A 70442-nucleotide genomic window follows, 5' to 3' on the forward strand; every position below is an offset into this window, starting at 1 on the left:
ATCCACAAGGCATAGATGGGATGTAGTAATTGCCGCTTATGGGGATCTTGCCCGCTGCATTGCCATAATAATTTGTTACGATAGAAACAGGAAAGAAAAAAAAAAAGGAAAGCTACCTTGATACTGAATTCATTCGTCTTTCGACCAGGCCCTTTTGTATTTTATGGTTTCATCTGATTAAATGTTACAAAAGAAAGAATGCATAGTCATTTACTGTTTTCATTCAGTATACAAGAGATGCAAGTAAATGAAGACAACATGGCACGCTGACACTCCTCCCCACCTGCTCCACATTACATTTTCTCTGTTGGGATGTCAGGGTTTCTTTCAGCTACCTATACACGGTATTCCCACCTGGAAAATATGTACAAGACCACCCGTCTCCATGTTTGTGGCTTTCTCCTTTTCTTTCTGTTGTATCTTCTCCTAATATCTGGTCTAGTGAGTTCTCTTTTATTTTTGTGAAAATCTAAATGTTGTCTTTTTGTGGACTTAAAACTGGGCATTCTTACTATATTGCGCAAAAAACATTTTGAGTTGCTGTTTCTTTTTCTTTTTGTATGCCTGTGTTTATTAACAATCTTGAGTATTATCTGAATTTTTGTGTGTTCTGGTTACTTTTTTCTTTTTTAACTTTTAACATTCTGGTAAAAAAAAAAGAAAAAAAAAAGGTTAACTCAGAGGCATGTCCTAGATTTATGTACAAGAATGTGACAACAATTGTGCCAAATTTTATTTTCCAGATTCCCCCCCCCCCCCCCCCAGGATCTATGGAATAACATCAACAGTGTTAATATATGACCTTGTGAAGTCTGCTTGGCTGCAAGCAACAATTACAATAATTATGACAACAATAATAATAAACCAGCTCCACTCATTCACTCTCCATGAAGATCAAAACCAATTCCAAACGCAAATTTCGAAGTTTATTCTGATGGTTCTATATACAGAAATATACAAAGTGCCAATGGCCAAGTGTCTGTACAGTATACATGTAATTACAAAAGTATGATGCAGATACAACAGTCCTTGTCCCCTGACATGCCTCTAACCACAAAGTTAAAAACAGGCAATTATTTTCAATGAGAGAGCTGCAATGCTATAACGTTATGCTACAAAAATCCATTACCATGATGTAAACAAAGCTGTCCCTTTCTATACATAGTAAGTGGTCATCGTAACAGCACATGTGCATGGAAAATGACAGCCCTACACACAAAGGCAGGCAGGTAATGAGAAAATTCCCTATAGTTAATTACAAGCATCTGTGTCATGAAGATAATGACACCAAAGTGCACCCAACCCAATGACATTGTAATATTGCACAGTTTCTGAACACAATGTGCTGGAAAGCCAAATTTGTATACTGTTGTCTTGTACTAAGTCTAGAATCCTTGCTGCTGTATGACAGGATTTGTTTTATTATTCAAATGAGTATCATGATTGCTGTGTCTAAAATTACGGTAACAGAAAATTAACAGGTAGATTAAACGTAATGCACAAGAATGTCACAAAAAAATTGTTTCAAGTAGTTAAAACACTCCGCACTGCTGATACTTTTGCTGATAAAAAAAACCCCTCATTGTATTTATTTGTTTTCCAGCACAAGACATCCAAGAATGGATATACAAAAACCACACAATGTCATGAATTTTTTGTCCTGTATCATGAACAAGTATCCTCACTGCTGGAATTTTTTCTTCACTGATGTAACTATTTGGCATTCCCCAAATATTTTTGCCACTGATAGAGAATAATCAAACTACACTCTAGACTTTTAAACACCAATTCTGAACAAAACTGAATATCTACAGCACCACCACAGATTCATCAGAAATAGAAAAGACTCTTGTGAGCTCAAGTGTCTTCTCTCCCGCCACCAACTTGAACATGAGGAACAAAATAATTATATAGGATGAAAACTTCGAACATTTCTATGACAAAAAAATGAATGCATTATACCTTTGAACACTTCCTGGGTGTTTGCACTGCGGTCATTTTACCTCCACTCAAGATGGAATGATGATGATAATTATAACCCCCTGCAACCTCTCACACACACACACACAAAAAAGGCAGCCCTGAAGTATGAAGTCTTTGTAATACACATCACCACCACCACCACTTTCTAATAGCACGTGAAAACTCCAAGTGGAGAAATAGACTCATTAAAAAAAAAAAAAAAAAAAAAAAAAATTGCCTGCTTGAAATTTCAGAACAAAAATTAGCTTGATCACCTGGTGTCAATATTTCAGAATTAAGTAAATCAGAAAAGCCTGGAGTCAAATGCACTGAGCATTACAACTTAAGTGATGAATGTGTGCAGCAGTACCAACATCGCACACACCTGAAAACATTAAAAATACTTCAGTTTCAGGCAGTTTTAAGCTAAAATACTTACCAACAACAAAGATAATACTTCAAAGATGTGACATCTGTAAAAATCTTGATTTTCATTATTTTGACCCTAATGATGTGTTTTTGTGCATAGCTATGAATACCTGGCTGCGACTCTAGCCCAGTTTTCGTGTGCTGCGTCACAGACTTTGCTGTAACACTCAAAACAAGTACCTTAGCTTTTAACACAAGCATGTGTGTGTGTGTGTGTGTATACGCGCGCGCGCGCATTCATGCATGCGTGCATGCACACATACGCAGATGTGCATTAATGTGAAATGTGTCTGAATGGGTGTACAACTTAAAATTTTCACAGAATGGTATTCAATTGGCGAGTGATGACATTACAAAGAATATTTTTAATAGTGAACAGAAAGAATCAGAGAATGCTGCCAATAAGCTTACCAGCTCATAAATTATTTCTAAAAAGAAAAGAAAAGAAAAAATAGAAAAAGGAAAATGAATATGCCATAGCCTCTTTGAAACATCCTAACAAAATTGTCTTTACATTTTTACCACTGTTACGGTTTTATTTCAGGACCTTTAGGCTCACTTGTCATACACACTCACTTGAGATCTAATACTATAAAACTGATTAGCATTTACATAAAACTGGTCTGCATTTACTTGTAAAGAGTGACACATGAACACAGTGTGATCTGAAAGGTGCAAAAATTAAACCATCTGACTAGATACATGTGCAAATATTTGTGGAGTGAATTCCATTTTGGTTATATAAAACTGATTCAAAAGAAATTACAGAGATGACCTAATATCCTAAATATGGAAGGCATTGACATAACTTTAAAAAGGGTAAAAAAAAACTATAAAAAAAGAAAGAAAGAAGGAAGACTGGTATGTTCAGACATAGGAACAACTACAGATCACACAACTTTCTGGTCCTTCCCAACATGCCCAACACCACATATGCAAATAATTCTCACACTCGGCCACAGAAGATCTGGGAATGGGATGTTTTCTTTACAACCAGGCACTATACAAAAACACTACGTTTTACCTACTGTCTGTACAATGCCTGCTTATACTGATTTTAATACACCATGGGCCATTATTCAGCTACACATACAGAATTCCCATAAGAATCAAAACAACATTCTTTCTTCAATAGGGTTGAACTTTCAACTCACCACCAAAAGCCGAACATACGTGTTTCAACAAAACTCGAGCACACTTGTTTCTTAACAACATACATGAAAAAGAACACGACCCAACTTTCTCCCGAACTTCACTCTTTGTGATGGCAATGCACAGGATCTTCAAGCAGTAAAAATCAGCTTTGGATAAACTTTACAAAACTGTGATGCACCATAAGGATAATGAATGGGGAGCAATGTGCAAAAGCAAGCAATAAATTGCACAATTTAACAACAAGAAAAAGAAATGACAACCTAACTTGAAAAACCCATTTATTACACTTTGTAGTAGACATGTATGTATGTACATAGCAATATATATCTGTGCAATTAAACATACTGAACACAAGATAAAATATATGAGCAAATGCAACTTTAACAGGAGGCTGTGGGGGTGGGAAAGTATTCACTTTTTAAAGCTGTTTAGAAAATGATCTCAAAGGTAACACCTGAAATGAAAAGAAACACCAATCTATAATTAAATGGAAGCCCATTTTCAATTAATATTTGGTTTACAGAAATATTCAAGCCTGGAGCACTTAGGAAGCATTCAAGGCTTTTTTCCCCTCATCCCAATACAGCATGACATGGAAGATACCCACCTTGTGTTTGCAATGCATGTGTAAATTGTGTAATCTTTTATCCAGTGAAAACATAGTGGGAGATCAGAGAGTGATTAACCGCCTGATTTGATGTTTCATTTGACAGGGAACACTGCCACTGATACGAGCACACAGCAGCTGCTGTTCAAGCTATCAGTCAGCTTTGTGAAATGCCTCTTCAATTTTGTACATTTTTAGGTCAGGGTTCCCACACATGTGAGCAAACAGAATTCCATACTTTTTTCAACTCTTTTCCTATTCCAACTCTTTTCCAGATCAGACTGAAAGTTTTCCATACCAAACACAAAGCATAATGACTAAAAAAATTGTCTGCTACACTGCTAACAAAAGTGATTTGCAGATACCTGGATTAATTTTCACCATTTTTTCCCCCTTTTTCTTCAGATGTATTAAACTCTGTTGAATGATACTGGTTAAAGGTTCTTTTTCAAAATTCAGACTTTTCCAGACCATGAAGGGCAAAACAGGATTTGCTATGGCTTCTCCAGTCCTGGATACAGTTTTCTCATTTTTCAAAGACTTTTCCAGACAGCCATGACACTGAATGAAATGCCTGGAAATGGAAGTATAGAAACACCTAGAATGACAAAAAGACATCTTTTTATAAAGATACAATGCGATTAATTCCTCTTTTTTGTCTCATGGACTACAACTCCCATGCTCACATGTATGCACAAGTTGGCTTTCATGTGCATGACCGTGTTTACCCATGCTACATAGGCAGTCATACTCCGATTTCAGGGGTGTGTGATTAATTAATCCCCTGCCTGCTGTAATGACAAGGAAGACATTTTTGTCATCATGCTTGCAGCTAATGAAAATGGATCAGAATGGCACAGAACACTGCATGAGAAAGCAGGCACTGGAAGTCATTTTGACACACACACACACACTCATGCATACACACACTCACACGTTTTGCATGCACATACTCAAATGACAATCTAAAAAAACTTACATACTGGCTGGTGGAAATCTACAACTATCAGACACAGTAAAAAAAAAAAAAAAAAAAAAAAAAAAAAAAAAAAAAAAAATCCCAGACCAATTTCAATTACAAAGTCACAACTAAATAACATGCTCTTGATGCAAACTTCAATGGCTTGTCATATCTGAATGGTTTATATTTTTTTTGTGCAGATACTGGGACTCAATTAATTTTCATTCTTTATAATCTCCATTAATAATAATCCCTCAATACTTTGGAATTTGTGGCTTTTATTTCTGTTTAGATTGTGTGCTATGCACACATGTAAATTACACAAGGAATGACAAAGTCAAAATAAAATGACTGTTCAGTTCTGACTTTTCATGTTGGAGCTGTCAATGGCAGCTTCTCAACAATATCAATTTCATCTGACTAAGTAGTAAATAATTCTTTTTTTAAACACACCTTTTCCTTTACCAATTCCTTCTATTGAAATTACCGACTATCTGGTTTCAGTTACCACACAGTTGATGATGTGTACAGATGGTTTTTATAGCATTCCTCCCAAATTCAAAGGTACACACCTATCTGTACAAATATCACAGTAATGTTATTCTCCGTTCCTTCTATAATCAACAGGAAACAGCACTCAAATCTCATTAATGTCAGTCTGTAACAATTAAAGATTATTCAGCCAACAAAACGAACAATTTCATGAATACTGATACACTGGTGCATACATTGTCAGTCCAGTTTGCAATGTAACACTACAATGAAAGTCTGGGATCATTCTTATCAGTGCATATCCCTTTAGAGAATCACATGACTGACAACTAACCAGTCACAAAATCCACGCACATGCACTTGGGAAATAAAAATACTGGAAAAGAAGTGTGTACAACACAAATTCCATGTCAACATTTCCACTTCCAAACCTCTCCCACTAACTGACAGGCTTGAAAGTATCTGGTATGTGGAAAAAACAGAGACACAATATGTTCAGCTGACCCAAAGTCTCAGCAGAACAAAACACATGTGGCTGCCCCCAGAAAAGGATTCCCCTGTCCATACACATCATTTACCATTTATACATCAGTTATATGGCAGCTGTCAAAAGGAGGTGTAAAAAAAAAAGAAGAAAAAAAAAGAAGAAAAAAAAAAGAGGACAATCAAGCTCCATCATAATGGTCATACTATGTCATTCTCCTGGTGAACTGCTGTAAAGCTATTCTAACAAATATGTACAGACATAGACAAACCAAACCATGCTAAAAACACACCCCAACAAAGACTAAACAGCGCTAGAAAAACACATGTTCTCTAGGTCAGAGCATTTAATAGGTTCTGTCAACACATTCCAGACAAACGCATGACGACACATCCTGGCATAGCATCACAGTGATTTGCTGGAATACTATAACAGCGTGTATGACAGCAAAAGAAAAGACACACAGTGTGGAGAATTCATGAGCATTTGTCTACTCTGTCCGTCTCACTTTCAAAGTGTATCACACAAGAAATGAGGCTGTCAGGTTTTCTCCTAATGTCTCTCAACTGACTCAACTAACATGCGACTCTTTGAGGACATAAATTATAGAAAGGGAAAAAAGACCACAATCAGTATGTATTTATTGACCATGGGTAAAAAATTTACTAAGTTAGTCACTGTCAGACATGTGATTATCTCAATCAACAAACAGAAACAAAGATATACAAAATTAGCAAAGTGCAATAAAGAGAAATATTCTACACCCTTGTGGCTTGGCTCTGTGAAGAGTCAATGTGACACCATTATGAAGAATTGTCAACTAAATTCCTCCAGCTCTGTTGGTTTCCCTGTTCATTCTGCAATGGTTTCAGTCCATCTTTTTTCTGAAGACAATTTAATGGGGAGGTGGTGAGGGATGGGGAGTCAGACGGACAGATTTGAGAAGTAAACAAATTATCAAACACCGCAAAAACACCAACATTTCCAAGTCAGAAATGAACACAGCCAAAGGTTCCTTGCAAAACTTTTTTTTCTTTCAAACTATTAAGGGAACAATTGCCAGTCACATATTTTATTTGATTTTTTTTTCCTCAAGGGTAATGATGCTGGTCAGGCATCTGCTTGGCAGATGTGGTGTAGCGTATATGGATTTGACCGAACGCAGTGACGCCTCCTTGAGCTACTGATACTGCATGAATAACTCAACTGATTTATTGTAATGTCTCTTTTGCTTTATTTATGCAGGGCTTAAAAGATTAGGTCAGTGAAACCCCAAATTGTACCCTGTGTGTAAGCTCTATGTGTCTATATGGATTTTTCTATACAACTTTGCAAGGGTCTACTTTTATTGCCGACAGTTCTTTTTTGGCCATCAAGTGCATGCCGCACATGGAACAGTTCACTGTCCTCACTAAAAGAACACCTGAACCATGACTCCAGGGTTTGTTTGAACAGAAAAAAAAAGAAAGAAATTTGTGACTAAAAATACATGCACAATAGACTAAATCAGCATAAAAACTGTTTAAGTTTTAACATATAAAAATGGATTTAATAAAAGTATTTCTCTGTTTGCATAAAAGCTACACATGCAGTTTTGCTGTATGATTTTCTCTACCAGTCACACAGTTTCTATTACTATAGGCAATTAAGATAAATTAACACAGAATGATTGATCTTCCTTAGCGTTTTAAGCTGCAGCTCACATGTTCAATTGTATACAAGGGAGCTTTTATGTGCACATGTATAAGTTTTTACTCTAAAAAAAAAGTGTCATGTAGGTAGCCATACTCTTGTTTTGGAGTGTGTGCATGTTGGGTATGTTCTGGTTTCCATTACCCACCAAATGCTGACACGGATTACAGGATCTTTAACGTGTGCATTTGATCTTCTGCATGCATATCACATGAAAGGCTTTCAGGCACTAGCAGGTCTACACATACATTGACCTGGGAGATAAGAAAAATCTTCCCCCTTAATCCACATATCTAAACTAGAAATCTAACTCAGCTAACTTGGGTGAGAATCCAGTGCTTTAACAATTCGGCCACAGCATCGGTCAAAAGGTGATCTAAAAATGATGTGCAACTGTATGTCTTGGTGATATGCACCCCTCCATCTACTTGTGTAAACTTTAACTCAACTCCGTTAACACTGCTACACCTTTCCCCCTTTCTTCATAGGAAGTTGGTGCTTTCATCCTGCTCAGTCTTATCCTGCTTATTTCACAGGAATATATCAATGCATTTATCTATCCTGCTTATTTCACAGGAATATATCAATGCATCTATCTCTCTGACAGTGATACATGAACTACTGGGCCTGCTCCTGAAGCCTTGTGCACTGTACAAGACAATTTTCGCAACTCAAAACCTTAAAAAACACAACCACCGTCAGCAGTTTGGGAGAAAAGAGATAAAGAGAGGAAGAAGGGGTCTGTGGACTTAACAGATTCCCGATAACCCTCACAGTCAAACTGAGTCTCAAAACTTTTGGCTTCCTAATTTGTCCTGTCATCCCCTATGCTCTTCTCTAACACTCTCCTCCATTTGTATTCACCTCTCCCAAACACAACTTATGGGCCGGGGAGGGGTTGAGGGGGGATGGGCATTTAATTGTGATTGATTGTGGCACAATTTCAATTTTCTTCTTTTTCTCATTTTTCACTCAAACCTCCCGAATGTCTGGAAGACTGTTGTACAGCTGGGATGAGGGAGATGGTCAGGCATATAGGAAAATGCCACTGACAAACAACACGATTAGGTTGCAAAATCCTCTGAGGCATGTAACACACATCATATGATCATAGAAATAATGCAGGATGCAATGCTGCCTCATGGTCACAATGTACACACGCCCAGCAACAAAATGTGCATATGCAGAGACACAAACATACCAACACCCTTCTCACTAAAATGAAAACAAAACACATAAGGTATTCAAATACTTGTGTAAAACTTCTCTCACCTTTAAGTAAGCAACAAACACACATACATGCTGAGGACTTGTTCGTTTCTGTTTAAGCATTTCAATCTTCTTGTTAAAAGCTTATTTGACAGCAAAGGCCATTTCACTCCTGTTATATACCAACCAGCATACAATTTTGAATGTTCTTGCGACACAATGATCCTTTCTACACAGTGAAACTGGACACACCTGTCTTTCAATCCACTGCTCCAATGATCAGAACAACAGAAAGAGATGGGTTAACATTTCGGAAACAAAATATTGAGGATTAGATAGAAGTGCATTCACTCTCAGACTTGGTCGCAACATCTAAACTGTTTTTCAAGAGTGGTTTCCCCCTTGTATGCTTGTCCCTGGACAGAGGGCAGTTGGAGCTTAGGGAATGCAAGCAATACTAATTCAGAGTGACATGAAGTCAGATTATTTCTGGTATGTACGTCTACCTATCTGTCATAGAAACAGAATATGTAAGGAACAATTTCATGCTAATAAGAGAGAGAAGCGAAATTACTGTTGTGTGATAACAGTGTCATTAAAAACAACAACAATTTTTTTGTGGGATGATATAGCAATACAAACACTGTCACTATACATCACTTGACTGCACACCAAACATGGTCCTTTCTTGGAAACGTTAATTTTCACCTATCTTTTGTTCACTCATCTTGATTCTTTTTTAATTCAGTTCAAAACTGAGGGCCTATACACCGAAGGATATTCTTGATCAAAATAAAGTAAAATTGTTCTACAAACTGCAGAGGGCAGGTCATTGACACTGTAACACCACACACAAAAAAAACCATGAGGATGTTTGTATCTCTCATACACACCAACTCCTTTATAAGTTTCACTTCAATGGGAGGGGTGAGGTGGGGGAGAAGGGTGTGTGTGGTGTGGGCAGAGAACAATGCATGCACACACACAAACATCAAACTTTCTCTAAATGTCTGTGATGGGTCCTCAACAGGAATATATACACATCTGACCGACCCATCACGTAAGTTTTCCATAGGGACCCCCTAACTCCACTCCTTTCTTCCACAGCATGAGATCAGAATGGTTCCAAGAACAAGGTAACAGAAAATCAGAATGCAAGTTTGCAATCCATGAAACCCACGTGTCCGACAAACATGCTGACAGCATGAAATCAATGGCACTCAGGACAGCAACTAGATTGTCATCCACACACTGCTCTCTACAGTGACAACAGAAAGTGTGATACAAAGAGATGAACAAAAACTTATGCATGTTTATCTCTGCAGCGCTAATGATTAATCCATGCCAAATTCCAAACCAATTCTAAAATCAAAGTCATACACACACACATCATGAACCAGTATCAAAATGTCAGCAATTACAAATAACAAGCGACCATGTCACTGTTTTTGTCAAATCCTAAAAAAAATAAAATAAAAAAGAAGACACCATTTTTGTGACAGTTTTGTGATTTATGTTGGAATATGCAAATGATGTGATTGAAACACACACAAACTGCTCTTTTTGGTCAATACCTTCAAGGATCTGGGTGAAAGGGTGTGTGGAAAGGGGAGTGGGGGACCTGTCAACATTTCTGAGGTACTTTTGCTTCAAACAACAAGGACAATTTGAACCGCTGTCTGTAAGTTTTACGCAAGCAAATGAACCGTATCTAGAAAATGTCATTTTGTGTGGTTGTCTCCATAATATGTTCTTTTGTGCAGCAACCCTAAATTTATGTAAAATTGGATATCATGTATCAGTACTACTTGATTCTTTCAATCATGTTAACAGTTACATAATTAGCACACAAAAAACCACCACTTCTGCCTCTTCAATGTTAAATGCACTGTTGTCGAAAAAAACATTTTTGTAAAGTAAAAAATAAAACAAAAACACGACACAAAAAAACAACTAGGCATTACAGAGTATGTTTTTATTTATTTTATTAGTTATCATTTTCATGTAAGCTAAACTAAGCTTAACAATAACATCTGATGAACACTTCAGAGGTACACAATGTATTTGATTTCGATAGAAGCACATGCCTTTCTGAACACTTTTTTCCACTCCCCCAAAAATAACACACACACAAACCAGCAGCAGTTTTAATGGTGCGATCTACATGACCTGGAAAACAAGTTCACATTTCTCTCTTTCGGCAGCATTTGCACGCAAACAATGACAAATACACATACATGAACAACTACAAACACACATTTCAAATACCAAACAGAAAGCCAGTTTTCCTTTCTTCACAGGGTTAAGCAGTAATCATTTATTATCCAATGTGTTGGTCCATGCAGTCACTCCAAATAATCAAAAACACATGATAAGACAATCAAGCAGTACAGAATAAAACAACAGAAATCACCCTTACTGAAGAATGATTGGAAAAAGAACATAGACCATAAATGTCTGATGGTTTTGAAAGAATTAAATCAACTTGTCTCCTCGTTCACCCCCCACCCCCACAACCCCCACTCAGTTTATTAAAAACAATGATTCACGAATAGGTGTTTTTTTTTCACCCCTCATTCCCCAAACGGGTAAACTATATCAATCGACTCAAATTATCAACTGCTCAGCACCATACCCATTTTTTGTTGTTGCTGAACCTTTGTGTGCAAGAATGCAAATGTTTCCGCTCAAGGTAGCTAACATCCATCAGCATGTTACTGATTTAACAAGATGACAAATTTTTATAGTTACAAATATTTTGAGAGGTGTGTGCCACTGATCACCGTTCTCCACCTGACAGGCGGACAAAGAAACCCATTTATTTAAACTAGTTTGTCAGCTAAGTATTATGCACAAAACTGCTATGTAAGGGAAGTAACTCCAACTTAACTTCCTTCCTCATTTACATGCAAAATTTCACTCCAAAAATCGAATGATTAGTGTGTGTGTGTGTTTGTTGTTTTTTTTATCCAGTTTTCCACACCGATATGGAAAAACATCACTGACTTACTGTGCAGTAAGTGCTCAGTGAAATTATGATGGATCTTGCAGCGAATTCGACCCAAAAAGGAGGATTTTGTGTTATACTCCATGTTTGGTGTTACATATACTTACCATGTCAAACTGATGCAAACTAGGCCTATCGGTTTGCTCTGCTTGGCCAAATTTCACGCGGCTAACAGTGAAAAGACGAGCAGTCCTGGCCCGGCCCGCTCTCAGCCAATCAAACGCCTCTAAAATCTATAAGTGCTGAATCATTCCGTGGCCATCGAAGAAAACGCCCCATGAGAACCACGGCGGAGACGCGGGGACGGACAGGCGGGCATTCGAGTCTGACATGGTAAGTATATGTAACACCAAACATGGAGTATAATACAAACTCCTCCTTTTGGTGTCATATACTGTACCATGTCAAACTGATGCAGAATTTAAAGCAAATGGAGGAGGGCAACGCCTACTGGTTTGTATGGGGAGCCCTCGTAACTGAGACGGCAGTGTTAGCCGCGACAACGGAAATCCCCTTCGAACAGTGGGGATTCTCAGACTGGCAGAAGGCTGCCTCCAAGACATGCTGCGGTGGCACTGAGTGCTGGAAAGCAGCCGAAGTAGCTATGGCCCGCACTTTGTGTGCTCTGGGATGAAGACAGCTGATATCCCTGTGTGCATGAGAGTAGGCTCTACGAATGACTTGGGAAACCCAGCGGGAAATGGTGCCTGCAGCGATGTCTTTCTTGTAATTCTCATTGAGGGAGATGAGCAGACGCCTCTGAGAAGAACGCCTATGGCGAGACCTATCCCAATAGTATTTGAGACACCGAACAGGGCAGAGATGCCTATCCTCATCATCTTGGGCAAGAATATCAGACAAAGGTCTGACCCTCAGAGAGGGGGAAGGAACCTCAGGGTCTTGGTTCTTAGCCAGAAACTCTGGAAGGAAACGAATAGTGATGGAACCATCTCTGTGGAAGGCCAGATCTTGTGGCATTCCACTAAGACCATGAATCTCGCTTCTACGATGGCCTGTGGCCAGCAACAGAAGGAAAGTGGTCTTGAGGGTGAGCAAGTCAAAAGGAATAGTCCCCAATGGCTCGAAGGGCTGTTTTTGAATGAAATCCAGCACCAGGAACAAGTCCCAGAGGGGCACTCTTCTGGGGTTTCTAGCTTCCTTCAGAGGGGCACCCCTAGCCACCTCTCTGAGCAGGAAATCCGCTTCAAAGGCGGGACCACCTAGCTGTTTGATTGTGGTACAGATGGCAGACCTGTACCCTCGCACAGAACTAGCAGAAAGGATGAGAACCGAGGAGCAGTGAGCCAGAAAGTTGGCCAGCTGCATGCTCGTAGGGTTAGTACACCACCGCAACCATTTCTTCCAGCGAAAGTCATACAAAGTCTCCGTTCCCTGCCTCCTTGCTCTGGTGACTATGGAGAGGAGGTCAGAGGAGGCACACCACTGGGTCAGCGCCGCCGACACAGAGGCCGACCGAGGGGTCGAAGACTTCAATGGTGATGCTGACAGTTCCGACCACACAGCAGCCATGCGTGCAGGTGGAGCCATTGAGGATTGGAATGAGGAGTGCCCGAGCGAGGCTGCCTCAGCAGATAAGATTTGGTTTCGAGTTCCAGGGGTGGAACATGTGTCACGGACTGAAGGTCCGGAAACCAGGGCTGGGCTGGCCATTTCGGTGCAATGAGGATCAGCTGCGGGCGTTCCAATCTGTCTTTCCGTATCACCTTGGACAGAATTGGAAAGGGAGGAAACGCGGAGGCAATCAGACTGCTCCAGTCTAGAGAGAGAGCATCCACTGCCCACGCTTCTGGGTCGGCGACCGGAGAGACATAAGTGGGAAGTCTCTTGTTGAACTTTGTGGCAAAAAGGTCCACCATTGGCCGAAACCACCGTTCCCACACCCCCTGAAGGGTGTCCTTGTCCAGGGTCCACTCTGTGTATATGACACTCTTGGACCTGCTGAGAGCATCTGCCAAGATGCTGGCTTTTCCTGCTAAGTGTCTCGCTGAAAGTGCAATGCCCTTGCTGTGGCACCAACGGAGGAGAGCCTCAGTCCGCAGGGAGAGGTCTGCCGAGTGCGCTCCCCCCCGCTTTGTTCACAAATCCCCCCCCCCCCCCCCCCCAAAAGGAGGTGGGGGAGGGGGGTCGACAGAGAAGGGAGGAGGGGGAACAACAATGGGGCCTGTGAGGGCCGTCTCCGAGTGGGGACCCGGGTTAACAACTGCTGGTCTTTTCACTGTTAGCTGCGCGAAATTTGGCCAAGCAGAGCAAACCGATAAGCCTAGTTTGCATCAGTTTGACATGGTACAGTATATGACACCAAAATGATGAGTTTGTCTTACAATTCATCCAATATTTCTTGGGAAAGTGAAGGAGATGAAGTTAGCAACCTTCAATCTTCAACATCGACAGAAGCTGACATTTTACTATTTCTGTTTTTGATTAAAAGTTATAAGTAAACTATTGCATTCCTCATCTTGCAACTTCAGCAATTTGTGCCAAAATTACATTTCAGTCATTAGGTGAAGTTTGGTAGCTATTGGTTAAGTGGTTGCTATAAATTTGTGCCTGAAATGAAGCACCCCTTCCCGTTGATGCTGACAAGCCAAAACATGCTAGGCTGGGAGGATTGCACAGGCAGAAGACCTCAAAGGGCTGAAAGGGTTAATGTGCAGGCAACCTTTATGATTACATTGATAAATGTTTTGTCCTAATGAATCAGCACTGCGCTATTTTAATGTGCAGGCAACTTTTCTGATTGAAATGATTAATGTTTCAACCCCCCCACCCCTTGCCGACTATCGCATGTTTAAAGCTCAAGCTAACAAAAACTTTCATTGGTTGGTAACTGTGTGCTCCAGGTCAATTATCCCCCTTGCATTGCAGTTCACTGGCACTATCAAATCTATATTTTCATGGTTTATGATTTTACATGACTACTTGATTGTTGCTACTTGATGACATTTCCATTTTGTGCGTATAATTGTAGCATTCTGAAGCTCAGTGCAGCACACAGCGTGAAAAACACAGCATTTGGCAGGTCTGAAGGGCATATCTTTGTGTGTAAGAAATCCACTTTTGAAACTTTTCAGACCTAACTCAATTACTCTTGCGCCCAAGCACTGCTCTGGCATTTAATTCTGTTTCATTACAGTTTTCAAGTTCTTACATAAGCATTAATCACAAAGGAAGGGAACTAACTTCTACAGTATTTCCCAATGTGTCCACATGTAATTTGGAAAAAAAAGAAAAAAAAAGAAAAGAAAAAAAGAGTACATTTCCCTCATCAATATGACATGGAAGCATGCTGAGCCTGTAAAGTCCCCATGGTTGAATGGGTTAAGATATTGTAACTTCCCCAAATGCATCATCATTGCACAGATAAAGCACCATCAATGGTTGACACAAACACAAAATAACAACAAAGAAATCCTAACTATACAAAACATGTTTTGCGTCATTTTCCAGGTAAACCTAACAACTACCCCCCACCCCCACCCCAAAATCACAAGCCCCGTGCATCACAATATCAGTAAAATACTAACACAAGTGGGTACACAGGTTTCTCCAGACAGAATACAGAGAATGCATAATGGACTAAATCAGCATAAAATGAACCTGGAAGACTCAATGAACACAGTTTATTTTTTGTGCACTTCTAAACTAGTTACACACAGAGCACCACCAAATGAAACAGTCCCCGTCCTGTCCAAAACTAATCCTGAAACCAAGCATCTCTCCTTACAACCTCCGACCTTTAGCAATGCACAGTTCCGTATTACACAATGACCAAATTCGAAAGTCCTTCAGCAATGCACAGTCAGATATTACACACTGACCAAAGCCAGAAACCGCTGAACACACTAAAAAAAAAAAAAAAGCCAACCAACAAAAGAAAAAAAAAAATCTCATTCCGGCAAACAGGGATTGCACCTTCATTCAATAGGTAGTAATCTGTCATTCTGTATCACCGTCACCATCCACAATCCAACGATCAGGATATTTTACACTGTTTTGACAAATCTTCAGACTTCCGTTCCGGACAGAGAGAAGGGAGGGGTTAGGGGAGGTGTAGGGAGAGAGGTTAAAATGGGCGAGGATGGGGAGGAGGCAAGAGGGAGTTTCAGGGGGAAAGAGACAGACTGAGAAGCAGAGACAGGGATCAAGACTAAGAGATGTGTGGGTCAACTGAAGAGACGGCAGGGATGGGGGGGTGGAGGAAGACAGGGACAGAGAAGAGAATGAGAGACAAGACAGGTAGAGAGACACGCACACAAAGATGAGCAGAATACTGAAGGTATGTGTTCTTTCAAGAGAAGTGCAGCTTTTTGCCACGGGTGCGCATGCTGTGGACGACTGACGCTGTCGTCTTCGTTGCCAGAGCAGCTGTTTTCGCTGCTTCAGTCTTTGCTGCTTCAGCTGCTGCTGCAGCTTTCCCACGCCTTGTCATGATGATAGAAGATTTGATGCTGGAAGGAGTGGAGGTGCTTGAAGACTTGGCAGATGATTCTGGTGTTGATAATGGTTTTGCCAAGGGAGGCGTAGTGGAGTCAGGCTTCTTTAAGGACTGGGGTGAAGCACCAGTTGGTGACTTGGACACCGACACAGCTGTAGGTTTTGATGATGAAGAGGTCTTTGATGGTGCACTACCTGAAGACTTGGAAGCTGAAGAAGATTTGGCTGGCGTCTTTCTCAACAGTTTTGACTTTAATTTTAAAGCTGACCGAGACACAGGCTTTGTTGTCGATTTTGTTGTTGAGGAACGAGATGAGGATGTCGATGATTGAGAAGACGACAATGAACTTGATGATTTGGAGGCAGCAGTGGATGTGCGTCTTTTGGCCAGTGGTGACGCTGAAGATGATCTTGGATGAGACTTGGTCGAGAATGACCGCGCCTTGGTGCACGACGATGAGGATGATGACTTGACCGGACTCTGCTTCTCCTCCTCATCGCTGTACGTAGCCCAACCCGCAAAGCTCATTAGGAGCTTTGCCCCCTCATCCACCTTACTCTCTTCATCTTTCTTCATATCCATCTTGAGACGTTTCCTTGGTGGCTGTTCTGGGAGGTCACCGTCCACCTCATCCCCTGATGTGTCATCCCAGTCAGAGGGGTAGTCTGACGGCTCAGAAATATCGTCATTGTCACCAAAGTCATATTCGTTGTCAATCGAGGATGTTCCAGAGGCAGCATCTTCTTCCAGGACTTTGGGAGAGGAGTAGTTGTGCTCTGGGCAGGGGGCAGGGGTGATGATGAAGGGACCCTGGCGCTTCGGAGGTCTGACATAAAGCAAAACAAACAAAACAATTAGCAAGCAATCATTACAACTTTCATGCTACCAGAACGAATTATTATGTTCTACATAACATGCAATAAAGATATCAGATCTGTAACAAAAAGAAGTTATAACATCACTGATACCAATGCTATAATGTTTTCGTTATTTTTTAAATGTTGTTTTGGTATGATCTTCTTGTTCATGTACTTGTGTTGGTCATGGGTAGGGAGAATTCTACTCATGTTCCCATTCCAGATTTATTTCTGTACATCATGTCAGGGGTATGTTCTTGCTCACATCAGCTTCTGGTGCTCGTCTCTCCTACATCAGTACTATTATACACCTGTCGTTTGTTTCTCTTATAGGTCTTGAAACATGTCGCTTCAAACATGCCAATTCCAGTATGAACACTGTTTCATGATGAATCCATGCCTGAATATCAAATAATTTATACACTTTGCTCTCTCAAGTGTAGACCCTGTCTGCCTTTTTTTTACCCCTGTAAATCCTACACATATTTCACAAATGCTTCAGTACGTTAGCTGGCCAAGTTTACTGTTTGCTGTTGACTCTCTAAAAAGAAACCCCATCATAATCATTTTTACTTCACCTCACACCTCGGGAAAGACACTGTGCTCTTCATCTGTCCTCTTCACTGTTCTCACATACCTTCCTGAACACTACATAACTGGCCAAAAACAGGTATAGAGTAATTACTGTCAGCAAGCAGGAACGTTTCAAACCACCAGACAAACCAGATACTCACCCATAGATCTTCCGTTTCATTCTTGATCTGGGACTGACTGGGCCACTGGCGTCTGAAGCATCAGATGACATTCCTGAAGAATCTGTAACAAAGAATGGTGTGGGGTTGTTTCTCTGTGCTCTTGATTATACTGTTTGCCAGAAGATGTGACATGCTCGCCCGCATCAGCTTCCAGTTTCGTCTCTTGTCTTGGTACTGTTTAGAATGCAATAACATAACCCATGTTTGTGTTCCTGTACCCATCCACGATGACTATAGCACTCTCTTTTTCTCAAAAATAATTTTCAGGAGCAAAGGATGCTGTTTGGATTTAATGTTTCCCCTGCAGAAATTCCATACCATAAAAAGAATTTAAGTGTAATGAAATATTGACAAATTGTGTCTTTTTAGAAGTAATCTTGCATTTTTTTTTTTTTACCCCCCCCCAAAAAAAACACAAGCCGTTTGCCCTCGCGATGCCTTCTTCAGTGATATTTTGATTCCTCCCTGCCCTCCTCCTGCTTCCAAAAAGTGAACAATTATTTTTAAATTCCTGAATCCATAAGCAGATAAGGATCACCATCAAATCTCTTCAGATCTATCCCCGATCTCATTTAGTTTCGTGGAAATCCAACCAATGTTTTCTTGGACATCATGCTGCTGACCCATCTCCAAGCTGTCAGAAACCTTTCAACCTTCTCCACACCCAGACACCATTCTGGATCACCATCAAATTCTAACCAGCTCATCCTCCGCCCAAAACCAACACTTCCCACAATATTTCAGGAAAGCTCATCCTCAGTTTTCAGTGTAAATCCTGACAGCAAACAGACAGCAGACCAATCAAAGTGAAACTGAACTGCTGGGCAGAAATGCTGAACATATACTTGCCATGACAGGAACGACTCTGACATGCTAGTCTTTTTTTCCTTCATTCTTGATGACTCTGACATGCTAGTCTTTTTTTCTTTATACTATAATTAGGTAAGGTATCTCTATAAACAGACACAAAAACATTAATGCTATTAAAAAACCAAAACCAAAAACAACAAGCATTTCATTAAAAAAAAAAACAAACAAAAAAACAAACAACATATGCACAGATTCAAACAATAAGAAAACACAAAATAATATAAATACATAAACAAAAATATAATGGAAATAATGGAAATAAAATGAACACAACAGATTCTAACAATAAGAAAACACGAAATAATATAAATACATAAACAAAAATATAATGGAAATAATGGAAATAAAATGAACACAAATCTACAGATAGAAAACTTTCAGGCAAAATGTAAACCATCTTTTAAGATAATCAGTAATTTTCATTTTGTTCTCAGAGCTCAATTCCACTTCACTCCCTCCCATTACCCACCTCATTTTAGCCAATTACTTTTCCCAACCACTCAATCTCTCTTAACCCGTTTAGCAACAAATTCTTCAACTATGTTGCTGTAAAACTAGTTATGGAATAACCAGTTTTTATCAGTTGAACCTGAATGGTGTAAATCAGCACGAAGCCAGATCAGCCAATTCATCACAACCTTGTGGACACTTTCAAAACAGTTTTGAAAAAAAACCTGGATACCACAGCCCCTTGAAAAAAGTGCCAAGGTGACACAGAGCAGAAAGCCAGTCAACTTCAGAACCGAAGCTTCAAGTCATATGAAGAGCAAAACAGCTGAAAAACGAAACACCCATACACTTAAACCCCACTGTGTGCCTCCTGTTTTGCAGTGTTTATCAAACACATCACATCACTGAATGGACAGGGAGCCAGGAAAGGCAGGTGAGACACCCTGGCATGTCAGACTGACAACCTGGCAGTCACAATGCATGTGACTGACATGAGGTTTTGTCAACTGACCCTGAAATGTGACTGCAACCATACACTTTTGTTGTTCTTTTCCCTCATGCTTTATAATCCAAATTGCAATGCTTATAAAAACCTGATACTACTGTATTGTTTTACTTTACACATTTCCAGCACAACTGTGGTCATTTGTTTGATACATACCTGGTACCTTGCGATTTGCTTCATTACTGGTTCTTAAGCTGTGATTTGCTTCACACAAACCTGGTACTTTAGTCTCTCTCTCCAAAACTGCAAGTTGTTCAGAAACAAAAAAACACCAACTCATGAAAAATATGTTCATGTTTCTTAGTTACTCTGGAATTGTATCATGGATAAATAAATAAACAACAGAAAATATTTCAAGTAAAAAGAAAGTATTAAAAGTATCACTGAAATAAAAGAACCATTGTGATTGGAAAACATGTCTATCAAAGCCAATGGTTTGGATGTTCAGTGAAGCAATACTGAACAACACTGATAATTTGAATCCAACAACTGTCAATTTTGTTTCCACTGGTCAGAATACTGACTTATACCACATGGAGTATCCACAGTTGGGCTTGTGGCTGAGCACCATTTCACACAGGCCACATACCGATACACAATCATGCATCTCATCATCATCATCATCTTGATATCAAAATAAGCAAAACAGGCAAAAGTCATAAAATATGCAAGCAAAACTCAAGTTTAAGCAGAAATAACACAGAATAATGAGATGAACCTGTGCTGTCCACTTATTAACAAAAAGAACTGATACAAAATCATGCATATCATCATCTCTAACAACTGAATATTTACAACAAAAAACCCCTAAACAAAAAACCCCAAACAAACAAAAAAAAACCCACACAAAAAAACAAACAAAAAAAATCGCATGAAATATGTTGATGAAAGTTCAGTTTAAAATTATGCAGAAATAACACACAATTACGAGACTGGATGATGCTTATCCAATCATTAACAAATAGACAATATAACAACAACTTGAGAATGACTGAATGTCTCCTCAAGTATTTCAGATGTCCAAGTCCTATGATGACCATTCTGATTTTTTCCATGCAAATCTCCATGTCTTTGACATAATTCACAATCCAGCATACAACACCTCCCCTTTTCTGAGAAGGAGAAATCAAGCAAATTCAAACAGGCTTGTTAGTTTCACATTACCAGAGGGAAGAAGAAATGCCCATTCATCAGTGTTTTCAACAGTTTAAAACACCCAAGTTAAGAGTTAACACAGGTGGTCCACAGACAATTCAACATTTATCACCTTTTGACATACAATCAGTAAACAGCTGTTGTTTTTTCAACACCTAATACTGATAAACTTTCACTCTTAATTGAATTAAAATGACTGCTTTACCTCAAAATTTTGTTCTCCTTAAAGGAGATGGAAAATACACTTATGGAAAATAAACATTCAGTCTGTGAATCTGACGCGTGTGGCATCAGCGAGTAATCCTGACACGACTACTGTTGTTGTTGCCCCTTGCAGGCTGTGGTGTTGGTGCTGCAGGGCTGTGATCAACACAGGCCGGACAGCTTCACCCCTAACTGGAACAAGCTGCCCTGGCTGAAGACTTTACTAAAGACGCTGACAACACTGCCTATAACTAGTACAGCATGGGTAGTCAGTGGATGGTCGTCTGACTGGTGCTGAACTGTAGCCCTCTTCTGGTCTGCTGTCCTGTGATACTAAGGTCAGGGAACAGGGCAAGGGACTGGACTTGAGTGAGCTGAGTAACATGGTTGGCATTGTCCTGGTGTCTTGAATATCTTTTGTCTTTATGACAGACTTGTGGTTTGCCGTAGAATGTCAGTCCAACCAGATATTATTCAAAGCATTCATATGCCCGTACTGAAGCTGGGCATTCCATCTGAAAGCTGAGCTCAGTTGAGGTTTAAAATGAGTGAACAATATACATGTTTCAATTTTTTTCTTGTTTTTGAAAAGCACCTCCAATCCCATGGGAGCTGACATCTGTACTCATCACTGGAGGCTTCGTTACATCAGACTAAGAGTTGGAGATGGAGTCAACTGCTGTTTGACTTTTAAGGGCCTTCTGTGGACAACCACAGGTCCAGTCTGTCTAAAACCTCTGCTACATTCTGACTGCTGCCTCTATGTTAAGTACAATCTTAGTCTTCCAGTTGATGCACTTTGCAGTGTAACATCTATGTCAAAATGACCTGACCTTCACACTGTAAGTGAGCCCCAGGACTTGTGAGTTTGGAAATGGAAGGATGCAATTCAGAAAATGGCATGACAGAAACATCTGCTCCAGTGTCAATCTTGAACATGACTTTTTGACCTCCCAAATCTATGGTTGTCAATAGACAGTTACCACTTGAGAATGCACCCCAAAAGTATTGTTTTCTTCACTGCACAGACTGATGTTTTGCTTCTCCAGTAAAGAGAAAAAAGTCTAGTCATAAAAACGTATCAATGCCGTCACACACAAAGGTGTTGGTCATTGGGGCAGTAACTTCATGGGGGCAGGGGAGGTAATTGTTCTCAGAGCCAGTCAAGGCCAAGGCAGCAGAAGAGGATTTGGAGGTCTTTCTTACTCCAGCTCCTTTATGTTGGAAATGTGGTCGTGCACACAGACTCAGTGATGTTTGTCCAGCAAAAGGAAAGAAAAGCAGGTACTGCTCCAAGTTCAATCATTTTTCTCTTTGCAGTCCTCCCATTAACAACAAAAAAACCCCAGACAACTTGAGAATGACTAAATATCTCTGAGTCTTTCACATACCAAGAACCTGGGATGACAGTTCTATGTGTTCCCCATCTCCGGCAACACTGCATGAATCCCCAGACACTAATTTTTAAATAGTCTACATACAAGCATAACACAACTAAGTCAGTCTTCCTTAAAAATACATAATAAAAACTAAAGAATCAAAGAGGTAAAGATAACAAAAGCTCAACTTACTTTTGCTGCTCAAGGACACCAAAACATTGGCCACATCTTGCATTTCTCTATCTGCAAAATACAAAACAACACAATCCAACATTACTCCATTAGGTTGTCACCCTACCAATCTCTTCACTGTTGCATCAATGACACAACAGTTGTGGAACTGATAATCATACAAGAACACACAACATATATATATATATATAAAAAAAAAAAAAGAAATTGCAAAAATACTGCCAAGTTAAAACTGTAGTAAACATATCCATAACTTTACATTTTGATGTTAATGTGCTACAACTGCAGCATTAGTTTGGTACAATATGCACACACACACACACATGTCCCCACAAGGTCCATCAAAGTCTCCCTCTCTCTCAATCTCTGTATATATACATGTGTATCTATACATGTAACTTGATACATGAACAGTTTCCAGAAATGTGTGTACTGATGTGTTTATTATGCACATTGTGAGCTTATTTCTGGGTTATTATTATTATTCTCAACTCCCCAATCAAAACTGTCCACACTACAAACCATAATCATCTGTCATCCTGAGTATAAAAGGTTCATATGGTTATATCATTGTCATTTGTGTTAATATAACTACTGCTGCAAGTATAAGAACAGAATCAACAAGCACTGGAAAATTTTCACCAGTCCCTATCTACAGGGGTGACCTGCATTTCAGACAATTGGTCTTTCCATGGACCTCCTCAGTCTTCTACTTGTTCAGTGTTGTTGCCCCTAACAAAACCCTTCCTTCTTTGAGCTGGTATTTTCCTCAAACACTCAAACTGCAATGAACAACAAAAACTGGGAACATGACAGACACAGTGAACTGGCTGAGCGCTCAGTATACAAGTATCATGTCACTTTTACATCACTACTAAAGACATTAAAGTGACCAGGATTTTTGTTGAATGGCAATAAGAGAGAAATGAACTGGAAATCAATACCTGGCCTAAACTTATCTCAGATGATTAATATTGAAAAACAAGAAAAAGGGAGACAAAAAGAAGGGTGTGGGGTGGAAAGAAAATGTTTTGCAGGGGCGAGATGGGGAGCAGAAATTGTGTAGGAGCAGAACATATGATTAAAGTGAATTGCTGCCAAGTTAATCATGGTGAAATGAACCTTGTTAAAAAAAAAGAAAAAAGGCCACAAACCAACTTAAACACAAGAGACTGGATCTCCTGTGAACAGAAGAGGAAGGATAAAGCCCCTCATCTCCCTACCTGTCTTAGTGTCAAATCAATGCACACAACAGCCTGATCAATACTTGACAAGCTTTTTCCATGTTCCACAACAAACTCCATCCCTTTTCACTATCTTTCACTCTCAGGTATCCTCATCTTTATAATTCATACAAATAGATATACTATAAAAAAAAGAAAATCAAGAAGTAGGGACAGAGGAGAGACAGAGACACACACACACACAGTGTTTGTGTGTGTGAGGGGCCCACATGGGGTAGGGCAGGGGGTGGAGTTGGGGGGGGGGGGGGGGGTATGCAACGGCTATGAACCCATGAGAGAAAAAAAAAAGTAAGAGAAAGCAAAACTTGGATCTGTGATAACAGATTTTCAACACCCATCTCCTGTTGAATAGCAGGCCATATAATGGATAAGCCAACCCATAAAATGCTTCCTGATTTACGATCCAGTTACAGACAGACTGTTACACAGATCAGCATTAATAATGACAGTACAAACACAGTGCCTCTGAACACACACAGGGACATGAAGAGACCAAACCTTGTAATGTGCCTGTGTGCAGTTTGAATTACAATCCCTGGCCTTTAGTTCAGCTAGAAAATGTCACATAGCGGCCTTCTCTAAATCTATGCTGCAGGACATTATACAAACAGCAACTACATGGGCCAAATACTGGCAAACTGATCAGAACCTGGCCTGGTGCCATCAATAAATTTCAGAAGCTTAGAGTGAAAAGTTTTTTTCATCAACTTAAAAATTTCTTGTTTGTTTGCTATTCTGAACTTTATTTCAGTAGTGCAAACCACCATCTCCCCTCACCCCCCTTCCCTCCCGCTAATGATTCTTAAATAATACTTGTATAACATTACCTTTTTATCAGCTAACAAGTAAACTGCTTTTGAGTAAATGAATTTCCTGAGTTGCTCTCTTTCTGTCTTTCTCTCAAACACACACCCACACACAAAAATTATACACCTATACACCCCTTTCAAAAGGTACACACCGTTTTTCACAGGTAGTTCTAATAACAGCACCCCCCTAGCACATTTTTTCTTTGGTTTAATCTACTGTAATCCTCCAGCTTAATAATCAAGATTATCTTGGATAACTTACAAAGACAGAACACAAACACATATGATGGTGGGAAAAAATCAGACGAATATCGTGAGAGGGAAACGTGACACCTAACGATTATAGACGCGTCACCCGCATTACACTCATCCCCTGGCTCTCTCTCCGTGCAGCCAGCACGCAACAGTTACCGATCCTGCCACACCTGCACAGAACAGTTGCTATGGCAGCGTGACAACATGGCAGCCTGTTGCTTTGGTAACAGGTACACAATCTGCCAACCAGACTTCTCAGAGAACAAGCCTCATGGGTGCTTGGGAGCCACGCCTAGACAACTGATAGATGGTTGTGTGGTGTTCACTGGTGGAATAATTTTTGCAGACTAGGTCACAGTCAATAGCTGGAGTTGTCAGACCTAACTTAAATAGGCTATCTGTTCACCTGGATTCCCCCTCTCCCTCCCTCATCCTTCTTTCCACCCCCTCCACACACACACACAAACCAGACTAGGGTTTCTCATTTTTCTGAGCTTCAAACACGTAACTGACACAAACTGAACAACAGAAAACAACAAATGATAGTGGATGAAATGGAGAGAGAGACAACAGAGAGACCTTTGAAGGGGGTGGAGGTGGGAGAGTTGAGGGAGGAGTGGGACTGTACACGAAAACTAGAAAAAAATAATGGGAGGAAAAAACAGAAAAGAATTAGAAAATGTAGATTTTCCATAAACAGGAAAAGAACACTCACCAACATTACTTTGGGCCAGCCTCCGACTTAAGAATGGAAACAGATCTGTAAAAGTAAAACAGGAACAAATAAATGTTTGTTAACCTAATCAAGCTTATGACACATGTGAAGTTGTTTTTATATGAATGACAACACCTATGCACTGTGCACAACAACCATAAACAAAATGAACTACTGTGGAAAAAGTATGGTTATACACTGACTTTCTTTGCCTTCACTGTTTCACAGACATGTAACACACACACAGAGACAAAAAAACAATAGTATCAGTATCAAAAGAACAAGAGACAAAACTGACATAAAAAAGACAAGAAAACGGAACAAAGACAGAAAGAAATGTTAAAAAATAAAATAAAACAAAATTAAAAAAGGAGAAAAAATCTATCAACACACACACATACAAAAAAGGAAGAGGTTGATAAACAACCTCTGAGGGCATGTTGTGACAGTCAACAATAAGAGAGAATGGGGAAATGGAGAGGGGAGGGGGGAGGGAGAAAAACCAGAAGAGAAAATGTAGAAATGAAACAAATGCTAACTATGAAAGGGTTTCACTTACGTGGAGACACTGTGTTGGGTACTGGCCGCTGAGTAAGTGGCATTGCTCGGAAAGCACTGAAACATGCCACAAGGGTTACAATCAACTTTTCTTACAACAAATAAAACCAACCAATCAATCAATCCAGAAAGACGACACATCTTTGAGCCTTCTTTTAAAATTAAACAGAGGAAAATTCTTGCTTGAACTTTAAGAAATTACGAACATTCACTGTATTTCACTATAACTGAATAACAAGACTAATATTTTTGGGCCACAAATCAATGAAAAGTATTGCTTCTGAATTTTATATCAAATTGACAACATCACACTTTAAATGCCACTTGTGTAAATATTTGTAACGAGTGATAATTTTGAAGGTAATACACTTGATATAGACAGTGAGAGAGAGAGAGAGAGAGAGAGAGAGAGAGAGAGAGAGAGAGAGAGAGAGAGAGAGAGAGAGAGAGAGAGAGCGTGTGTGTGTGTGTGTGTGTGTGTGTGTGTGTGTGTGTGTGTGTGTGTGTGTGTGTGTGTGTGCGTGCGTGCGAGAGAGACACACACACACACAGAGATCATGCAACAAAGGTCAAATGTGAAAAAAGTGCTGGTGTGTAATTATATAACAAAAGCACACTGTGAAAAAGAAGACTATCTTTGCCATGTGCAAGTGCCTGTGTGCACACACTGCCCATACACCCCCATTTCCCCAGTAACACACCAGGAAACAAAAAAAGGAAATAGCATGACAGTAAAACAGCCAAGGTGGTAGAAATATTGCAATTAATTATATCAGCACTCTTTATTTACTTTTTTTCTTTAATTCTTATGAGTAACTAATCAGTTTGTAAATTTTGTAGTCCAACCTATTTGAGAGAGAGAGAGAGAGAGAGAGAGAGAGAGACAGAGAGAGAGAGAGCGAGATACAGACAGAAACAGAGAAGGGGGTGAGGGTGAGATGACATGTGGTGTCTTGCATGTGGAAGGTGGGAGGGGAATTGGGAGCAAGGTTCCTAGGATGGAGAGGGGTAAAAAGAAAAGTCACACTTTTACATCTGTAAGTGTAAGCCTTTGGTATTTTCAAAATTATATAATCCTGTTTTTATCAGTAACTGTGATGTGTGTGTTAAACTTGAAACCTCATTTCATAGGCTCATCCTACTGTTGTGATGTGCTCCCTTTATGGATCTTTAAAATACTTCATGCAATCATTTGTTTTCAACAAGCAGCTTGTTGGGGAGGTGTGGAGGTAGGGGATAAGGTCCTTCCAAACTGAATGCTGTTCATCCCAGACCTAAATAAACGGCAGGGAAACTCTCCCTTCACACACTGTAAACCCCAAAAGCTCCAATAAAACACGTGGGAGAAAACGACCCCCCCGCCCCCCCCCTCTCAAAAGGTCCTGTCCAGCCCGAGCCAAAGCCTGAGGGGCCTCAAATTCCCTCTTCTCTGTGTAGCGCGCCAGTAAAAGCTGTTGCTAACACAGCTACGCACACAGACAGCCCCACACACCGCCCACCGCCGCCTATGTGGCCGTTGCCATGACAGCCATCCCAGCATGCATTAGGATGACCCCGAAATTTTCGGCAGCAGCTGTAGTCTTTATCTGTGTAAAACCTTGCGGGGCCTGTGGTGTGGCTGCTTGGTGTGTCAAGTTTAACACACGTTCGCCGCGCATAACAGGGGGAGGGGGAGTGGGGGGGGGGAGAGAAGGAGAGAGGGGGAAGGGGAGTCCGTGTCTAATGTCGTCAGCACTTGAGGCAGGGAGAAAACAGCAGCACGCGGGGCGAACACGGAGAGGAGAGAGACAGACAGAGACGGACGGGGATGAAGGGTGGTGGTGGTGACTGTTGTGTCACATGTTGTGGTCGGACCCCAGCTGAAAATTATTGCCGTCTCTTTGCATGCATGCATGCGTGCGAGCAAGCGCTCTCCCATTTCGACTGTTTCCTGCTTGCGTGGATAAATCAGAAATCCTTCCGCCCCCCCCCCGCCCCTTTTTCTGGTTTATTTTTTTCAATGAAATTTCTTTTTTAAAATGGCATGCGCGTCTGCTTGTGCAGTAGTCAAAACCAACTTAACAGTAAATATGGCATATTCCAACATGAAGTGACTGCGCAAAAACTGTGATGTTATGTTGAACTACGATCGTACAGCAATGAGTAAATGTTGCTGTGCAAAAAAAAAACAACCTCTTACCAACATCTGTCAAAATCATCGGTCTGCAATCGACTTTTGTTCAGAAAATACAATACACGATAGTTTTGGACACGATAAACGGAACAGACGATAAAGTGTTCCATTTGTGACCATTTACACTCGCAAAAGAAAGAAGAAATCGTGGTGGTGAACTCTTCAGTTTTCCTGCACAACCTAGAGGTCAGAAAGCGTAATAACCCCTAGAGAACAAAAAACAAAACAAAAAACAAAAACAGAACAGCTTTCCTGAGGAATAACTGATTATTCACATTCCTTCCTCTGGTGATTCTGTGGGTTGCACTGGAGTTGATTTTCAAATTCATTACTCTTAATCTTGCATGGCGTAATTCACACACACACACAGAGTGTACACACACACTCTCTCTCTCTCTCACTCAAGTGCATCAACAGAGACAGACCACTACACCACACAAATTCAGACATTCATACACAACCATTGCTTGGTTTGTTTTTGTCACAGTCCCTGTTGCCCACTTCGAATTAACAATGACATATAATAAGGCCTTGTGAGAGGAGACCCTGCAATCTTACTGATGGCCAAGCCAGTCTTTCTGAGGATATTTCTTGAACAAAGAAGAGATAGCACTATTGAGTGAATAAACAGGGGAATACCGTTGAGAGAATGAAAGAGTATCTTTACAGAGAAAAAGAGATCTGAGTGAAAGACTTCAATGAAATTGAGAAGGGGCAGGCTCATACACATGCAGGAGGAGAAAGAGGGGCAGAATGGAAGGAAAGAGAAGACTGACCTGGGCAATCCTTGCACATGGTGAACTTGCTGCTGTGGCACCATGGAGGACATCATCTGAAGCTGCTGGTAGGGGTGGTAGGGGGTCTTCCGCAAGGCCTGCAGCAGGTTGGGCCGGAACTCGGGGTCGATGCACCATAGTGAACCCTTGCCAATGTTCTGCAATGCCCATGCAGACACCAACTTTACAAATTACATGCATCTCTAAACACTTGTCACCTCTTTTGAAGTGTGTAACAGAAGAGAATGAAGGAAGAAAAACAAATAAAACAGGTCACCACAATCTCTCATCATTTCAGTCCAGGAGGAATGGTGATACGTAAGTATTGTGTGCGTGTGTCTTTTCATCTCCATCCCATTTTAATGGAATTCCATGTCTGGGAAATATCGAAGAGGATGTTCTTTGTCACACTCACAGATTATGGGTTGCAGAAGGTCCTCTTCCTTCCTTCTCATCCCTTTTTACCTGGTTGTATGAAATCTAAAGGTGCTCCATTGTCATAACGACTCCCTCTGATTTACTTCAATCTTGGAATTGAACATCTAAACACTGGGATTTGCATACATGTTGAGTATTCCTTTCCTGGGCACAAACAGTTTACCACTGAATAAAACTGAAAACCCTGTTCTTATTGATCAACCTGAGAATTTCCTCACTGATCAGAAGAAAGCAAATACATTTAAAGATTTCAGGACTCTGGATGAGTGAAAATTATCAGTGTGGAAATGAAGTCTTAAGCATGAATACATTTCTAGATCAGTGATCCATTCTAGTGGATATCAATAACTAAAAGTTCACTGACTGACCTGAGAGTGTTCAGAGTTGATTTCACCTCGGTCTTGCAAACCTTTCTTTTACTAAGTTATTACTAGTCTTGGTATCTGTGGTTCAAATCCTGAAAGTACCTGGAGAGATTTTCCTTTTTCCCGGGTCAAAAGTTGTAATTTGTACCATGTTCATGGTGGTTCCTTTTACAAGTAGAAACACTACTTTCATCAACCACTAATTCACAGTATGAACACAGTGTAAATGATTAAAAATAAGTATTCTGTACGAAGAAGATCAAGTATATTTAGTATACAAGAGATCCCAAGTTACACACATTAAAGATCTTAGTATCCAGATCTCAACTTCTTGTTTAGTGGTAATTTGGAACAAGTTTACACAAGCATAGCCATATATATATATATAATTCATCACTTCATCATTCATGTGTTCAATAACCTGGAAGAATCGTCTATACCAGGTTTCTGAACTGTACAATGAATTGGTAGAGTTAAGATAGTTAAGAAAAACAACAAAAAACCCACTTAATACACCCACAATCCTGCAATTAGGATAAACATGCTGCATGGGCCAGTGGAAGCACTCCAGAAGACCATCAGTTTCATTTCATAGGTTAACGTCTGAGTGAACACACAGAAGAGCATGAAATGGCTTCCAACTTTTCTTCTTTTTTTTTCTTTTCTAATTCTACACCATTTTAACAACTAAATAAGGAAAGTATCTCGATGCTGAACCTCACCCAAACTGATGAATATTAATCTTGGCTTGTCATATGTACTTTTCCCCCCTTTTTGTCAATGTATCTTTCACTCAAATTAAAAGAAAGAAAGCAAGTAGAAGAAAAAAAAAGGAAGAAAAAAAGAAAAAAAATAGTGACAGCATCCAAACCTCTTTCAGTCAATGCCATGCATCTGGCCACATCTGTTTTTAAATCAACTTTACAAACTTATGTTTTTTAATTCATCAAAAATTAAAAATTATACGAATACAAGTTTTACAACACAAGAAAATCTAATTTTTACACATGAAATTCTCTTAAAAAACAACAACAAAAAACCCCAGAAAATAGTAAGATCTTGATCAAACACTGAACACCAACAACATACACATTAAACAGAATCTACAAAAAGCAATACCAGTTTGCCATACAGTGTCTACAAGACAACAACAATTAAAATACAAGTGACAAGTTACAACAACTGAACTAGTAGTTCAACTTAAAGGACATCCGATATGTAAACCATAGAAAAAATACTAACACCAGTAGCAGATGTGCTGAATTTGAAGCAGAAGCCTATAGAATTATTCTGTCCTGCTGTGTCCACTCAACACTACTTCTAATTCTGACAGCTGATGGCACTAAACATGTTACTGCTCGTCTCAAGAGGATGATTAAAGCAATTGATCTTTGCAACCAGATAGCAAAGGCATGTGAAATCCCTCACAGGAAAGAATGGGGTTATCATTATATCAATGATATGAACAGTATCTGCCCTGAGATGTAACACTACCCATGTGGTCACTTGTAACAATGGCTTTCCCACTTGAGGACACACAGCAGGGTTCTTTGTCTTAACCCCTCTTGCACTCCTTATGCCAAGTTATGGTATTACACACAAGATAATAAACTTCAAAACTGACAAAAGGCGCCGTCAGGTTCAGGCAAAATCACGTTCTTTCTTCAACCTTAGTGCTCTTCTTTTTCTTTTTCACTTTTGTTAGTTCTATTTAAATTTGTGATCATAGTTAATGTTTGAATAATATGACAGATCAAATTGACTGAGACAGTGAGAGTCATGAAAAACGGAGTTGGGCTAGGAGGGAGGAGAAACACTTTAAGTCTTAAACTCAAAATCAAATATTAAATAAAATAAGCAAAAAAGAGACAGAAAAAAAAAATTACTTCAACAAATCACATAACCACAACAGAGACAAAGAGAGAGAGAGAGTTTGAAGGAGTGACAAAGACAAGAAACAAGACAAACACAGAGACAAAAATGAACTCACAGCTCCTTTGTCCTTGTCCACTTTCTTGAAGCACTTGTTGAGGGAGAGGTTGTGCCTGACCGAGTTCTTCCATCCTGTGGGTGCATTCTGGAAGTAGGGGAAGTTGGTAAGGATCCAGTTGTAGATGTCTTTTACAGGCAGCTTCTTCCCGGGGGCTGCCTCCACGGCCATGAAAATGAGGCAGCTGAAGGAATATGGGGGTTTGGAGTTCACATGTTTCAAGGGGTTGTAGGGTACATGGCAAGGATGGGTCTGGGGCACAAAGCTCCCTCCCCCACTGTCACCATTCTTCTGACCCTCTGCATTTTCTTTTTGTTCCTCACTGATTGGATCAAGGTCAGCATTGATGTTTTTTAATAGATCAGAATCCTGCAACCAGGAAAGGGATGTCAGATCATCATCATCTTCCTTGTCAAGGCGGATGGACCCGAAACAACTGGAGCTCAGCCTGTCCGCAGAGGGGACAAGGTCTTCATCGTCCGACTCGATGGCCTCGGTATCCATGGAGTGAAGGACTCGAGACAGGGCACTGCCTGGAAAACTCTGGCTCAAACTGTTCAAGAGCCTCTTGCGCATGGAGGCATCACTTTCCCCATTCCAAAACTTGTGATTGAAGGAGCTGCTGCTGTTGCTGTTGCTGTCTGGCTCCACCTTCAGATCAATCTCTCGCAGACGACCCAGCATGTGACCGTCCACAACGTCCTCCCCCTCACTGTCCAACTCCTGTTTGATGTCCTTGGCATCAATCACCATGTCATCGTGACAGGAATCATCCGTCTCCACTGCAGAGTCACTGGCAATAACACCATCTATAGATGTGTCCAGGGTTGGCATGGAAGCACCATTACTAGCAGTTGCTGCACTTTTGCAAAACCTGACAATATCAGTGACACTCTGTGTAGATTTGACTAATTCTGCAACACTCCGAGTTGAGCTGACAGACTCTGTAACACTTTGTGTTGGGCTGTTACTTTGTACCAGACTGTCAGATTCTACAGTTGTTCGCAATAATCTTTGTGATACACTGACACATTCTGAGACACTCTGGGTCAAGCTAACAGAATCTGAAACACTGTGTGTCAAGCTGACGCAGTCTGTGACACTCTGTGTCAAACTGACAGAGTCTGTGTCACTTGGTGCTGTGCTGACACTATCTGTGACACCAAGTGCTACACTGACAGAGTCAGGCTCTGATGCTTGTTCTGTCTGGCTGTTGTCAGTGGCACTGGAGGTGAAAGATGATGATGACGTACTAGTTTGTGAAATGACAGAGGTCGCAGTGATGCCGGATTCATCAACTACTTCCTTCATCTCCACATCCCCCGTGGAGCTCAAAGCAGTGTTTTCTTTGACATGCATCTTGTGTCAGGACTGCAGTAATCCTGTAACAGGTGAACAAAATACATGGTCACTTTTCATATGATAAAACACAAATTCTTTGGCACAATGGTTGACTGAGCAAAGTGTTGTTATCTGAAACACAGGGGCTAAACATGGCTGAGACAAATGCACCAGATGCTTGGGTCCCACCTCATTCCATCTTATCTGGTCTCTTTTCTCTGCCTGCTCCAGTCCCTCAAGTGTTTGTCTGTCTTATTGGAGGAACTGATCTTCACTATGCTCATCGAAACAACAGCACTGAACGTGCAGCTCACTACGAATTGGTACAGAAAAACAGAGCATGGGTATTATCAATACATGAAGTTGATGAACATATGAACAAAACACAAACACACAAGTAAAGAACATGTTTCATAAAACATTTGAAAGATGTCTTCAATAGTTTACAGTGCATCACAACTGTTCAATAAGACAATAATGGTCCCTGTGACACCAGAACTAGTTGGCCACACCAAAAATATTTTTTAAAAATCAGTTAATTTGTGCATTTATTTAATAAAGCACCGAAGTTGCGCCAGATGAAACAGCAGACATGGACAGTCTAAGGGGTGGGGAGAGAGATGGAGAAAGAAAGGGAAACCCAAAAGAGGGGGAAAAAAGGGAAGCACTTCACTTAATTTCTCCTTTTCAGACTTTTAAAGTATGCCGTCAAAATAAACTTGTCAACTTCCTTGTCATGCAAAAATTTTGACACTACCTGTTGGCAACATTCCTAGAAGTAGAAAGCAATGGAATGCAGTGTCTGCAACCTGCATTTAGCAAAAGGTATCTTAATAATCATGCTCTGTCATGCGAGACACACACGTCAGCGGTGACATCATATGCATGACAGTGAATGAAAGCTACAGTTAACAGCAACACAGAAAACACATTGTAGGCAATACATAGTCTTTCTTGAGATGTCTGCAGCAATTTAGCAGCATTTAAAGAAAATCACAGATATCTTCTACAGTACAAACAAACAGACACATGCAGAACTATCTATTACTGTTATTAGGAGATAATGATGAGACAAAAACACTGCTATGCCTGTTTCCATGTTTTCCCAAGTTGCTAGTGTTTTTTGTTCAACTGTCCATCATGCTCAAAGACGACCGTTTCATTTCTCATTGTATCAATGCTGTTCTAGTGTTTGTTATACTGAATAACATATAACAGAAACCTTCCTTTTGTTCCCCGCTCCAATTAAGTGCCCCCCCCCCCCCTTTTTTTTTTCAAATCATTCGTTAACCGATCTGTGGCATGTTTTGCAGACACATTAATCAAGAAATCTTTAACTAGAACAATGACAACAATAGCATGGCAGTATAAAATGGAAACACAATTCAGTATAAAGTGGGCAAGGCTACAAACAAATAATTTACTCCACAATGACAATGTGAACTGGAAGTGTTCCTATTGTTGTGCCTATCACATAATTTCCATTGCACTGTCAACCACATATTCTGATACTGTCCTGTGTAATCTTACAATGATACATATAGATTTTTATTTCTACACATATTCTCCTCCTGCCACATGCCTGTCCTGAGTGGATAGAATCCCTAACTACATCTGATGACAATGGCAACTAATTGGTAACACCCCTTGATAACATAATTCTCTCTCTGTGTGTGTGTGTGTGTGTGTGTGTGTGTGTGTGTGTGTGACAGAGACAGAGACTGAGACACAGAAAGAAATGAGAAAGGAATAGAAAGGGGTGAGAAAGATAGGCGGGACAGGGAGAGGGATGAAGACCAAGGTCCCAAATAGTCCATGCAGTTGTTTGGTTCAGTTTTAGCTTCATAGCTTTTTTTAAACCCTCTGTTTGGATGACAAAACTGTGAAAGCATCAAAATATTCACAACAGAATGTTAGAGCATGAATTTGAAAACTATGAAAAGATGATGCAGCACACCAGAAAAGAACAGCGCCACTTAGTACTGGTTTATAGTGATGGCATAGGAAGACCTCAAGTTCCATGTGCCATGTCACAATCTCAGTGACCACATACATTCTGAACTGTAGTGCACCATTCTCCAAAGACGACATTACACAATTCATGTGTCACAAACTTAAGATCACTTCACACATTTACTTTCCCTTCCTATCATCAACTTGCAAAGTATCCAATAATTCACTGTCAAAGCTCTACTCATGAAGGATGATATTGCAAACTGAACCAACACGATTTTCAATTGGGGTAAAACTTATGAACTTGCTTCACTTCAACGCTTGAAAAGGTTTATACATCCAGACTAAACGAGCCTTCAAAATAAATTAACTGCGATAATGCAGGTAAACCATCCACTCTTCCCAGGCTGATTTGCACGTACACAGGCATTACGCCAGCTCTGTGTCTGCCTCTCGCTCTCTCCCCCTACCTGTTGCTATCTCTCCTCGTGGACTGGCGAAAAACTTCGATGGTCACTGCTCAACACCGCCGCTGTCCCGCTGCTAATCCCAACAATACGACCTTTCCACCACTGCGTCACGTAGTCTGAACACGAACACGTTTCCTCATCCTCATCTCCCCGAACCTGGTAGGCCGTTGCGGTACAACCTCTTCCAAAAGATGAAGGACTGAGCCCACTCCTCACTGGTGAACACTGACACTAAACCTGAAGCTTAGGTTGACCGTGGAAAACGCTGGCAACAAAGATGAAGGCTGGTGGGAAAACTGACACCGAGATTCACCGACAAGGCACACACGAACTCCCTCGAACACACACACGGAGCACGATGAGTCCTATGACATTCAACCACTCTCTCTATCGCCCGGCTCTACTGTGCGAGCCGTAATGACTGAGGGTTGCTTGTGTGTGTGTGTGTGTGTGCGAGACTTCCCCAACTCGGGATGTGACACGCTAACAAAAACGACCCCTGCGCGCTACACACTCAACACAAACTGCCTCTGGCTCTCGGAGAAAGGACGCCTTAGGTTTCACAGCACATTAACACGGTTAGATCCACACTATGTGCGACTGTCAGGCATTTTCACTGTCCAGTAAGATAGCAATCATTAAGTTTGTTGTTGTTTTTAGCTACCACGAGGGTTTTTTTCTTCTTGTAAATTGAACTGTGGAGAGTCAAACACAAATGCACACACATGCGACAATGCGTGTAACCGTACAGGTATCCTCATTGGCGAACGAGAGAGCGCGCGCGTACACACACACACACCTCACAAACCGATTCAGTATTTACACACAATGGAGGGTTAGACAATCAGCACCCTCAACCTCACTCGGCTCTTTATTTAATGAAAGCACCCCTCTCCCCCGTTTCCCTCCCCCAACCCATTAATCCACTCCCACCTTCATCCACGTCGTGGTGATTGATTTTCGCAGCCTTTAACCAACGTTCTACCGATCAATAACAGGACAGTGCAAATGATTTGGGATGAACTGTGGGACAGCGATGCGACGTGTCGTCGTATCAGTGCTGTTATCATCATCCAATATCGGCATCATCTCTTCGAGACACATGAGAAAAAAGACAACGGTGTCAAAGTTTACGTCCCCGCCGTGAGCGTCTGTCACTACTCAGACACAATCCCACGATCATTGCCTAATATGAAATTATCTGGTGTCGCAGGGTGGTGGGAGCTGGGGGTCTTTGGACACGCCTTGTATTCAATTAAGACTGTCCAGAGGGAGACCGGACGGGGGTGGGGGGCTGAACTTATCACGGTTGGGGAAAAAAATGAACTTATCACGGTAACAAGGTGAGATGACAGATGTCTTGGTCAAGTGAATGAACAACTACAGTTTCACTTTCGATTTAACTGCACATAACTGTTTATCATATCATACAGCCCAGAGTTGTGTGATGCAATGTAAATGTGTTTTAAAATGTCAACGCGCGGGAACACCTCCCCACCACCTTCTATCTGTCCCCTCTCCCACCCTATCACCCCAAATTTTATATCACCATTTGCACAAACCAAACGGATAAATGGGACGCGGGAAGAAGGGGGGGGGGTGAAGAGGGTGGCGTTTTGGTGTGAGTAAGCGAAAGGAAAGAATGGCGAATGGAGAGAGTGAGAGGGGTGGGTTTGGGTGGGGACTGACTTCCTCGCGAGTCTCACAGCGGGTTCAGCTCACAGGCGATCTGACCACACAGACGCGCGAGTGACGTAACGTCAATAACCGTACAGGTCGCATCCAGGAAGAGGTGGGGGGGGGGGGGGGGGGAGACAGAAAAAAAAATTTAATATAAAAAGACGACTAGTTTTGCACGTCATGTCTACGGGGTCGGGAGAGATACCTTTGTTGACTGAATCAATGACCGACACAAGGGGAAGGACAGGTAAGGGGGTGGGGGAATCAAATCACAAGTCAACACTGTAAGGATGGAGGGTGAGTAAGCGAAGATCGTCATGTGTTTTCAATAAAAAAAACTGGATGAAAGTGAGGGGGAAAGCTGTCTGTACACGTATGCACTGCCCACTGGTGAATAGGGAAAGGCATCACGTTCTACTCCCCTCCCAACCCCCAAACAACCCTCCATTGCAGGCCCTCTCTCTCGCTCTCTCTTTCTCTCAACACCCCCCTCCCCAACCGGCAAAGCATGCCAAGTTGCTCGCTCTGGCTCTCTCGAAGTGCCAACTATTTTCTCCCCTTTCTCTCTCTCTCTGGCGGGGGCCCCGTATGCCATCGCGTCGCTATGGGGACCATGCAACGCAGCCGTTCCCTTGACAACGGGGCAAGCAATTCGCGGCTGAAATTCACTTTTCTATCTTCTGGCGGCGGGTACGTGGCGCCTGCCGCCTGTTATTGAGCCTTGCTTCGGCCCCGGCCTCTGGTCCACAGCCGGTCCAACACATCTTCAGCTGGCCCCATCCCCATCCACCCCTCTCCAACCTCCACCCCTTCACTCTGCCTCTCTCCCCCCTGGTCCCTCATCAAAACCTTTCAAGGTTGATTTCCCTTCAACACAGCACCAGATTCGGTAAATGATTTTCGAGACGAACAAAGGGGGAACGGGAGACAGACGCCGTTGACGGTTTCCTTGGGGTCTGTGAGGCAGAAGTGCGTACTCTGTGTGTGTGTGTGTGTGTGTGTGTGTGTGTGTGTGAGCGGAAGAGAGAGAGAGAGAGAGAAGAGAGAATGTATGTGTGCGCACCCGCGTGCGTAATGCATGTGTATGTGTATGTTCTATGTTATCGCTTATGAAATACGCATTTTTTTCTGTGTGAGAAACGAAAATGTCCTTTTCACTCTTCGAAGTGGAGAGAGAAAGAGAGAGTGGGGATAACAGGGCGAGAGAGTTTGAGGGAGAATGTGAAAGGAAGGTAAAGTTGTGATGACGAAACCAAATACTCCGGTTGGAATTTTAACCAACCACTAAACGCTCATTCAAATTAATACGGGTCAATGCTATGACCCACTCACCCACCCACGCTCTCTCCACACAGGTTCAACATGACATGATGTGCCACAGGTCAATCAAACAAATCTTACCAAAAATAACCCCTCGAGACAAGGATCGGTTTGTCGTTCAGAATCTACCTAAGACACTAACCCCCAAACCCTCTCCTATCACCACCACTTTCCCCCAAGCAAAATCGATAGGCACAAAGCCTTGTCACAATTAAAGCAGTTGTCCCTTGGTGGAACGTGACCTTTTCCCGGATTCCTGGCGGCGACGGATTTGGACAGCAGTTTGTTAGCAGAGGTGTGAGCAGTATTGATGGATGGATGGATGAGCAAGGCTGTTGTCAAATATACAGTGTAGTGCGGCAGTATTATCTAAAACCCCGTGAGAAGATGGCCAAAATTAATAGAAGTGGCCCAACTTACAACCCTTCTGTGTGTGTGTGTGTGTGTGTGTGTGTGTGTGTGTGTGTGTGTGTGTGTGTGTATGTGTGTGTGTGTGTGTACGTGCGCGCGCGCGTTCATTCAAGGACTCGTTCTTTTAAGTTTTATATTATTGATAATATGGATCACCAGCCATAACGTTAAAACTATAGTGCAGCTTGTGTGCAGAGTAGAGCTTTAAGCTTGTTAATTATATTTTCTCTTTGCTCGTGTAGTAATCATGTATACTGTTGAACGATTAAAGATTTATTTTAACCATTACTCGTTTTCCAAGATTAATTTTCATGTGTGAATATTTCAGTTAATATTCTCAACCTCTATAGAATCGTCTCATATCTTTGGGTCAACAACATACAAATTATACCTAAAAAATTGTAAGTCTTCAAATTTTTTCAAATCCCTTTTTCATGTGTAAAAAAACAAAACAAAACCACCAACCCCCCCCCCCCCCCCCCAAAAAAAAACACAAAAAAAACCACAACAAAACAAACAACAACAACCAAACAACAACAAACAAAAAACAAACAAACAAACAAACAAAAAAAAAGGGGGAAGAAGAAGAAGGGAACTCAAAACGAATGGAAACAATACAGTGATGGGTGTCCATCTTCGGGGTAAAGTCCCACTTTATAATCCTAATTTCAGCTCCAGGAATTTAGGATGCTAAAGTAGGATCGGACCTTCTTCAGTTGCCCTTGGAACGACATTGCCAACATGAGATCAGATTCCATGCTCACAGTCACGCGTGTCATTTTACGTGTAGTTATGAGTCCAATCTCACGTGGGTCAAACACACACACACACACACAATCTAGGTCATGCCCTCTTTCGGCCGAACAACTCATTACTTCGGAATAACAGTGACAAGTCGCCACTCCAAACATGGACTCCTCTCTGCTTGCTGGTTTGAAAAGATAAAAGCAGCGTTACAGCACGTGAGACAACAAACCCAATTCACACTTACAGTATCGACTTCGGGGGCAGGCCTTACAATGGGCCAGCTGTACCCCCCCCCCCCCCCCCCCCCCCCCCCCCCCGGGCCACCTTACAGTGTGTGTGTGCGAGTTCAACAGACACACACATCTGCATCTGCCAACGCCGACCCCCCCCCCCCTCCCTCCCCCCAGCTGACAGGGCACGTTCCCATAGCAACGGTACACATTATTTCCCCGCGAAGACTTCCTGCGTCAGGAAGAGCAGACCGTAGACTGTGCACCACCATCACTGTGAGGGCTCTTCGGGGTCCGGGCCAGACAGACACACGGTACAGTCCGACCGGGAGAGACAGAGGGAGTGGAAGAGAGAGGGGTCTTTTTCCAATCCAGCTCTGGCTTTCTCAGTGACAAGCCATCGCACACGTCAAGATTGCTCGTCGTCACCCGATGAGCTTTTCACAGAAGCTGATGAAGATGGGGCAGAAATTTAATCATTCCTGTGGCTTATGATGTACAGGGGATGGAAAGCTCATAGTGATGTGATATATTAGCAGAAGCCCAAGAAAATTTAGAGCTCATCAGTCATCATCTCTTGATTTTCACCCGATAGTCGTTTGCGAATAGCCGCATTAGCAGACACGCGAACAAACACGCAATCACACACATGAACAGAAAAAGGGGAGGATAAAATCGATGACGTGTCTTCCTCTGCCTTCTATCCCAGTTTTCCTCTGCATAATGACTTCTGTTGGTGTCAAAACCAGTAATTTACGCGCGCCCGCACACACAGCGAGAAGAGACTACGACGTCTGAAGAAAAGGAAGTCAGTCCGACCAAACTGCCCCGAAAGCTGGCAGGCACTCGGAAACCGCAAGGCAAACTGAATCCACGGCATGTGCATGGCCGGAAACTGCAGGGAAGTCGTTGCGTGGACATTCTCCCAGCCGCACCAAAACGTGCACTTTCAAACCAACATAAATGGGTAATAACGTTTTTTTGTTTATTCGCTTTGCAAAGTTTGCGCGGTCTGCTTCGGATGAGGTTTTAACCCAGTTCGATTTCACGGGAAACTGCACATAGCCACTAATACTGTGTAATAGACTGCATTAAATCTTTGTAAACTAAAGATTAAAGAGAGTGATCAGTAAAAATTGCGTTCTGAAATTGATATTTTGATCCGCCAAACATGACAACTTTAAATGTAACTGAGCATGACTGCATTTGAAAAAAAAAAAAAAAAAAAAAAGTTTTCAGACGAATGTACAGTACTGTCTCTCTCTCTCTCTCTATATATATATATATCTATCTTTGATGTGAAATCAGGATGAGAGAGACTGAGAGGTGTGTGGGGGGAAGGGGGGGGGGGGCGGAGAGGGGGCGTCATTTAAATACCAGCCAACAGGGACTTAAGTAACAATCCAAAACGGTGTGTCCTGCTGCACACACACACACACACAGGAAAACCTCTCAAATTCTCTGCACATGGACACAAACACACAAAAGGAAACCCTCTTAAATTCTGTCCCACCAGTTACACATGCTCCACACCTGGTGTTACTGTATCACAATGGGTGAGCCCTGCAGACGGCTGAAATGTACAGTACATTTGTGCTGTGACATCTGCCAGTAATCAACCTTTTTCCATTTCCCTATTATTAATAAAGTCTGACTCAATTCTGCTACCAAGAAGAAGAGGCCCATAAAGAAATACTGAACCTGGAAGAGGTCACGTTCTTTACTATCAATCTCATGGGTTTTTTTGTTTTTGTTTTATTAAACACAACCACCCCCTTCACATGCACAACACTGTGAAAACTATCAAAAACTATCTAGAAAACTGCCTACACTGGATGGGACTATCCATTCTTATTCACACACACACAAACACATGCACACACAAAGTTTATTGTCTTTAAAAATAACATAACCCCAAAGGCCCAAACAATCAAAACCACTTGTATTGGTAACCTGTCACGAAAAAGTAGCTGTAAAAAGCCTTGCTAGGCTGCATGGAGGCAGAAGAGGGGGTGTGGGGGGTTGTAAAAGGCCTCTTTATAAAAGCTGATGTATCACTGTGTGAAAAAAAAAATTGCACTGCACTTACCAAACCTCCAAACTTTCAATTTTCAGTTTCTTCACTATTGCATTGACAATGTTCACCACTGAAAGTAAACACAATCTGTGACTCCCACACTGGAGTGTAATTCAGTTTTTTTTTGTTTTGTTTGTTTGTTTGTTTTTTTTGTTTTTAAATTAATACAGTGTACTCCAACAGAACTGGAATAGACCAGTACTGGAACAGACATTTGCTGGGTTCAGTCAATAGAGTCAAATCAACTAAAAATTAAATTGAGTTGACAATGCTGAACTCTGGCATGGACCCATACATGTAACAACAACATTGATGAGAACAGGAACATATGAAGAGGAAGATAAGAGATAGGTATATTATATATGTGTGTGAGAACATATGTTCTCACATGCTCATTTATGTACCACTATGTGTGTGTGTGCTACAGTGCATGTGTATGTACACACAGGTGTGAAAAAACTAATAAATGAATAATCCCTGTGGGAGCGGAGGGACAGGGACAGAGAAAGTGTGCGTGTCTGAGTCAGCCAACCAAGAGAGCTCCCCGGAGAGAGCCTGACTGGCAGTCTATAACCTGCCGGAGTTGGTATGGCAACAGATCAACAAAACTATGAGTCTCCAGGCCCCCCCCACCCCCCCCCCCCCATTCCTTCCACGATTCCATGGACTGTCACCCTTGTTTGGTCTTCCACTCCATCAGTCCCGCTACCACCAGTTCTTTGTGTATTGTAATAAGTTGGTACAAACATTTGTACACACAATTCATTCACTCATCAAGATGATAGCAATCCACAAAATCAGGATTTAGAAGTATAGTACAGTCCTTTAAAGTAGGATACCATACTGGAAAATTTCTGTAAAATCACCATCTTTCAACTGTTCAAGTGACATATCAATCAATCAAGGAAAGATCTAAATCAATATCAACAAGAAATCAAATCTGTTGTCACTACACACACACACAGTGACACACACACACACACAAACATGTATATGTAGAGAATAATTCTAAGTAAAAAAAAAATTCAGAAAAAAGGGTCCATGTGACATATTCTAAGCTCTGATTTTATGTGGGTAGGTAGGAGGGGGATCAATTTATCATGTGTGTGTGTGTGTGTGTGTGTGTGTGTGTGTGTGTGTGTGTGTGTGTGTGTGTGTGTGTGGAGAGAGAGAGAGAGAGAGAGAGAGAGAGCTAGAGCTCAAAACAGCACACAGACCACACAACTGATACAAATGACAGCTACCATCCACAACCACCCACACTAACACCCAAGCAAACATTGCCTGTCACTGCTACCAGCACTGGGTTTAGGTTACCAAATGATCATGGGCATCAAGAGGATCAATCTAGTGACCCCAGCCATCAGTCGATGTACTCACTGCTGACCCTAATGACCCACAATGTGGATGGCTCAGACAATCAGGTGTGACAGCTACAGAGCGCTGTTTCCATCCATGGCATCACTGTCTCTGTGTTCAGAGAGCTGGAAGCCAGGATGATAACTATCTGAGCTCTCAACTGGCCCAATCCCCAAGTTAACCTCAGAGAACTAATGACAGACAGTGAAAGACAGACAGAAAAAGAGAGAGAGAGAGACAGACAGAGAGACAGAGAGAGAGAGAGAGAGAGAGAGAGAGAGAGAGAGAGAGAGATGGAAACAGCTTGACAACTAAGAAACATTAGGTCAACCTTTCCTGTCTGAATGGGGAATAAGCATTATGACCAACTAAGAGAGTAGAGGGGAAAAGAGCAATGATTATGCACAGATCACTGGGGAAACAAACAAACAAAAAAACAACAACAAAAAAACCCAATCTGCCAAACAACAGAAAGAAAGAAGCTAACCTACTGAACCTGTCCCAGTAGTTTTTCCCAGCAGCCGACAATGTCCATCCCTCATTGTTTTCAGTTCAACTGATGTTTTCAAATGTCCAGGTAGGACACATAAATGCCAATGCCAAGGTCACATGAACGATTATCTCATTCTTTAACAAAATCAACATGATATAGCACATAAAGACGCAAGTCATAGTATAACAATACCAGGGACAGTGTAATGCATTAAAATCAACAGAGTGATAATCATTCGCAGGAAAGACAAAGTTAAATTAATATCAAGTGCCCCATGGATTAAGACAACTCCATGCATTATATCATTTTTTTTAAAAATCAACTTTCCTTTGCCTCAGTGATCATGTCTACGCTTCAGATTATCTTATTTTCTTTTTTCTCTCTTTTTTTCAAATGAAGAAAGTGATTCTGTGTATTTAAAGCCTCACTGATAAAAAACAAAATTCTGTGCATATCAACATCACATTTTCTTTAGCAAAACAATGATCCCATCTTTATTACCCTCCCACTGACCCTTCCTCTCTTGACAACTGCTACGGCAAAGAGGCCACAGGAGGCTGAATGTGAGACAACTGTCAGACATGAAAGGCTAAAAGTGCAAGATATAAGACTGTGTATAAGATCATCAGATGCAGGACTGCATGGTGTCTCAAAGCTGGACTAACTGCACAAGGCAGATTATGACAGAAGTGTGCCCGGTCTGTTCCAAAATAAGATTCTTTGAGACGTACTGGAAAACTCATGGGGATGTCGTCTGATGTTCTGCACCCAAGACTACAGAAGCATAAAGCATCCATGTGACTGATCAGTAAACAGTATTAGGAAATGACAGGGGCTTTTTCTCTCAACACAAATATCTGACGTGAAAGCCACCGAGATGAGGACAGCTGATCAATAGCACATCATTTCCACCTGGTAACTTCAATTATTTCCTTTTATGCAACACTGCCCACAAGATGGTCTTTGTTCTTTCTTCCCCTCCTCCTGAGCAAATGACAATTCTCTAGGGGAAAAAAAAAAGTGGTATGAATACAGGTTTTTGATGCAGATTTAAACTGTTATAACAGGGCATTAGAGAGGAGAAAAGAAAAACTGAAATTACCAGAAGTAGGAGATGAAAAGAACAGAGCAGGGGAATAACTTCGATAAGTGCAAGAAAAAGAGACAGAGAGAGACAGACAGACAGAGAAAATGAGAGAGAGACAGATACATGACAATGAAATCTTGATTAAAATGAGTATACACCTGGAGTATGCCAGAATCAAACACAATGACAAAATTAATCTAGATGCACTGCATCAACAAACAAGCTGTAGACCTTCTGCGGGAATATGTTGCATCAACTAATGAATGTGCATGTGCACTTGAAAAAAAAACCCCAAACCCCCTGAAAATCCAGTTTTGGGTTTTTGTTGTTGTTGTTGTCACTGACATACAAGACGCCACAAATATCACCAAATAATCTCACCTGGAAAATGCTTTCAATGCCATCATGCACCATGCACGATGTCTTCTCCTTTAGTCTTACAATAAAATGCAGTCAGTCGGTCAGTCAATGCCCCCAAAGCTGTGTCCTATGTCCAAACCAAGCACTGATTGATCACAGACTTGCTGCTCCGGAAACGTGCCCCCTGACACCAGTGCCAATCATGATCTTCCACATCGACTGACTGACACTGTTACATCATCAGCTACACGATCCGATCCGGTAACAAACCGAAACAGTAGGGTGGCAGGAGCGATGATCGTCACTCATCCCTGAAACCCAGTTGTCCTGCTTGAACGCACACCCCGCAACTGACTAGCAAACCGACTGTCCAACTACCGCCGAACCACTCTCTCGCTCCCCACTCGGAAGCATCTTTTGTCCACACGGTCCGGCAGCGCTAAGCCTGGTGAGAGGAGTAGTGTGTGCGTACGTAGGACGCGTGAATCACAACAGTACGGGTCGTCTTGACAACCGATTCCTGTTACTTTGTCTCCCGTGACAGGCCCGGCCCCCTCCTCTGGCCACAGACAACCAAAAGTAATGCGTTCTCCTTGTCCGCTCAATATCGCTTCCTAAGCAAAAGTCAACCCTTCACCGTCGATGGTTTTGTTGGTTGTAGACGTTTTTGTTCTTTTAAACAGTCCTCCCCTCCTCGCTTACCTCAATGAAAACCAAAACTAGTTAATCCAGAGAGAGAGAGAGAGAGGTCGGGATTGTGAGAGACGGGGTTGCATGAAGAGAGAGAGAGAGAGAGAGAGAGAGAGAGGTGGGGATGGAGAGAGAATGGGGAGAGAGAGAGAGATCTGCAATGGTGAAGTGAAGGGTAAATCTGGCCTGGGTCTAGAAAAGCAGTTCAATAAATTGTATGAAATTTTCATTCTAACACTGTTAACAGTTTAGAGAGAGAAAAAGAGAGAAAAAGAGAGAGAGAAAGTGAGAGAGAGAGAGTCGTCAGCATCACACTGGCAAGTGAAAAAAAATCTGCACTTGTCTGTATTACTTTTTTATTTTAATATTCTATAATCAATACACTTTTGCAGTTATATATGGTATTTTCTCACACTGTATGAGTTTGTGGGTGCATGTGTGTAAACCCCGGGGCCAGGACAGAACAATTATTCCAGTTTCAAAATGAATATCCTTGGTCACCTCACTCTCTTTAACTCATTTATTTTTCTCCCTAAAATGAGTCAGAGTGAAAGAATGTATCAGGCAGTTTCATTCTAGCATGTTGCTCTACATATTACATGATATGGCCATAGATTTGTTTTGTGCTGATAAGACTTGAGATAATAGAGTCAACAGATCTGGAAACATTAAGAATCTATGGGCACACTCAAGTTAAAGCAGAACATTTGAAATGCTGGGGAAACTTTAAAAGGATTGTACTGTCAGTTCCTAGTTATTGACACACAAAGTCAGATCCAATATAGCCATGATACTATCCTCTTGATGATAAAATCTGAGTAAAAAGATCGGGAATCCATCAATATCCCTCATCACTTTCCACATCGTCCCTTAATCACCCTCACCTGCCTCCCGACACCCTCTCCATTCTCTCACTCATGAACAACAAATAAATCACATTATCAAACTTCAAAAGTTGTCACTCTTTCCATTTCCAACAACTGTAAAAGATAAAGTCTTTCGACACAGAAACCCTCTTACCCCCCCCCACCCCCCACCCACACACACACCCTTTACGCCCCCTCCTCCTCCCAAGCCTGGTTTCAGTTACTTTATGGTTTCACTGCGTGCGGAAAATCCATACAATACATTGGCTACACCAGAGATGTTAAGCCAAGAGGCGCCATTTGGAAGAAAGCTGACAGATGTCTATCTTCGCATTACAGTTTACTGATAAACCAAATGGGTTTGTCAGGCCAAAGTGCCCAAGTGAAGTGGCCTGACACACTGAGTGCTACAAGCTGGTGAATGTGTTGCTTCGAGCATGTTTGCGAGTGTTGCTTTTGTGTTCTTAATAAAACTTACGCTATGAATGATTTGTAATGTATCTATCATATATACATATATGTATATACATATATGTATATATATATATATATATATATATATATATGGCGATTGCAACATCGCTATTGAATTAATAGACAGCCATTCACCCATGGTTGCTTATCTGCCACCATTTGTTCCTGACGACCCCTGAAGGTATATGACGGTCATGCAGAAAGACAGGCAGACAGACATATGACTATAGGCAGGCTGACAGCAACATTTGGATCGGCAAGTATCTGTCACACGGCAACTCGGTACTTTATTCACATCGGCCTTTCCATTGATCGCCAAGGATGAGGCAAACTGCCGTTTCCTACCCCCCCCCCTCCCCCCGACCCCTCTCCCTCCACCCCCTCCCCGCCTTCTTCCCCCTTTCCACAATCCGCAAACATGGGCGGAAAAATGCATTGGGCTGAGCGCGCGCGTACACACAAACACAGAATCTCTCTCTTCAATTAAAGCAGAAGGATGCGCGCGCGCAAACGAACACGCTCACACATATTCACACACGCGTGCGCGCGTGTGTACGCTGGCTAGCGGACGGTCGCGTTGTCCAAAGGCCCCGTTACTACGACCACCTGTTGCACTGAACACGATAGTTGTGTAGTTCACACGTCTCCCCACAACTCTTGTTGGCCTGCCTGCCTAACACACACACACACATACGCGCGCGCGCGCGCACGGAGGCGTCATGGAAGTCACTCTTCCCCTCCCTTCCCCCTCCCTGATCCCGAGAATCGACTGGCGCGAGAGTCCGTTCCCATGGAAACGACAAAGCCACACACACACACACACAAGCTTCCCTGCTTGCACATCTCGGCATTCTTTAAACCGTTTCGTTGTTTTTGGTGGGTTGTTTAGTGGGTTTTTTTCCCTTCTATTTTTCTTGGCCACTTTGTGCCCTTCCCTCACACCATCTTCCATGGCAGTTCACGTACAATAAAACATCAAGAAACATAAATAACAATGATAATATCCATATAATAACTTTAATTTCGGAGATTTGCGTACATCGGGATTTCATTATACTACTGGTATTTCAAAGAATGCGCAAGTTCACATTTACTGATATCAATCAACATTCAAAGGGAGAAACTACAACTGAACCACAGAAGGATAACTGCCTTAACAAATTCCAACCCACAAGATTTTTAAGTATTGTTGAGTTACGACATTTAAACCTGTGTATACATGAGAAACTACACAACATCGATCAACGCGTATTCCCAAGCTTGATTAAGAAATTGGTATTTGTGTTTCCATACCACTTTTGGTGCCATAAGTGATTAGAACACGTCTGCAAATTTTTTGTGGGTGTGTAAATCAAATTTGTAACAGGAATTTACTTGGCCAAGACTGTGTACAACTTGTTTTCTTTCTAAATGTAAATCCTACTGGCGTTAATGCTGAATTTTAATTATGCATCACATGCAGCCAACAAGACCACAGGACTGTGGCCAACAGGATCAAATGACTGTATAAATGGATCCAAAGATATGCCAAAAATTAATAACCGTGACCTGCATAACAATACTAAATGATTGTGCCAAACGGAATCCAAGGACTATGCCCATCAGGATGAAGTACTGTGATCAACAGTATCAAAGTACTATGACCTACAGTATCAAAGTACTGTTCCAGACAGAATCCAGTGACAATGCCTAACTGAAAATCCTGGGACCATGTGTGCAATCAAGATACCTTGATCAAACGTTATACAGTCTCTGATATACTGTGACCAATGGTATCAAAGTCCTGTGACTAACAGCAGGATCTGAGGACTGTGCTCAAGGATAAAAAAGACAGTGACCAACTGAATCCAAGGATCATGCCAAACTCAATCCAAGGACTATGCAAACTGAATTGTTAGGATTGTGGCCAACTGAATCCAAGGACCATGCCAAACTGAACCCAAGGACTAAGACCAACAAAATTAAAGTTCTGAGGCCAGCAGTATGAAAGGACTGCATATGACGGGATTAAAGACTTGTTCCCAATAAATCAGAAGAAAGTGCCCCGCAATTTTTTGTTTGTTTTTTGCTTGAAAGTAAAAGTATCATAGGACTGTGTTGAACAGAAACACATTTTTGATGCTCAATTCTGTTGTTACTCATGCACATATAAGATTACTTAATGGTATACAATATATAAACTGGCTTTATGAGTATATTTACTTTTTTATTTTTATTTTTTTATTTTATTCATTCCTTTTTTCTGTTTATTCTTACATTTACATTCATCTTATATTCCTTTCATCTTACATTCCTTTCTGTTTTTCTGGTGTGTTTTTTTTTGTTTTTTTATTATTATAATTTTTAATGTTATCTGTAAGTGCATTGGTATTTTTTTAAATGTTATCTGTATGTGCACTGGTAGATCGAGTTAAATGACACTGAGGGGTGCTTATCCTTTTTTCATAAAAAAAATTCCTGCGAGTATATTGGCGATTTAGAGTTAAAAGGCATTTATGGATGTTGTTGAAGTGTAACTCACTGGTTTTCCAATTTAGGTACAGATTCTATAATTGACATTTGCTTGTCTTCAATTAAGATGTGTTCAAAGCTGCCTTTCTCCTCAAATATACTCACAGAAATAAAACACAGCATTTTTCTGTTTCTTTCAAAGTGAATATGAATGGAAAACATTTGAACTTCAAACAAGTACTGCATGGACCTGTATCATTTACAAAATTAATAATTCACAGCCCTCTGAAGATATCTTTTGATCCTCTTTGATTTTTTTCCCGAAGGTTACATCGGCTAATTTGTGAAAATTAGAGAAATAAATTATTTCATCTTTGGATGGTGTCACTGCAGTCATGGACACACTTGGTAAATTGGTCAATGCAGTCAACACAATCAATATTTTCCCAGATTCACTTTCTGAAAAGTGATCTACTTCCCAGTCTTTCAACAAAACAAAAACAAAACAAACAAACAACCCCCCCACCCCAAATAAATAAAGCAAAAAAACAAAACAAAACAAAACAAAAACCACCCTCTCCAGCCTGTTTAAACTGTAAATAAAGTAACTGTGAACATCAAATGCTGTAAGTGACACTGTGGTTAGGCATGAAACACAAATATGTAAAATGCCAGAACACCTCCAAATACTGAATGGAAATGTATGCACACTCACAACTATGACACAGTGAAGTGAAAACACAGTACCTGACCATGCTGATCAATTTGTCATGTTCTTCAAGTATAATCTTCATCAGCCGACATTCATCTTACAAGATGTCACATTTTCATTATACAGTTCTTCTTGAAATCATGTATGGAAGCATGTGTTACATAAATTCAGTAACTGACAGAGACAAAAACCACAACAATGTACAATGAGATGAAAGACAGACAGACAGGCAGAGAAAGGGAGTAGGCAAAGGAGGGAGGATGGGGTAGGAACAAATGGAGACAGAAAAGACAAATGAGCTGAATGGGTTTTTTTGTTTGTTTTTTAACTTTTTTTTTAACCAGTTATCTATGGACATTCTTTCCATAATCAAAAAGTAACACTAACAAACCAGTCCTACACATTTTAAGACAAAATGACCTCACACCCAAACACCTTATTTTGTACATGTACCAAATTCTTTTGGTTCCGATGAAAACACATTTGAAAAACAGAAGAGAACACGAGAAACCCCGTGATGGGCTGCAGGATGGTGGGTGAGATGTGGAAGGTCGGCGGCCTTACTTCTAAATCCATACTCGCCTCCCCTACTGCCCTCGTCCCGCGCAGACAGCGTAATGGAAGCGACAACGGCAACGCGAACCCACCCCCAGCCCTAGAGAGGCAGCAGCAACAGCAGCGGCAGCAGCAGCAGCCATTTATGTTGGCGGTTTCCATGTCTACCAGGGCATCGGTCCGGTTACCAAGCAACTAATTCTCCATTTCCAAGCGAGCCAGCGCGAATGCTTCCTTCCTTCCCACTCCCCCTACGTCCTCCTACCCCGGTTCCCTTTTCACTTTGTCTTGAGCAAGGTTTGCGTTCCACTTGCCACTACACCGTGATGGGGGTTCTGTTGCTGCCTCTACTCAGTTGGTAAGCTGAGGGAATAAAGAGCAAGCAGAACGGATGGGGAAGGAGGAGGGGATTGGGGGAGACGGAGAGGAGTGGGAGTGGTGCAAGGACGCGTTGTCTTTAACAGCAAAAGAAAGGCGTTGTTAACAACTATCAGTCGATAGTTAACTCGGTGCACATACACACGCACGCACAAAGGTGGTCTCAGAAAGAAAGGCAGTAGGTTTCCGAGACAAGCAGACAGACGATGTACACTGGCAGGCTCGCGCTTTTCTTTAACTGTCGCGTTCAATTCTGTGCCTCGTCGCTATGCGATAGCCCCCATTACGCATGGACAAACGACTGATTCAGTGAAAGCCAAGGTATTTTACACCTCTCTTTCTCTAGATCCCACGTACGGCAAACGACCTTCACAACGAGAAGGCGACGAGCAACTGCTGAACCATAACAATTTTAAGAAAGTGAAGGAATAAATAAATAAATAAAGGAAACTTGAAGGGACTGGAATAGCAGGTTGGGTAAGAAACGGGGATCATGACGGAAATCATGACAAACGGGCGCGGAAGAGCGCGGTTTTTGGTGCGCTTTGAGTTGACTTCATCATGATTTTGCGCCTTATTAATATCATTATTATTACCAGTAGTAGTATTTTTACGTATTTATCTATTATTTTTTCTTTTTTTCTTTTCTTTTTTCCTCAAGGCCTGAGCGCGTTGGGTTACGCTGCTGGTCAGACATCTGCTTGACAGATGTGGTGTAGCATATATGGATTTGACCGAACGCAGTCAGTAACGCCTCCTTGAGCTACTGATACTGATACTGCCCATCAATTCTATCAATCCAAAACGACCACCTAACCATGAGCGCACCAGAGGCCGTTACCAACTGACTGGAAGTGGGCGGCACTTTCTGAAACCTGATCCTCTTTTTGTCTAATTGGTCAGAGGTTGAGGATCACATATGCCACTATTCCCCTTCCCCTTCCGCAATCCCGACTGCTCCTAACGGGCTGTACGTTTACAATTTTCAACTGTACTCCGCTCTAAATGTGCCGCGATCGTCCTCCCTCAAGTCTCTTCTCGCGAAGACAGACACCGAAGAAGTATGAACGAGAGATGGGTAGTAAAAAGAGTGGGAAGGGTAGGGAGGGTGGGAGGGAACAGAGAGATATACATTACTTTAAAGGATTTATTAATTTCAAGCATCACTAACTTTGAATTAAATCTGCGCAACGATTTAGGCCTGGTAAAAGGTAACTGGCATCTGCTGACAGCATCAGTGATCATGAGACAGCCAGGCTTTCAAAGGAAGAAAGAGATAGTAGGGGTGGTGTCGAGAGATTGAGAAACAGTGAGCTAACGAGAGAGAGAGAGAGAGAGAGAGAGAGAGAGAGAGAGAGAGAGAGAGAGAGAGAGAGAGAGAGAGAGAGAGAGAGAGAGGACAAGACAAGACAAAATCTTTATTATCGAGGGTAATAGATGAGCAAGTAACATGCTTTTTCACATCCAGTCCTTGCCCTAAAGAGGGAATAAAGCTAAAGAAGCGAAAGTGAGAAAAAAAAAAATCCAAACACAATCAAAACACACCATTATTTCACCATTCACAGCCATTCCACACACACACACAAAGAAAAAAAAGAAAGAAGAAGAAACGAAAAAAAAAAAAAAAAAAAAAAAAAAAAAGAAGAAAGAAATACACACACACACAACAACAACAAACAAACAAACAAAAAAATAAACAACAACAAACAAAACAAAAAAAAAACCACAAAAAAACAAAAAACAAAACAACAAAACGCAGAAAACAGTCCTTCCGTTGCAATCAAACACCATCCCACCAGTTCACAGACAGACAGAGAGAGAGACACCATGCCACCAGTTCACAGACAGACAGACAGAGAGAGAGAGAGAGAGAGAGAGAGAGAGTTGAAATTACTTGCATTAAACTGTGTATAAAAATTTCCCAAGTCATGCAATTTATCCTCAAACTATGCCAATCCTAGTTTGGCTGATGGAACAAAAAATGTAACAATCTGACAAAGAATGCCCTTAACCAGACCCGAGCTATTTTTCATATTCTATTCCGCATGACACACACAAAAGGAAGTCATGATATACAAATACACAGAAATGAAAATACATATCAAAATGGACACTTAGCTGTAGCAAGTGACTTACACATTCACACAAGACATGTCAAATGACAATTAAAAATATACATCCTACATGTATTAATGTCTCAATAAGACAGTCATCTTCACACTACTGCAGGCATGAATCCCAAATCCAAATTTCACCCATATCTAATCGCCAAACATTCTACCTACCATAGAATAGTGAGTGTGCGCAAGACTAAGTCAGTTTGAATTCTGAAGAGAGAGAGAGAGAGAGAGAGAGAGAGAGAGAGAGAGAGAGAGAGAGAGAGAGAGAGAGAGAACTGATGTCAAAGCATTTGTTCTTTTTTTCCCCAACATTTAAGTTCATTTGTATAACTCAATTCACAGCTGAAAGTAGCACATAATTATATGATCTGAATTATTCTAAATTTATTTCTATTAAATTTTTAACATTTTAAATAAAAAATCACAACTCATTCACATACATTATATGTCCTCACATATGCAAAACACACGCACACACATAACACGAACACCTGTGTGTTTACTCATTTTACATTCTCTTTATCCACTGGTCTAAGTAGGCCACTATCTGTGTTCACACACACACACACACACACACAAACTGAATCATACCAGACTTCTGTAATTAGATTCTTTAAATAAAAAGAACAGAAAACAATAAATCCTACATTCAAATGGCATTTCCAAACAAACCCTGGTAGATAGGCAGCTGTGACCATGAAGAGACACAACTTATCATTCATATCATAGTTATGAAATGACATATTTCCATCATGACAGTATGAGTTTTGACAACCAACTTGAAAAATCATCAAAAACTTGTATAAGTATTTCACATTAAACTTGCTTCAATCATTTTTTTCAAAAGGAGTTTAAAATAAAATGATAACATTTTGACAGAAACTGAGTATTCAGGGCACATGACAAGGAAATTACCCATTTACAGGAATGACATGATCATGAATATGGGAAAAAAGACAATGAAGTACTGGTCTTCCTGACAAAAACTATGGATGTCCCATATTTCATAATTCTCACAATTTATCTACAACTGACACTGTATATTCAATTCTTAAATGTCAATGGTTATTAAGAATAACTTGAGCACACAGAGTTAACAAATTTATCTTAACAAACTGGAAATTACAATGTATCCTTAGAATCTATCCACTCACCCACCAACTCATCCACACATACAAAACATACATTTACTGAAATCTGTATCCTGATATTTTCATGTTTTATGACCATTCCAAACTTTTTTCTTCTGAAAACAAAATGAAAAAGAGCTCACCTGTTATGTGAGTGGGAATAACAATTGGGGTGCCCGGAAAAAATGACTTATGAACAAAAGTGCACTGTGAAAAGTGAAGATCTCTAGCTGTCATGTGGTGAGTCCACCTGCACAAAAAGTTGTTGGTTCATGAATTAACCTTGAAGTACAATACTCAATATTGCATCATCTGCACTATAATGAATATATAATGTAATTATGTCTCTATTATAAAAGAGAAATAATAATATAAAAAGTAACTGAACTGCAAGCACTGTAAGTATAAATATAATTCTTTTCCTCTGCTCATCACAAAATATATTCAAATATTAAATGTAAATATAACAGCACTGAATGGTCCTGACACAACTGCAAGCACTTAATTCTTATCCTCTGCTCATCACAAAATATATCTTAATACCAAATGAAAACAAAATAGCACTGAATGGTCATTCTGACCCTTGCATACATGTATTATGACTAACTTTAAGCTAAAAGAACAAACATTATCAATACTGAAACCTTGGATTAAACTGATCCGTATTGACTTTTTCATTGTACAATCCCTGTGTGAAATCCACTGGTTAGTGTGGTTTATTTATTTATTTTATTATTTCTTCTTTTTTTTTTTTTTTTACATTTATGTTGCAAAAACTGAAAGAAAAGTCATAATATCCACCATATCAGGAGTTAAGAAAATGTCAACCACGTAAATTAAAATAACCAAAAAGTCATATTTGCTGTCAAAGCATGCCCCTCATTCTCATGTCAAGTTAGTAAACATCTGACATTGTTACAATTACATGTTGCTGACATCGTTCTTTCTTGATTTCTCAGCATGTTGTAAATATCATTTACCATGAATAGCTGTTTAACACCACACATATGACTGCACACATGAACAACGGAACAACGAAACAACTGCACTAGAGACAACTTCAATGAAAATCAAAGTTATGTGAATCTTGTGAATACTTAAGTTAATGAAATCCAATGCACAATGATTCAATATATTTTGCTTATCAGATCTAGACTGAAACAAACCAGACTTTAAGAAATTAAGCTTATGAAGTTAATGACGATCTCACTTGAATATTTTTTTTTCATTGCACTATTTACAGTGTATACATGTGTTTAATTTCTGATTTAAAGAAAAAAATTAAAGGGAATACTGATGCAATAAACAATTAAAACATTTCCATTTAACGTTCAGCTGTTCTGGAAATACAATTTTTGAAAAGTATGTTTTTAATTCCCTGAAATCTAATCAAAAGTTTAACTCATACCCTTCCCTTCACAGTTGTCAAATAACTTGACTGAACATACCTCTACAATTTCAAAGTAAAATATGCCTTGGTTAGATTTAGAAATCAAAGTTTTTCTTCAGCTTATCTACAGCTACATGTTCAAATTCAAATCCAGTTTTATACACACTGCACACTGACCTGTTTTCATAATTTGATAGACAATGAATCAATAATAATATATGTACTGTGTCAAGTTCATTAGTTATTTACAAATGGTGTTCCAGTCCATTTCATAAATAAAAAGAAATAAATCAAGGGCTGGTCTAAATCACAGAGAAAGAAAACTGTTTATTTGTTTGAAATGGTTTGTCACTTTTATAGAGACAACAATAATTGTCCTTTCCTCCATCCACCATTTTCTATTATTTTTCTTGCCACTCCAGCAGAATATTAATCTGATAATGTTAACATCAATAAATGTAACATCAGCAAATATATATATATATATAAGGCAAGAATCAAATATATGACATGGTCATCATCTTGGCTCTTCACAGTGAACTGAGAAACTGATACTTAATAACCACCTTTCCTTTCTGTGATTATTAGAAAAACAAGGATGCACTAGCTCTGTAATGGTCTTGCTATTGTCTTGAATTAATTTAATGTGAAGGTATGTGTGCATGCATATTAGCGTGAATGTGTGTGTGTGTGTGTGTGTGTGTGTGTGTGAGAGAGAGAGAGAGAGAGAGAGAGAGAGAGAGAGAGAGAGAGAGAGAGAGAGAGAGGCCATGGTAGTGGGGGAGGGGTGAGAGAGCATATATGAACAGCCACTGTTTTTTGTTGTTGTAATTTTCAGATGTGGAGTGGCTGACAACTGATTATATCAATACCCCCTGTGCATACCAAATTTTATTTCAAGCCAATAAAAAGTCAAGCCTTGAAAATTTTATTTTATCAAAATCAATTCCTCCTTCAAGTTATACCCAAGTTCTGATCAGCACTTTCAATAGTAACTTTTTGTGGGGGCTGGGATGTGGGGGAAGAGGGGGGGGGGTGTTATGGAAGAGGTGTGGGGCTGAGGATGCCACTTTAATATATGACTCACTGCCAAAAGGTGGGCACATTGATGGTTGTATATTTTCTATGACAAAAAAAACCTTATCCATTTATGTTGTGTGTATTTAACTTTGCAGTAATGTAGAAAAATGCCCAAGGACACACCTGAGACAATATTACCTACCAATCCCTGTCAGTTTTACAGTAATTTGATCTGGACGGAGATCGAAGCCCCCTAAAATGGGCTGCCAAAAATGGACAATAACACACGAAGGAAGATCATCAACGTTTCTGCACAACAACTTGCCTAGGGTACAAATCCAAATGATCATAGTTTATTAGGAGTACATTCCATTACATAATGCAATCAGCAAGAAACCAAAATTATCTCAAACGAATTTTAATCCTATATAAAAATTTTCATGATGGACATCATTTATTACGTAAACATTGTATCAAAATCATCATTCCTGGTGTATCATCTGCTGGGCCTTTAACTGTACTGGAAATTGACACCATTTGTTAAAATGGACATTAAGACAGATTTTAAAAAGTGTTTTTTCCCGTTTTTTTAAAAAGCAATTTCTGAACGCTCTGATGTGGAGGTAAACAATGTCCATAATCAAACCTCATCAAAATTTATTAATCCACTTTTTAAAAACTTTGACACCATCTGTACTTCTGGACTTCCGAGGTGTACTTCCTGTTGCAAATGATCGACAAAGAGGCTACACTGCAGTGTTCTACACAGGTGAAAAAGTATGTATGTTGTAAACTTTCTGTCTGAACTGATCTTCCATCATCAAACTGATGTCCATCATCAGTTGTGCTCAGTTCTTTTTTTTTTTTTTTGGTTCTTTTTTTGTTTTTGTTTTTTTTCACTCTCTTTACATGATACATTATTATTATTATTTGCAAATAACTTATTTTGAATGTATTTGCTACTACTCTCATCCTACAGTGTTGATTTAAATGTATTCTTTTTCTTTGGAGGTGAAGTCCAATGGAGTTTACATCATGCCACTGTTGAGTAAAAATGATGTCCATAATCACGGCTGTTGTGTCATATTAATTAATGACTCATCACCACAATGATTTAACAGCACAACTCCCAAAATGAGTTGTTACACGGATCTGTTTTTCAATTTTATTTGTTGAATCAAAGAAAATCCAGTTTTCAAGGTCTTTGTTAACCAGAACTTGAGGTAACATGAACAGTATTCATTTTCAAAAATAATGTAAAAATAATGCACACATCAGTTTCACAATATGCAAATACAATGATATTAAGGTTATATATAAATAAGCCAGTGTTATTTCTTTATAAAGCAAAAAATATGATTGCATTTTGTTTCAAATAGATAGACAAAGACATGCGCATACCTGTGCGTGCACATACATACACAACTAAATGCTCATTCAATGGTTGTGTTCACGTTTTCAGATGTAATGGCAGAGACACAGACTTCTGAGAACCAAAGAGAGCAGGATGCCAGTTTTCAAGTAAAGAAAGATGCAAGAAGAGCAAGGAACCAGAAGCTGACAGGGCCTACAGAGCGTACATTAAGCTAAAGCTGACCCTGAACTTTACAATCAGATGAAGGACAAAGAGAGAACATGAAAGAATCAACAAACCAGTCTCAATGTTGCATTTGTATCAGTCTGTTGATGTCTGTCCTTTCTAGAATATTTTAAACATGTTATGCAACAATTTTATAATACTGACAACTACCAAGCTTTGGTCATCGAAATGGGTTTTGTCGTGGATGCATGGGATGAGCTTTCGTAGTTACACTCACTTACAGTGATCAAAAAATAGTAAGCATTGTGTAATGTTTCACTGCATTTTAGTGCATAATGTGTGGCAAAGATGAATGGTGGCTGAATTAACTTGTGTGGTAAGTCAACATCCTATTTGCTCTTTTTTTTCAGTGTAAAAGTTGCAAATCTTGTATGCACTGGCTTAAAATTAATTTCTGACAGCATTTAAGACTTAAATATCTGAGATATAGCATTATGATTACTACAGGGAACGAGATATAATATTGCTATGAATCATACTGGCTTATCTTTTTATCAACATTGTGACTGTTGTTAGGTGACACTGACTTGACACGGAGGTGTTGACATAATCAAATTTGGTCCCAGAAATATTTCAACATGTCTTTGAACTAACTAGTAACACAGACAAAACAAGAGACAGAAAAGGGGTTTCTGTTCCATTGAAAATTCCCTTTGTTTAGCAGTCTCTGGTCAGGAGATGCATTAACTCTAGTATATAGAGACATATATATATATATATATATATATATGAGATTATTTAATCACTATTTGGAATGGTAGCAAATTAATCCATTTCATCAACCCCACCATTCTTCCTTTCCTGACAACTAATGTGTGTGCAACAAACAAGATGTTGAACAGGGCACTGCATGAGAAGGCACATTGTAATCAATAGGCTAATACCAAAAATAAAGAAAAATACATTTTCTAAAAAACAAAACTACATCACCATACATGACATTGGGGGTGTAAGAGATCATAGAAAGACGTTGGTTACCACACACACACACACAGAGGTTTGAAATAAATGTGACAAGAACAAAGACCAACCTTAACTTAATTTACTCCACTATCAATTTGGATGCTTTCTGGACAGTTGCTTAATTTGTTACCATCATCTAATACACAATGTTATACTTTGTACTCTGTCGGGTTCGTGACTGGACCACAACCCTGAACCATCATCGGCCATGTGTCACGTGTGTCAATAACTCATTCTGTTGTGTTCAGGATTTCCAAAACAAAGATTTTCAATCAACGTTGTGGTTAACATATACGACAGACGACTGAAAATAGTTTATATTAAAACAGTTTATAAATCAGATATAATAATCAGTTAATACTAATAACCAAGGAACTAAGAGCCAAAATGGCTATGTGGAAGAGTACCTCACCGCCATTCGATTGTCTAGGAAGTGAGACGCACTTTTCCCGCGAACATGAAAGCGATACAACAAGCACATGGTTTATTAATAACAATGTATGTATGACAACAAACTACATCATTTAAATTTTGTTTAAAACAACTTGGGTATACGAACATATTACGAGATTCTTTGAAGTAGACACAAGTGCACAACTCACCCGTGAAAACGCTTGCGTTGGTCTGTGTACATCAATGATGAACGATGCTGTTTGCCGGAAGTAGGTTTTTCACGTGACCACGCCAACAAGGCAGACAAGACAATCGGGCTGTTCCATCAATCTATTGTATAAAATACGCAGTTTGTGGGGGGAAAAGATCACGGTCAAAACGCTTCGAAGCAGTTTGATTTGCACGTTTTTGTAAGACTAAATATTTTAACGCAGGATACTATGGATTGGAATCAAATATTGCGATGCAGATGAAACAGAAATCCTTCAGTATTGTTGATACTTTTGGGGGGGTAATTGTCCAGCTTCCGGCTGTTAGACAAGAGAAAGAAATTAGTTTACATTGGCAAATTTCCAGCCCCGAGTTATGTCCCTTGTATGTAGTTCCCACGTGGATTTTGCTTTGTCTCGAAAGCCCATTCACAGGCACTTGAGTAATTCTGTCACAACAATAATAACAAAGACATCGTTACACAATACAATTACAACTACTACCACTGCTGCTGCCGCTGCAGCTTACATTGTCGAAAGGTTGCGATACAATCAGAACAACTGAAGAAAAACCACTGAATGGAAATAACAGGTTACTTTTTTTTTCTTCAAATATTTCGGCCCAGCGTTTCGTTTTCACTGAGTGCCTCAGTGACACTGAAAAAGATGTTTGAGTGTGATTGTGTGTGTGTGTCCACCCACCCCATCATTAAATGAAGCCCATTCAGTAAGGACAGTCGTCGGATAAGGCAATATATTTAGCATTCAATAACAACAAACGAATAATTCGTGCAATAAATGACAGGCAGTTAAACAAAAAAAGAGGAAGAAAAGAAACAAAAATCGTCGTCGGTCACACACATCACCATCATCATCATCACATACACACGCACGCACTGTCCATTGCACACTGAGATGCATCGCACTGGCACGCCGCTGCTTCAGTGGCGGCCATTGTTTCAGTTTAAGTTTCTTGAGTCAAGTGTTTGTTGTATTTTGTGTATCAAGTGGTCTTCACACCGGGCGTGCATAGTGGTGCTGTATACCTGTGGAACTTCGTCTCAGCCAATCTACGAATTCTCCACCGCCGAGAACTCCGAGAGAGAGAGAGACTGAGCCGAAGCCGAAGAGAGAGCCTGAGAGAGAGAGAGACAGAGACGGACAGAGACAGAGACAGAGAGACAGAGACGGACAGAGACAGAGAGAGACAGAGAGAGGGGTGCAGTGTGTAAGTTACACATAATATTTCGAAAACATTACAAGTTTAGCCGTCAGTATACTGTATGCGATATAATAGAACTGGAAACCGTACACAAATTTGATAATCAGGTAGAACTTAGTGACCGCGGCCGAGATTTTGAAGGCTTTGAAATACTAAGTTGGAAACTGACTTCTTCTCCTACATGTGACAAACAAAATTAGTTCAAACATAGAAGGCTGATAGTGATATTTCTGGTGTATGAAATTAATTATACCGTAGTTCTCATAACTTTGGACAACAAAACATATAAAATGTAATTTGTTTTCTTCAGCATTTGTGCACAATGGACAACTGAAATGAGACAGCGACGGAAAACAAAGTAGCAAAACAAACAAGCAAGCTGTCACATCAAACTGTGACGGACTTACTCGACATTTGACAAGTTACTTTATACCTGGCAGTCAGACTCTGATACAGGATTAAGATGAAGTGGACAAGCGACCATGTCTTGTATAAAAACTGTCCTTATCAGGCCAGTAATGGTTCAGTTCGTACTACTGTGGTAATAACTGTTTGGTTAAGGCCTTATCACCCTCAGGCAAAGACAACCACTCAGCTGTCCCTGACAGTTTGCTGGAGCCCTGGGTAAGAAGCTCAACTCGGAATAAGACTTATGGCGATCGTCAGGCGTCTCTGTCAGTCACTAACAAAGAATTGGGGACACTGAGACAGACAGACAGACACGGTAATCAAAGACAGGCAGACTAACGGACAGGCAGATGAGAGACAGAGAGAGGGATAACGATAACGATTTTTTATTCAGATAAAGGCCAAAGCCCCTTACTGAAGGGGGTGACATTAAAGAAAGATAAATAAGATTTTACATGACACACTATGCATCTTCAACACAAACCAACCAAAAAATATCTAACACAGATGTTCAACAACATTCACGTCGTAACTATTCTCAATCTCTTCAATACCTCATATATACAAATGGCCAAGTTACACAGAGTAGACTCATGTCTTGACGACATGGGCAAATTAAATCTAAAGTTAGATGGATCTTTATAATATTTTGGTTGGATTAGTTTTTGTCTGAGGTCACTCAAGGCAGGGCAACACAACACAAAATGTTGCTCGTCTTCCTTACCCAGATTACATAAACGACAAGTAAATACCGACAGAGAGAGGGAGAGTGAGAGAGAGAGAGAGAGAGAGAGACAGAGACAGAGACAGAGACAGAGACAGACATACAGAGAGACAGAGCCCTCGGGGGGGAGAGAGAGAGAGAGAGAGAGAGAGAGAGAGAGCCCTCGGAGAGAGAGAGAGAGAGAGAGAGAGAGAGAGAGAGAGAGAGAGAGAGAGCTCTCGGAGAGAGAGAGAGAGAGCCCTCGGGGAGAGAGAGAGAGAGGGAGAGAGAGAGAGAGCCCTCGGGGAGAGAGAGAGAGGGAGAGAGAGAGAGCCTTCGGGGAGAGAGAGAGAGAGGGAGAAAGAGAGAGAGCCCTCGGAGAGAGAGAGGGAGAGAGAGAGCCCTCGGGGAGAGAGAGAGAGGGAGAGAGAGAGAGCCTTCGGGGAGAGAGAGAGATTCAAGATTCAAGATTCAAGATTCAAAAACTTTATTACTCAAGGATAAAGATTTTAGGCATTGCCTAGTCTTCCAATCTGTCCTTGTGACAACAAAAACAGTAACGATAAGACACAACAATAATAACAATAGTAAATACTACCACTACTACTACTACTACTACTACTAATTATAATACTAATCAACGGACCATCATCATCACAAAAATATAATGAAGGGAACACTGTCACACACTCACACTCACCCAATCACACACATATGCACACACTCATCCCCAAACACACACACCCTTATGCATATACATATTTGCACATATACCCACATGCATGCATACGTCTACATGTACATACAGATATGTATGCATACGTATACATAAACATAATTAGGTATCAAATCATATTGTAGTACATTACAAATCATATTGTAGTACAATAGCAAATATTGAACAAAAAGAAAGGGAAAAAAAATCAAAAAGTAAAGGGATTATTAAGACTGTCAAATTAATCACCACACAGAATACAGGAAAGAGGCACGACTGAAATGAAAATATATAAACAGAGCAGAGAAATACAGTTATATCACTGTACATATACAACAGTGATGAGAAACCTGACGCTGATGTGGCAGGCAATAACATCCAATCAATAGCTTGCATGTAATACATAAAAAACACAAAAGGTTGAAAATAAGATGAAACACGTTAGTGTATGTATAGGAACAGACAGCGCATACATTTCACAAAGGGCATGATGTGTTTAGGGCGGTTATATTTGGTTTGGGGGTCTATTGTTTGTGGAGCAGAAGTTTTCGTACCCTTGATTTGAAGGACGATAATGAATCGCCTGTCTTGACGAACGTAGGAAGAGAGTTCCAAATAGATGGTCCAAAAAATGCAAAGCTAGATTTGTACAAGTCAATGCGCACACGAGGCAGAATATAATTATCTGAATCGTAACGCTCTGTTGCTCTTTGAACAAATTCACTGAGGTACGGTGGTGACATGTGGTTGTGTACTTTGAACATGAGGACCATTCTATTGTATTCAAATTGCTTGTACAGTGGTAATATTTCCAGTTTTGTTAATTTCTCATCTGTTGATAGTGAGTGGTCGGGTAGTATAAGTTTAGCTGCTCGTCTATGTAATGAGTTTATTTTTTTGAGCTGGTTGTGACTGGCATTGCTCCAGATTGTAGATGCATAATTGATATGAGAAAGACAATGTGCCCCGAAGAATAATTTTCGGGTTGGAGCATCGACATAATGTCTAAGTTTATTGAGTAAGAACAGACTGCGAGCTAACTGTTTGCAGACATGGTTAATATGAGCTTGCCAGTTTAGTTCTTTATCAATTATTACCCCAAGAACGCGGTGTTCACAAACTTGTTCAACTGGGTTCTTGTTTACCTCAAGTTTTAGAGTGAGAGGCTTACGTTGGTGTTTTTGTCTGGATGTCAGTGCCATACTTTTTGTCTTATGTGGGTTAAGTTCCATGTGATTCTGGTAACACCAGTCTAAGATGTCATTTATTCCCTGTTGTAGCGATGATTGTACAACAGCGATGTTGGTGTCACTACAATGAAGAGAACTGTCATCAGCGAACAGATCGCAGATGACGTTGCCAGGTGATATGTGCATCGGCAAGTCATTTATATAGATGCAAAAGAGTAGAGGTCCAAGAATAGAGCCTTGCGGTACACCACGATCTACATGACCTTCAGAAGAGTACGTGCCATTTAAGTAAACACGCTGCGTTCTGTTTTCCAGGTAAGACCGGAAGAATGAGCCAGCTGACTGGTTTTGAGTATATTCATTTAATTTGTTTATCAGTATTTCGTGATCCACAAGATCAAAGGCCTTCTTGAAATCAAGGAAAACTGTTCCAGTGATCTTGTTATGATTAATTGCAGATAACCACGTGTCGCAAAGTCGGGTTAAGGCTGTGTGACAGGAGTGATAACGGCGAAAGCCGGACTGAAGGGGATGAAAGAGGTTGTTTTGCTCCATGTGTTTCATAAGGTGTTTGTGAACGTGCTTTTCGAGAGGCTTGGAAACAACGGACAGTAGGGATATTGGTCTAAAGTTGTTGAGATCTGTAATATCTTTTGATTTTGGCAGTGGGATTACTTTTGCTGTTTTTAGCGCAGCTGGAACGTTGTTCTGTTCAACGCACAAATTGTAAATATATGTAAGGGAGTCTACTATGTAGGGCAAAGCAAGTTTGAGAACAGATGCGTTTAAACTGTCTGGACCCATTGCCTTTTTATTCTTTAGATTTGAGATTAAGGATCCAACTTCATGAACAGCAAGTGGGGGAATAGTGAATGGTTCAGATTTAAGACGTTCTTGACAAAATGTTTGTAACGTCTGGGGAGTTATATAACATTCTGAAGGAAGGTCGTTTGTAGATGGCTGTGTTGACTGAGTTGTTTTTAGAAAATGGTCATTGAGTGAATCTGTTGTCCACATAGTTGAGACAGCATTTGGTTTCTTTTTAGACTGATCTGTAATTTCATTAACAGCACGCCATAGTGTTGCTGTGTCTCTGTTGCTGTTGATAAGGTTCTTAAAATGATCTGACTTTGCTTGTTTAACTAAATCACACACTTTATTTCTTTGTTTTCTGTATTCGGTCTCCATCCCAGCAGCTTTTAAAACATCTCTTAATGCCATAGCTACGATGAGATCGTGCGTCAACCAGTTCGGAAGTGTTTTGTGTTTTACTCTCCTCGTCCGAAGAGGAGCATGTCTGTCAACGACTGCAAGAAAGGTTTCATACCATACTGTTAATGCTTGAGTGGGATCTGCAGTCATGAATACTTTCTGGAAGGGTGCCAAGCTCAAATCAAGAAAAAATGCAGCGGAACTGAATTTTTTGAAAGAGCGGTATTGGATCGTTGTGTGGCCCTTGCTTTGTTTCCGAGGAAGTTTACAAGACCATGTACAGATAACCGGACAATGGTCACTGATGCTTTTGTTGGACACTGTTATGTTGTGCACCAGATCTTTGTTATTTGTGTAAATATGGTCAAGTAGGGTGGATGACGTCTTCGTGATTCTGGTTGCACTGTGAATGAGTTGATGCAATCCAAAGAGAGTAGTAGTTGATTCCCATGCGGGTTGTGGTTTAAACAGGTTAATGTTGAAATCTCCTAGCAGAATGACATTTTGTTTATGTTTATAAACATTGTCCATCATTTGTACAAAGTCATCATACCAAGGGAATCTAGCTGAGGGATTTCTATACAGAAAGCCTACAAGGAGAGGGGTGGACTTTGAAGGTTTGACCTGTAACCACATACATTCCACATTGTTGGTTTCTAGGTCAGGTCGTCTTTTTGTAAAATGGGAAATACTTTGATGAATGTATATCCCTAATCCTGTTTCACCATACTGATTTCCATCACGGCGAATGAAATCATAGTTAGGTATGGATAAGGCCTCGTTGCTGAATCGGAAATCAAGGCGTGTTTCACTGAGCCCGAGTATATGAATAGGAGGAGAATCATTCAGGAGCATGCAGACATCGTGAAGCTTATTGTACAAATGATAAACATTCAGGTGTCCAAGCCGTAGTCCTTTCTCATTAGTAGACAAGTCAGACTGCTGCACATTAGTACCCATAGTGTAGACTAATAGTAAGGAGTATTTGACAAAACTATATACCTGTGGGGGAAAAGCATAAAGGGAAAAAAAGTAAGACAATCACAAAAAAATTAACGTAGATCGAGCAACTGTCTGTTTTTTGACCGTTGCTGGACAGAGCAGTACTGACAACACCGCGGCACAACACAGTTAGAAAACCGCGGCACAGCACAGTCAGGGAACCGCGGCACAGCACAGTTATAGAACCGCGGCACAACACAGAGAACCGCGGCACAGCACAGTTATAGAACCGCGGCACAACACAGAGAACCGCGGCACAACACAGTCAGGGAACCGCGGCACAACACAGTTAGAGAACCGCGGCACAGCACAGTCAGGGAACCGCGGCACAACACAGAGAACCGCGGCACAACACAGTCAGGGAACCGCGGCACAACACAGTTAGAGAACCGCGGCACAACATACAATTAAGGAACGGCGGTACAGCACACAATAAAGAACCACGGCACAGCACACAATTAAAGAACCGCGGCACAGCGCAGTCAGGGAACCGCTGCACAGCGCACAGTTAAAGAACCGTGGCAAATCTCAGTTACTGAACCACGGCACAGCAAAATTAGAGAACCGCGGCACAGTCCAATACAAATTATCGGAGAACAACGATACAGCGAAAATATCAAATGAAGAAGAAGAAGAAGAAGTAGAAGAAGAAGTCTTGTAACAAATAAAAAGTGAAAATTTGGACTTTTAACGCTAATAGAGACTGAAACATACAGGGAAGAGCAACAAATCAGTCAATGCACACACAGACACACACACAACAACAACAACAACAAAGCAAATAGGAAGAGCAAAGAAAAAAAAAAGTGAAATGTCAATTGATTTCTTAAAGTACACAATTTCTTGAGAGTCGGTTTATGATACAGTAGTACCATAGAACTTAGCACCAGATTTAGGATTGTAGAGATTGTTGATTAGTGTGCGAACTGCCATGTTCAAGGTTCAAAGTTAATTGCAACTTCACAGGATTCAAAGTTTGTCATGAAAACACACACACACACACACACACACACACACACACACACACAACCGCGCGCGCGCGGATTTCAGTTTAGAAGTTACAGCCAAAAGAGGGAAAGGCAGGTGGTGGCACCATGAATGGCCAGTTGTACCACATATGTGGCGGTGGTGTGTGGATGGGGAAGGCAGGGTGGTTCACAGGGGGAGGGAAATGTGCTGCCATGGGTCTGTAAACAGTGCCGCCGTATGACCACGGAGGCCGGTGTTGGCCGTTTGACCATGGGGGCATGTGTTGCACACCACGGTCATGAGCGTGGAATGGAAAGGGGCCGGACTGGTGAAGATGCTGTGATGCTGGTGGCATGGTCTCGCTTCGCTGCGCTGGCTGGCTGACTGGCTGAGTGGTGGTGGAGGAGGGTGGAGGGCGCTCTGCCGTTCGCGAGCGGTGCATGGGCTTCCAGTGGTGCGGACCAGTATCTTGAATGGTAGTGGGGGAAGGTTTGAAAGGGGGACTGGTAAGAGTATGGGAGGGGGTGGAAGGGAGCACATTTGTGTGTGTGAGAAGTTGACGTCGGTGAGAGGGCAAGTCAGGGAATTCTGTCTGGTTTTTGGGAGGAGGGAGGAGGGTGGACTTCGGATCATTCCTATTGGTATTTTTTGAAAGGGTTCCTCTATTAAATCTGGCCGCCATGTTAGGTGTTGGGTCCTCTCGGTCAGGCATACCAGCATGAAGAAGAGGACGTGATGGATAGGGGGCCGGGGGCGTGGGCAAAAGAGGTCGTTTTTTGGGGAAAAGATTTTGGGAAACATGTAACACGCCCCTCTTACTGGGTTCCGTAGCGCTGGAATATAGCGCCAGTCTCGGGGCCCCCTTCAATGTGGTGAAGGTGTTGTGATGGTCAGTGTACAGCACCTTCATGTCGCTGCAGGCCTCTTTTAGACTGTTGTTGCTGGGACCTATGACGGCATTCAGTGGGTGTCTTCCTTTGGCAGGGATGATGGATGACGCCTGTATTGCCGCCCTGGGGAATACCCGGTGACACTGGGCAATGAGGGTCACCCACTGCTGCTTGGTCACACCTTTGGCCTCTGTTGCTGTTTGGGGCTCGTAGCAGTCGTTGACACCCACGTGAAAGACTGATTTCTTCACGGTGGGTGACGGGGTCTGCCGAGCAAGCCACTCCGTGAGGCTTGAGACCGTCATGTCTTTGGTAGACACTGTCTGGTGTTTGTCAGTGGGAGTGGGAGGGGTGCAGTGTGCATGGTCAACACGACTGGCTGTGGAATCCCCAAGAAGTACTACTGTCGCGCCCTTTGCAACAGTAGTCATCTGGAGAGGGGAGGCGGTGGGGAGAGGTGACTTAGGGGAGGGGCCTGGTATACTGCTGGACGAAGTGTTGATTAATCCATCATTTTCACTGTCTGCTGCCATGGATGAAGGTGTGTCAGGTGTAGGTGTGTAGACAGGCTGAGATGGAAGGGGCTCCGTGGACTGGGGTGGGCGTTGTTTTGGGGATTTGGAAAGAGAGGTTTTGGGCTTGGGTTTCTGTTGTTTCTGTTGTTTTGGAGGTGAGGTTGCAGAGGGAGTAGTCTGATGTTTCATTTGAGTTCTCAGGGCGTCTAGTTCAATTTTGAAGGACTGTCTTGCCTGATGTAGAGCTGACCTCAGGGCGGAGATTTCTGCCTCCAGGGATTGTTGTTGTCTGAGGAATTCCTCCCTGGGGATGAAGTCACCCTGACAGCAGCTGCAGGTTGTAGACATAGCGGCACTGTCATTGTTAGTGTCTTCTACCGTCTGTTGGTCACTGATGCTGTCAATGTTGCTGGTGTCTGCTACAGTCTGTTGGTCATCACTGTCATTGTTGGTATCTGCTACAGTCTGTTGGTCATCACTGTCATTGTTGGTATCTGCTACAGTCTGTTGGTCATCACTGTCATTGTTGGTGTCTGCTACAGTCTGTTGGTCATCACTGTCATTGTTGGTATCTGTTACAGTCTGTTGGTCATCACTGTCATTGTTGGTATCTGTTACAGTCTGTTGGTCATCACTGTCATTGTTGATATCTGCTACTGTCTGTTGGTCATCACTGTCATTGTTGGTATCTGCTACAGTCTGTTGGTCACTGATGCTGTCAATGTTGCTGGTGTCTGCTACTGTCTGTTGGTCATCACTGTCATTGTTGGTATCTGCTACAGTCTGTTGGTCACTGATGCTGTCAATGTTGCTGGTGTCTGCTGCAGTCTGTTGGTCATCACTGGTGTTTTCAATGTTACTGCTATCTGCTGTAGTCAGTTGGTCATCAGTGAAGTTTACTATGTCTATGTCAGGATGTTCCGTTGCTGTGTCGCTTTTGCCGCTTTCTGTCGTGGAGCTGTCACTGTTGGTGATGTCTGGGGTGGATGTGTC

The 70442-nt window shown here is 41.0% G+C and overlaps 1 protein-coding gene across 2 annotated transcripts; it reads right to left on the reverse strand.

The window, feature by feature from the left end:
• Window positions 1-15564: 15564 nt before the first annotated feature.
• LOC143296135 (uncharacterized) lies at window positions 15565-60649 on the reverse strand. 2 transcript variants are annotated; one of them, XM_076607922.1, is made up of 9 exons: window positions 60624-60649; window positions 55192-55298; window positions 32145-33526; window positions 29352-29509; window positions 26404-26459; window positions 25845-25889; window positions 22822-22872; window positions 18046-18127; window positions 15565-17280 (listed from the first exon to the last, which is right to left on the reverse strand). In XM_076607922.1, exons 3-9 carry the CDS (start codon window positions 33501-33503, stop codon window positions 16308-16310), a joined length of 2724 nt encoding a protein of 907 aa, XP_076464037.1. In that variant the 5' UTR covers window positions 33504-33526; window positions 55192-55298; window positions 60624-60649; the 3' UTR covers window positions 15565-16307. The 2 variants fall into 2 exon arrangements, with proteins under 2 accessions (XP_076464037.1, XP_076464038.1); XM_076607923.1 differs by lacking the exons at window positions 55192-55298; window positions 60624-60649 and adding an exon at window positions 35909-36281.
• Between the last annotated feature and the right edge of the window lie 9793 nt (window positions 60650-70442).

The sequence above is a fragment of the Babylonia areolata genome, chromosome 21 (genome assembly GCF_041734735.1).
Source record: "Babylonia areolata isolate BAREFJ2019XMU chromosome 21, ASM4173473v1, whole genome shotgun sequence".
NCBI classification, from domain to species: domain Eukaryota; kingdom Metazoa; phylum Mollusca; class Gastropoda; order Neogastropoda; family Buccinidae; genus Babylonia; species Babylonia areolata.

What these genes read in the sequence shown, in the direction of transcription:
- LOC143296135 (XM_076607922.1), bottom strand. Translation starts at nt 33,503, where the DNA reads ATGCATGTCAAAGAAAACACTGCTTTGAGCTCCACGGGGGATGTGGAG. An exon ending in GCTGGCCCAAAGTAATGTTG is followed by an intron (nt 22,873 to 25,844) that starts GTGAGTGTTCTT and finishes TGTATTTTGCAG; the next exon opens with ATAGAGAAATGCAAGATGTG. An exon ending in ATGAAACGGAAGATCTATGG is followed by an intron (nt 17,281 to 18,045) that starts GTGAGTATCTGG and finishes GCTTTATGTCAG; the next exon opens with ACCTCCGAAGCGCCAGGGTC.